The sequence below is a fragment of the Primulina tabacum genome, chromosome 2, assembly GCF_025594145.1.
Source record: "Primulina tabacum isolate GXHZ01 chromosome 2, ASM2559414v2, whole genome shotgun sequence".
Classification (NCBI taxonomy): domain Eukaryota; kingdom Viridiplantae; phylum Streptophyta; class Magnoliopsida; order Lamiales; family Gesneriaceae; genus Primulina; species Primulina tabacum.
In genome coordinates, this window is record NC_134551.1 from 46885209 (window position 1) to 46957297 (window position 72089).

Below are 72089 nucleotides of genomic sequence, written 5' to 3' on the forward strand. Positions count from 1 at the left end.
ATGGTGTTTAGGTCAAGAATGTGATATAAATAGAGAGGACCTTACAGTCGGTTAAGGGCTTTTCGGTGAACTGGAGTTTTTCTAAATATACACGAAGTCCAGGGTTGAAGAATTTGAGTGATTGATCCACTTTATGCCGTGTTGCTGATTGTTGTTGAAGACGCTTGAAAAATAATATTACTGACGCTGAGTGTTGATCGAAGAGTGTTCTTTTATTTGTTTTAAGCAAACTTCGATTTATGCATCTAGTTTTACTTTGGGATATTTCGATGCGTTTTAATTCCTCTGAGTATCAAGGAATTTGGTTTGGTTAATTTCACTAGTATTGTTTTGTGTAAACGATATACATATTTTCTAGTGAATTTTTGCCATGAGGCAATACTTGTACATAATTTAAACCTACCCTTTATTTATTAAAATTATATGAGTATGCTTATAATTAACTTACACTGTGTCACAGCACTAAAAATCTGATTACACACAATATATTTATTTCATGTACGCCTATGATCAACAACGCTCTTTTAAGATCATTAACTTTTAAAAACTGATATTAATTTGTCATTAACAACTTTAATATTTCAGTTTCTGCTTCCATGTGTTATACCAATGGGGACAAATTATTGCACTAAATAAATTTTATTTTTTGTTCCATGTTTGTTATGAAAGTTATCGTACGTAGTCATTTTTGTTTTTCGTAAAATGTTTGTAAACAAGACGACATTAATTGAGCACCCCAATTTGTCGAGTCATTTTCATGTCAAGTCGCTTCTTCCAGTCTTTTCCAAATAAGAACGAGATTAAGAAGAAATAAAAGAAGGGTCCAGAATTTCCTATCAAGACATGTTGTATTATATTGCTTTCGTTACCACAACCACAAATATTTCTATTTGACTTCTTTTGACATATATCTTCTTATAACGACAAGTATTTTAAGTTTTTCAATAATTAAAATTTAATTATAATGCTACTACAACCGTGCAATAAAAATTTTACTACTTTCTATGATATTTATGTACTACAAACAATGTTTAGTGTTCTTGAAATTTTAATTTTTAAGCCATTTTTCGGCTCGTGAGATGAGATGATGAATGATATATGATATAAGTATGATAAATCAATATATACGGATAACATTGTGATTTATATATAAATCTAATCATTTGTAGGAATTGAGTTCAACATTGGATGAAATAAAATTTTTTAATAAACTAATACAATGTTCTATAATTCGCACCTAATTGTACCTTAATATCTCATAACTTTGCTGATATTGTACTTTGAGTTTGGGACATGACATCGTGTACAACAATGGGAAAAAAAATCATTTCCAAACTTATAAATTGATCAATCTTGAACTTGAAAACCCTATGCCAATTTTGGGAGATAATAAGTTACTTGAAGAATAGGGTTTCGTTTGAATAAGTACTTATTAAATATTTTTATAAAGGTTCTTTTTTAAACAAATCATAAAAAAAATTTAAAAAGTTGTTTTAAGAATAAATATGGGTTTGAACATCTATCCGATAAAGACATTCTTACCGTTCAAAAGGTATTAAAAGTTCTAAAAACATAAAAAAAAAAAAACATCTGAAAAATCTTATCTAAATATATATATGTTTTTTCACTTATAAAAAACTGATTTTTTTTAAAAAAAAATTAGAAAAGCCTTGGTTGTTTAGAAAATTTTAAATTCCGATTTTGTTCACATTCAGACGCCTCCTGATTCAAATATAAAATTTTAAAGTTATAGAAAATAAATATTCTGACCAAGCTCGTTGTTTTGCAACATTTATTAATTTTAAAATTTGATCATGTAAAGTTACTGTGGAGATTTGAAGTTGAAATGATCAAACCCTGAGCTTTGTATTCATACAGGAAACTTTCTATGGCCTTAAGCACGTTCTCTTTTTTTTTTTTTAAAAAAATTACAACTTGCAATTAGTGACACCACATTTAACAATAGTCAAATATCCACCGGTGGCTCCATATTTCATATATGATGTATATATCCGATTCTCTAATTGGAATAATGAAACGATCATGGTCCATAGGTTGGTTCAACATGAGCTTCAACTAATATCCATGCATCACTATTGGTCATAGACAATATGTTGGTCCAGCATGAGTCATAGCTCATACATTGGGATAATGTAACGATCATGGGCCGCAGATTGGTCTAATATGAGCTTCAACTATTGGTCCAATACGATCTTCAACTCATACTCATGCATCACTATTGGTCATGGGTCGTAGGCTGGTCTAGCATGAGCCGTAGTCTATACCCATGCAACGTCACTCATAGAACATCTCACATTTGGAAGTGGTTTCTTTCGTCTCCCACAATGCTCGAAATCAAGACATCCAGATTTAAGTACTTATATTCTTCGAATGTTGTACCAATTTCATAATTTATGAGTATGAATTGAGGGTCACGTTGAACCAACCTACTACCCGTGAACGATACATGTAATATCCCGAATGATAATCTAAATGTTGTAAGGAGAGGCTACATGGTGTTTTTTTATATGAAAAAACGCATTACGCATTGTATCAAATAAAAAAAATAAATATGCTTACTAACTAACCACCTGTACCTAACACGAGAAAGTCTTAAGGGTTATATACATATATACCTATATATATATATATATATATATGTATATATGTATGTATGTATATATATATATGTATGTATGTATAATGAAAGACTTTCCCTGCAAGTATGTATTAATAAAATAAGAATGAACATTATTTAACTTCAATATTTATTGATGATCACCACACGCCAAATTTTTTATAATATTATCCAAATCCAAATATTTTAAAAGCATGGTACAATTTACTGAGTCCACATTTAAGTCTAGTCTTTACTCACTAGCCTTTTGAGATTATTTGTGAAACGTTGATGATGGAATAAATATATCTCTTCCGTTATTGGATTTGACTTCTTCTTTTTTTAAAATTTTTTTTTAAAGTTTTGATATTTTAAATTATTGTTCTACAATCTTCAAATAATTCTGAGCTTTTGGCGCCGGTTCTTTCTAACTGGAGTTCTGTTTTAGTATCTGGAAAAAGGCATAACAATTTCTCTAATTGGATTGCTCCAAGTATTTTATTTGGCTATGGTTAGAAATAATTCTGAAGACATAATAAGAGAGATAGATATATAGATGGTATTTAATAAAAGTTCAGTTGTATATTTACAAGTACATAAGCATATTTACAATTCTATTGCAAAAGCCAACATAACACTATCATTGGAAAAATGATTATAATTTTTAGTTTACTGACTTATCTAATTTTAGATTTTGAAATTTGATTTCGGTACGTTAACTTTTTAATTTTCGACTATTTTGATATAATCGATGACGTGATATTTGACAAGTCAATAATTTTTAATGTCACGTCAGTATTTTTGTCAGCAATTTGAACAAATAGCTGAAAAATAAAAATTAATATAAAAAACAAAATTTTCAAAACTTAACAAATTAAAGGAATAAATAGAAGGAAAAAAACTATTCAATCCGCAGTCATTTACCATATTTAAAATTTACTGAGTTTGGAGTGACTATAAGAAGCCAATTGTACAATTCTAAAGCCCACTTTCACATTTTTGGTTATAAAATATGGGTCTGTGTGTGATGACAGTAGCAGACGACCTAACCCCACCGACTTGGATTATTTTTAGGCGACTGTTTGAATGGATCTTAGCTAGGCCAATTTTCGGCACTATAAAACAAGACTCCCGCTGCAGTATAATTTCATCTGTACAGAAACCGAACTTGCATGGCTTCCTTAAATTTCTTCTTTAAGTTAGCCTTTTTAGGGTGTTTTATTTTCGGTGTTGCAAAGGGACAGGGATTGAAAGTAGGGTATTACAAGGAAAAATGCCCGAACCTTGAATATATTGTCAAAGGGATTATATCCCAAGTCATACGTAAAGATCCCACTCTCGCAGCTCCTTTGTTAAGAATGCAATTTCATGATTGTTTCGTCAGGGTAATATATCTATATATTTTTATAGTCAAACTGCATCTTAATCTTCATATATATAATCTTGGTTAACCCTTGGTTCGTTTCTGATTTCTTAATTTTATTTCGATATTGATAAGTTCTATCTCACTTTTAATTTGAATTTTTTAAAAATAAAGATGTGAAGTTCTCTAGTCTACACAAAACTTGTTTATATCAAGTGGCTCGTTTATAATTATGTTTAACAAAATAATTTTGATATCTTTTAGGCTTAATACTTGCATGCATGTTCATTATTTGTGCAATATAATTATGAGGATAGATTCATTTAATCTTTATTTTTTATTCCAAAGTTCATTTACCTCTAGGCTTATTTCCCTCAATCTCTCACCGCGATCTCATCCAAAAATCGAATACTAACATTTCTTTCCCTTAGAGGACGAAAAACCTTATTGATGTCCAGCTTATGCATTCTAGATAGTCTATATATCTTGGTTTTTCTACAATGTATAAAAAATTAACAATCCTTTTATCGTCGTATTATCGTACGTCTATCTAGGGTTGTGATGGTTCGGTGTTGTTGGAGTCTCGTAATAAACAATCTGAGAAGGACGCTTTCCCAAATCTTAGCCTGAGAGGATTTGAAGTAATAGATCAAGTGAAGGCTGCGGTGGAGAAAGTTTGTCCCAACGTGGTTTCATGTGCTGACATACTAACCATCGTAGCCAGGGATGTCACCTTTCAGGTTTTTATTTATAATAAATTCTGTAATTTATATATATTTCTCTGGAACATCAGCTAGCTTTTTCATGGGTTTGATCATATTCATGTACTAATTTGAATCTTGGTTGTTTTCTATGCATGTACATGATCAGATTATGGGGCCACACTGGGAAGTCGAATTGGGACGAAAAGATGGAAAGGTTTCGATCTTGAATGAAGCCTTGACTCAATTAATACCACCTTCTGCAAACATTAATGCCTTGATTCAAGGATTTAAAAATAGAGGCTTAAGCGTCAAGGATCTTGTTGTATTATCAGGTACGTACTTCATTGATCTTTCCAACTCTATCAAACGAAATTAGGGTCTATTCAAGAGATCATGAAGTCGTTTGTTAAATCAAATTTTTTTTCAATTTTCTATGCAGTTTCTTCGAAAACTGAAATTTCAAATAGTTTATCAACTGAAATTCGTCTTTCAAAATAAAGAAGTTTTTATAAGTTCAATAGTTTTGATGCATCAACTAACCAGGTAGTCACACAATTGGAATATCTCATTGTTCGTCATTCGGCAACCGTCTCTATAACTTCACTGGCAGGAACGACGCGGATCCCACATTGGATCCAAATTACGTCGTAGAACTGAAGAGGAAATGTCCCGCCTGGAGATCTAAACTCCATAGTAGAGATGGATCCAGGGAGTTCCTTGAAATTCGACGTTTCATATTACACATTAGTGTCAAAAAGACGAGGACTTTTCGAATCGGATGCAGCCCTTTTAAATAACAAGGAGACAAGAGACTATCTCACCTATCAGTCTATTAAATATGGGCCTACTTTCTTCAAGGATTTCGGTGATTCCATGGTGAAAATGGGAAGAATTGGTGTGGTCACTGGAAAATACGCAGGTGAAATCAGGAAAGTTTGCACAAGGGTTAACTAAGAATCTAATGCGAAAACCCTCATCAACACAATATTTCTTCAAAATTAATTTTTTGAACAAATTTCCCAAAAACATTTACTATTTCTTTTTTGGCAATTTCTGGACTTTGATGTTCTTCGGTTTCTGTAAGTTCGGAGGAAATAAAGTACCCTTGTGAAATTAAGTACCTAAGACTCGACCATGTATGAACCAGCTTAATGAATATTGGTGCGTGTTCGTCTCTAAAAGTCGACAAAATTATTATTGTATTTGTAATTTGTGTGCTTTCATGGTGACTGTGTGAAATACTTAAATTGAATATTTGTTTGTCAATGTTATTTTTGTATATTTTGTACAAGTAACTTTGATTTGTCCAATTAAAAAGGAGGTATCTTAGTTTGCATAATTTTGTAAATAAACTCCAAATGATATTTGTTTGTTTGTTTTTTTTTTAAATGAATGCCAAATGATATTTGTGAATGTACTTTCATACTATTAGAAAAACTTATTAAATTTACTAATGTATAAAATAACCAATGTTTCACTCCTGAATCGCAAGCATATAGTGCGAAAAAACGAAAAGTCCTCGGGTTATCCTGCGCACTTCCAGCTCCACCTACTAAGTTTTTGGCGCCCCCAGTCTCAACCTCATCATGCTCACCTGCATCAATCACACCTAGTGAGTCTAAAGACTCAACACACCAGAACCGTTATAACAAATTACATATACATAACATGCGGCAGTGAAAAGTACTGTAATTAAAATAAAGTGAACTTAAACATAACTTAACATGACAAAGCATAAACGTATCCATAACATATCTCATCATATCAATATATACGTGTTTATTTCTTTATTTGAATTCAGATCATTAGTTGTGACTTTCGTATCAGCTATAGTCGATTGATCCATCTATGTATAACCGCTGTACACGGCAGCAGGGACATCAGCGAAAATTTTACCCATCCACTGAGCCTTGGCCTTACACGTTTGTGTTTGTATTCATGTTCGTATTAGTCACAATCAACTCCCCTCCTTAAAAAACATGTCATCGTATTCATCATTTATAAAAATCATGCATATATGTACATATTCTTAAAACCAGGCATACAACGTATTTTACGTATTTTCATAAAAAAATTCATGTTCATAATAACATATACATTTTAAACATGAAATTTTGGTGATCAGGGCGCTGCAAGAACTGCTAACTCGACCCGCGTGCAAAATGATCATTTTGCCCGTAGAAACCCTAAATGACCATTTTACCCCTGGACCTCAAAATTTCGATCCGAAACCAACCAAATCTATTAAAACATCTCAAAACATATTTATAATCATTTCTCAGACGTAACCTCGAGCCCATTTCGTAACTTTTACGATTCGTTAAAACTTGGATCGGGGTCCTCGTTTTAACCCGAATCAACCAGAAACTTAACCAAATCTTCCCAAATTTAAACCATGACTTATTCATACCCTACCAGCCTTTAAAAAACCTAAATCAGACCAACTATGACCCTCGTAAGACACTGAAACTGTGAGAACCGAAATTTTTGAAAAATGTAATTAATAAGTTGTAAGAAAATTTTAGTATGAGATTTTTATTATTTATTAAAGGAGATATGCTTATGGGAAATAATTGTTGGGAATCTTTATGGCAAAGTCAACAATACCTACACTAAGGCATGTTAATTTCGAAAATTTGGGGAATAAGATTTACAAGGTTGGGATACCATACAAGTTGAGAGGAATTAAGACATAAGGAGTACAAGCAAATTTCGAAATTCCCCTAGATTTAATGCCTAATTATTATAATGGTTAGATACTTGGTTTGTTGGAAGTAAATCATCAAGTTTATGCACAAAATCCCTTAATCTAGTATCAAAATTTTCGAGCCAAGCAAGGTGGGAAGAATCAAGGATTAAATCTCACAACTTAGATAGCTCAATTTTCGAAATATGGCAAGGATATTGGAATCAAATATTGAGGGATTTGAAGCAAATTTGGGCATGATTGGACTACCATATTGAGCTCCATCCTTCTCCCCTATAAATACCACACCATACCTAGCCCTCCTCACACCTAAATCTCGAAATACTTGCTGCAAATTTTCGAGAATTTCAGCAACTCTCCCTAGCGAAACTCTTCCCAAATATCGACTCAAAATCATCCGAGAAATCGAACCGAAGCGCTGCCCGGACAAGGAGCGAGGAGCGATCTAAATTCCAAAGCCAAGCAGCCACGTTTCTTTAGCAATCAAATACTGTAAGTGGGCTTGTTTTTAAACTTTAAAATTTCGGATTTGGGTATGCATGTTTTCGATTTTTACAAGAAAAATAAATAGTCGAGTACAATCTTCTTTCTACTCTTTTCGTGTAATTGTCATACGATTTCAAAAGCACTGTGAGGAGTCGACTGTATACGGGAGGGAATCCCAACCATGACTTACCCTTACGCGGTGGGGGACATAACCGCTATACGGCCTCGCCCCCTTAGATGAGTAAAAATTAGGGACTGACGTCAGTAAACCGTAGAAAGTAGATGAGTCGCAGTGCTGGGTCAAAGTTTATGCATGTGTTATGAAGTACGTATGAACTCATGATTTATGATTCGAAATTTATGCATGTTGTTTTATTGTGCTCGATATTCCCCCATTTGCTGAGTATTCCCAAATACTCACCCCCTTACAACCCTCCCCAGATAAGCCCGAAGAACAGATTGAGGAGGAAGAATCCGAGCAGTTTTGGGGATGGTGAATGCTCAAGGAAATCGATTATCTTTACGTTATTATTAATTAGATTTACGTTTTCGCATTAAAACTCTGTCGTCTTATTATTTTGGTAATTGTAAAGACAATGGTTATTTAATTTGAGATTATGATATATAAACTGGTTCGATTTATACTGTGCTACAAGAGGCTTGTTGTTGCGATTGTGTGATTGTTAAACAACGGCGGTGTCATTCCCGAGTTTCGGGGCGTGACAGAAACCTTGCTAGAATTTTGTTGCACCTGTGACCCTAACCCTAGTCGCACCATTGAAGGAAATCTTCAACCCTACGCCAAACCAACTTAGACCAGCCTCGAACCAGCCCTTCCTGAGCCCACTTCTGGACCCTCCTGGACCGACCTAGCCCTGGCCATCATCCCCATGCACGCCACCGTGCGGAAATCGCACGAAGCAAGCCAAAACTAACCACCCGAGACCAGACGTGTACGAGCTACTCCAGGTCGTATCCCAGACCCACCAAGGTCTACTTCACGTCTCTGGAACGTCCCATGCACCGGCGCCCTTCTCTTTTTCCGATCTAGCCGATATGCACCCATACACTACAAGAAAAAAAATACCTAAAGACAACGGTGAAAAACCGTTGTCGTATGTCCTGAAAAACTGTTGTTAAAATCTATGTGGTTAAAGGATTCGCTCAAAGACAACGATTTTGCATCCTTGTTGTAGCTAAAATTTGCGACGGTTTTTGAAAAGTCGTCGCAAATAAAATTAGCGACAGATTTAGCATAATCCGTCGCTAAAAGTAGCGACAAACTTTATGCCATAAAGACCGTCGTTAATTTTAGCGACGGTTTTTTCATGATTTTCGTTGCTAATATTTTCAGTAAAATAAAAAAAATCACTTTTAATAATTTAACAAATCTAAAAAAACTTACAATTTGACTATGCTAACAATATTCATGAACTTAACTAACACTTAAAAATTTGAGCGAAAAATTTACCCTAAATCGAAACTAAAATCGTGTAAGAGAGAAAAATTTGAAGTGTTGTGCAGTGATAAAATTGTGTAAGAGAGAAAAATTTTAAGTGTTGTGAAGTGGTGTGGAGGAAAATGGACCGAAAGTACGGATATTTATAGACAAACCGTCGCGAATAGCGACGGTAACTGCACAACCGACGCACATTTTAAATTTGCGACGGTTTTGCTTTTAACCGTCGCTATATTAGCGACAGTTTTGCTAAACTCGTCACTAAAATTAGCAACGGTTTTAGAAAACCCGTCGCTAATTTAAAACATGCGACGATTTTACTTAAACAGTCGCTATATATAGCGACAGATTATATATCGTCGCTAAATTTAGAGACGGTTTTAAGCAAAATCGTCGTTATTTTTAAATTTGTGACGGGTTTGCTGTAACAGTCGCTAATTTTAGCGACGGTTTTAGCAAAACCGTCGCTAAATATGGCAACAGTTTTTCCAAACTGTTGTTATTTGTCCAAAAAACGCTAATCGACAATAGTTTTAGTAAAAACCGTTGTCGTATGTGTATTGTTGATTTGGTTTTTTCTTGTAGCGATACGAGCCAAACCGATCGGCCCCTTGTCTAGACATGATCCGATGTGCTCTCAACCTTAGGCACCTTAGATCTCAACTGTGTACAGCCCCTTGGAACCTAGATCTAGCATTCCCTTGCACACACAAGAGAAAACATGAACATCATGACCAAGAGCATGCAAATTTTCGTGCAAAAATAGTATAAAACCAACACAACATAATAGTTCTAAGGTTTCTCCTGCAAAAACATACAAATCAACATATATTGATATGAATGATGAGAAAAACGAGGTATAGGGCATGCATTTGCGTAATTACGCTACAAAACCTCGATATAATCGCGTAGAACGAACATTAGAGGGACGTGAATGAGTTATTTTGAAAAAGCTTAAGAGAAACCAAGAGGAAGCTGCTGAACTTTTCGAAATATTGCTGCTGGAGGTTATGAGAGGGGCGGCCGAATTGTTAGTGTGTATTTAGGGTTTTTGAGAGGGAGGTTAGATATAATATAATTAGTCTAATGGATCCTTAATTAAAAATAATGACATTAAGAAGGATTTTAGGCTTATTATGTATTAAAATAGTCATATTAATCCCAAAAAACACTTTCGTAAAATATTTCGTTTAGGTACATTTTTTGAAAATTTTGCTCGAATCCCTCGAAAAATCCCCCGACTTGTTAAAATTTACGTACTGGTTTAAAATATGACGCGATGAGTAAAAATACTCTACAAAAGCCCATTTTCGAAAATCTCATATATATACATCATATATTAAATAATTAAAAATAATTATTCAATAAAAATATTTTTCTTTAACTGTCCTACGTCTCCATTCCTCTTTCAATCATAAAATACTACTAAAAGTCCCTATAGCATGCCATCTTAATGAAACAAGAAATAAAACATATATTCAATTCATGATCATGCATTTAATGCATTAAAAATAATTAAACACATATTTTAACAAAATCCTAGATTGCATGCAGTCAAGTTACGTCGTTCTTATTTTCTAGACCTGACATATATATATATATATATATATATACACATTTAAAGATAAACACTATTGATAAATAAATTATATATAACGAACGGTATGTGTGTGTGCTAGCTTTACAATAGTTGTCTTATATGCAATATGCCGTGGGTGCATTTAAATATCAATTTTTTTTTTTTAAAAGATGGCATATGTAGTTTATAATCTACAATTTGGTCTTACCAAAGAGTATAGTTAATCAGCAAATTAAGAGTAGTCAAATTTATATATATTTTCAAAAAAATTTAAAATCTTCCTTAACATGTCCGACGTACCGTATTATATACTAATGTAGGATGATGATTAGAGGACTTGTTTAATAAAATCTGTCCGATTCTTTCGGTGGATAAATGAAATTTTGTCAGTCAATTATAAAACAATTGTTAATTAGGTTTGACCGAGTAAAAGTCTAGTACAAAAATTCTTGTGACGTGGTCTCACATGTCAATTTTGTGAGACGTGTATTTTATTTAGGTGACTCATAAAAAAAATATTACTTATTATTGTAAATATGATCAAGATGACTCGTCTTACGAATAAAGATCTGTTATACTATCTCAGAAGAGACCTACTCGTCTAGATATGTGGAAGCCATCGTCACGTACGTTAATATCTTTCTTAATAAACTTACATAATCTCTAAAATTAAATAAATAAACATGAAATTTCAGACTTTTTTTAATGAATTTGAACCGTTATATTAGCAGAATTATTAATGGGATTAGACGGAGTCTCAACCACCATGTCTTGTGACGTATCACATGTTGAATATGAGACATAATGATTTATAAATATAAACAGGGATAATGATCCGTTTAGAATTTTGGATTTTGGATGGCCTTCACAATCTCAGTAATTTACAACTCATCCATCATTTTAGTTAGGAAAAACTGCAATTTTCGTCATGTATGTTTACTTTTTTCGTAATTTTGATTATTTAGTTGTCTAAATTGTGTTTTATTAATGTATCTTTCAATTCTGGTAATTTTAATTTTTTTTAATCTGGAGTACTTATGTGGCATGATCGATTATTTCGGTTGGGAATTCTAGCAATTATAATAGGTCAAGTTAAATTAATCCGCGGTAGGATTATACTTTGTGAAAATTCAAATTTCAAACAAATGATTATGATATACAATGTTACCAAACTGAAATTTATTGAGACATATTAGATTAATCAAATAAGAATTATTCAAAGTCACGATGAAATTCCGTATCGTAATTATTAATTTATTTTTGGAATTAAAAATCATATTTTATTTAACAATCTAATTATTTCTAATTGAATTTAATTAAACAAAAACACATTCAAACACTATAGAATTCCAGCTTTCGCCTAAAATCACACACAGAAATCAAATAATATTTCTATTCGGTTAACCACTTGTTGATCGATATTTTTGAAGCTATCTTTAATATATTCTTTTTTGGTTCAAGATCAAACAACTCACATGCAAATGATTGACCAAATTAAATGTAAGAAACTTAACTAAAATCAATAGTTTGGTCCTATCGTACCCTAGTCAAAACAAGACTACTCCATAAAATCAAATCTAATATTTGAGTTCATAATAAAATAAATAAATAAGAAAAATATAAATCTCAGCGATTACTTGTTGATCTTGCTTCTCAAGTGCGTCTCTTTCTAGAAAGCTCCAAGCCTTAGCCGCCAAGAGCTGTGTTGCCAATAGTTGCAAAAGCCGCAAAAAGTCCTCTCATTAATTCCAAGATACGTATTTACTTTTTTCATACAAAAATTCCCTCAAAACAATTAATTTTCACCAAACATTAGTCTAAAAAACTGAACCTAACATGAATTTCCTTCCTTTCATATTTATTTCCTAATTTTAAATGCTTTTGCACTAACTCTAAAAAATCAAGTGAGAGTTAGTGCATGAGCTAAAATTTGGGTAGCTGTTGCGAGACTTTTAAAATAACACAAATGTGGGTTAATTGTCTGCCTTTGACACATCATTCTCTAAGCCTTTGACGCACAATGTGGGCTAATTGTTTTCCTGGGACGCTAGGAATAAGATTGATGTATTGAGTAGACTCGAAATGGTCAAACGATCCAAAAATCGCCTCATTCATGTCTAAGTCACTATCATCCATATTTTCGGTTAAGTTCCGAAATCACCTAATTACATAGACGGTGTCTCACAATTTGATGCAGAACTAGTTTATGTCTAAGTTCCTCGGTTACAACTACGGATCCTTTCACTCAAATGTAGGTGTAAAACAATCTCACGAGTGATTAAAATCTAACAAATGAATCGGTCAGATTGAATTAAAAGAAGTCAGATTTTATGCTGTAGGATTCTACATTAAAGTGCATGGTAAGTGATATGATATGAAACGAACAACCAACTCCTCACACTTACAAAATCGATGCTATCCTCAGTATCATGCTACGATGAAATAGAAACAAGAAACAAAAAACAACAGAAGTACTTCCGTGGTAGAATTATTCGTGAGGCTTTGAAAAATCATGGGAAGGAAGGAAAAAAATGGTCGCCTGCAAATAATAAACGTCACCACAAGACAAACGAACATGCGTAAAAGGAACATTGAGGCACCCAGGCAAGGACGGGGCCAATGGGGGGCCGGTGTGTGCGACCGCCCTCCTCAATTGTTTAATTTTTTATTGATTAGAGACCTAAAAATAATTTTTTTTCATTTTCCTCTCTTACTCTGCTCTGTCCCCACTAAATTTTCCTCACCCTCTATTTCCTTGCTCCGTCTCTACACACAGGACACTAAATAGAACTTAGAAGTTAGAACCATCAAATTGTTTACTGGATACATTAAATGCTGTATAACGTTAAACTCTTTCTGTCCGTTTTAATTTTTTTCAATATTAGATTATATGCAACACTTCGTTGTTTTCTACTGATTCTGCATAGGTTGTCCATTTATTCATGTGTTTGCATTGAACGATAAATAATAAATTGAGTAATTTAAGGTGTTGATAGATTTCTACCGACATTTGCATAATTTAACATATTTCTAAAGATTTTCACATAATCTTGTAGATTTATTTTGTATGACTTTTATTGACATTTGTAAATTTTTTCATAAAGTCCTGCCTATATATATATATATATATATATATATATATATATATATATTCAAGTTAATGAAAAAATATCATGCATGAATTTTGAATTATAATCAAAATCAACCCATAGATTAACTAAAATTACAGAAAATAATTAAACATCAAATTTTATATAATAATTAATAAAACAATAAATTTTACTAATTTAAAATATTTATTATTTTCAATTTATAGGTCAATAAAATATTTTTTTTGTTATGTAGTGTATTAATTTTTTAATAAATATAATTTTAAATTTTATGAGTTTTTGTGACTAGAACTCCAAAAATAAAATGTACGATGTTAATAATTTTGATTTAAAACTATTGTTAGCAATAAAAAAATATGTTTTTAAAAGCACAAATAAATGGAAAAGTATATGGATGAGAAAATAATTAAAATTTTAGTATTTGTATTGAGCATATGAGTTGGGGACATTTCCCAATTAAATGTGCATCAAAGTCTTTAGATTGAATCAAATACATTTTTTGACATTTTATTGTGGTACCTTAGGTTTTAATTCTTGTACTTAATAGAATTTTATTGACTCATTACTTATTACAAGTCTATTGACATTTTGAATACCTATAGACTTTTGTACAGTTATTAAAAGTCAAGTTTGAATACCACATGACTTTTTAAAATTTTACAAAAGTTTACATTGAATACCATTAAACTTTTATTGATTACATAAAAATCTAGATTGAATACCTCTAAATTTTTAAACTTCATAAAAGTTTAGAACCAATATACCCCCTTCAAGAAAAATAATTATATAATTTGCCAAATTAGACGGAACGAATAAATCTGTATATTTCTTATTTAGGACCGATACTCTCTTACATGACTTATATAGAAAGAATAAAACATATATTGTACACATTAAAAATTATCTAAACAAAGTAAAGGGAAACGACAATATTTTTTCTTCTCAGTTTAAAATATTGAGTGTCGTATCGCTTTATTTTTTCATTTATTTTGTTTAGATTTATTTTGATGTGTGAAATATGATTTTATTCTTACTAGATGAGATACGTAGAAGAGCATTGATGCCAAATAAATAATATGCGAATGAGTTAGCGGCTTTTGGCAAAAAAACAAGGACTAAAACAAAAAAAAATCCAAATTAGTGGATGAAAACGAAACACTGATAGGTTATATGACCAAAATCCAAAACAAACCCAGTTACAAAGACTAAAATAGCAGTTGTCCCATTGATTTAGTATAATAAGGGTCCGTTTGGTGTGTGTGATGGGATAACTAAATGATTAATAATTTGATTGATATGTAGTTGATAAGGAATGATGTGTAATATTGTTTGATTAATTATTTCATGTATGGTACACTTTTTGTTAGTTGGATAATATTTTGTTTGACTAACATGCCCTCTACTACCTTAATGTAATTCCAATATTACCCTTGAAAACACAAACCATATGCCACAATCGAAGTTGACAAAATTAAATACCCTACTTTGTGGACAGAAGGTAGAAAAGAATTTTTTTTCAACTCTCCCCTTGAAGATGTTGTGGACGGCGTTATTTCTTCTTCACCTGCAGTGCTTCTTAGGAAATGAATGGTGAAAGGACGAAGCACGATTCATCGATGACTTGCGATTCTGCTTGTTAAAAGTATTTTCATATCTGCAAATACTGGTAACTTATTTTTACCGTTTTACACAAACCACACAACTTATAGATCTGAAGATGGCAGGTTTCAATCTGTGGGAGATGGATGGTTGTTGTAAGTAATATCTTCGTTGCAAACTTCTGATTTAATATTTTTTTTTACGGAGACGAAATTATAAATCTGTTCGGAAGCTGTCGTGCAAAGCCCGGCGAAGGAAAAATTGGAAGTTAGGAATTCCTATTTCTGAGTAAGCTTTGATTTTCAGTAATTTTCGTATTTTTATTTGTTCTAACAATTTTTTTGTGTAAATTTTAATTTAGATTTTTTAGTGGTTGACTATGAACTCATTCCATGTTGATATAGTAGTTACATTTTGTTTGAGAAAAGTGGTAATCTTGACTTTTTTTAAACTGGAGAAAATTTTATTGAAGTAATAATATTAATTACTTTTGTATACAGAACAAGTGTTAGTTTCGTTTCGAACTTGTTGACTTGCCGTGAAAACCCATTTGAAGAACACATATGAACACATATGCTAGGTTGTTGATTGCAACAACAATCTTATCATCTCCTTCACTTATTTTTTTCCGTTTCTTGGACTTCACCTTGCTACCTACACTCGGGGTCGATGGTGATGTATGTTTTACGGACATTGATTCTCCATCTCCTTCCACGGGCCGATAAATATCTTCCATCTCCACTTCGACATCATTATGTACTTGTTCTGTCAAATTTAACACATCATGGACAGCAGCTACAAAACTCTCCGCTCGGCTACCCGTTGCCCTATCATTACCAAAAATTTCACACTAGTCTTCATAGTACGGCCACCGCTTGTATCGCATAACACGTACACTATTGTCCACCTACAAAATGTTTTGGCAAGGACATCACATAATGCTAACAAAAGCGAATGTAAACAGTTTCACGGAAACAAAGTACCTTCAATTGTGCTTCCCACGCCTCATTTGTAGCATCAAGCATGTTTTCCGTATGATTCCAACCAATTCCAATTTTCGCTAACATAGACGACAAAGAACGGTAGTTTTTCTTCCACACGTGGATTTTGGAAGTTATATGTGGATGGCCGCGTATATCAGTATCCGAAAACGCACTTTTCATGGCCGATTCCAATAAAGGTAAATAGCCGTTACGAAATCCATTTTCACTTTTATATCCTTTGCTTATTACATCTTTCAAAGCTACAATTAGCACATCTTCCTCAGGTGTTGTCCAACAATGACGCGACTTATCCGCCTTTTTACCTTGGCAATTAATGCTCTCGTTTGTTGCTAAGCTATCCATCGCTTCAGATATTCCTTTGATGTTTTCCTGGAAAAAAAAAAAGACCAGAGTTATATGAACAAAAATTGAGTTATAAAATGGTATACAGAAGAGCACATGTTAACAACAAATTATGTACGAAATGTTTTGGAATTTCATAACAAATACTTGATACACAACATTTATACATCCAGAGTTCCAAACATAAACAAACAACATCAGTATATTAATTGCAAAGGAAAGTAAGTTTACAAACACAATACAAAATCAGCCACAACTTTTTATTAGTTGTCGTGGTACATCGACATTGCAAAGTTATCTCTCCACGTATCCCACGCATTTGAGGAATTGAAATTGTCAACGAAATCATCATCTGTCTCGAAAGGTGGGTTGAGGGTGTCATCTTCCATGTCCTCGAGAAGATTGTCCGGCATCTGAGATCGAATGAAATTGTGTAGCAAAATGCAAGCCATAATGATTCGATTCTGAGTTTTCAGAGGGTAGAAACAAGGACTCCGCATGATAGCCCATCTTTTCTTAAGCAAACCAAAAGCTCTTTCTATTACGTTTCTCGCTTTGCTGTGTCTCCAATTGAAGAGCTCTTTAAAATTCTGTGGGTAACATGTGCGATTGCCCCAAGCATCCCTATGATATGGTACTCGTCTATATGGGGTCAAAAATCCATGTACGTTTGCGTATCCGTTGTTACACAAGTAATAACAACCTACAATTAAAGGCAAATATTCATTTCAATACGTAATGTTGATTTTAATTCATGATAACATGAATACTACATATTGAACTGATACCACAATTTAAAAAAATAATATTTTAACCTCTTTGAACTTTTAGTCCATCCTCCCAAGTTAATGCATCACGAAGAACTCTTGCATCTGCGGCCGATCCTTCCCATCCACATAGTGCGTAAATGAAGTTCATATCCCGGTTGCACACACCCAAGACATTAACGGCAATGGTTCCTTTTCTAGTTCTATACTTTCCCTTTTCAGAAATTGGTACATGACCGTTTACTTAGGTACCATCCAATGCACCAACACAGCCCTGCAAACAAAAAATGTGTTTTAAACAATTATGTGTCAATGTCGGTATTGCACATCATTATGCTTGACAATTAAGTATTACCTTGAACCACTTCCATGTCTCATCGGTGCAGGTATCATCGATTGCAGAAGGCCTCACAAGCAATATAGTATGTAACTTGAGGACCGAGCCTAGAACTTCATGGAAATGAGCGCTAATTGTTTGACCGCTTCGTACATAATCATGACCAATTATTCGATTCTTCTTATGATGTGCCAAAATAGACAAAAACATTGCCACTTTTTCTTCAATCCTAACATATCTAGAATCTCCCAGCCCCCCGACATGAGTTAGCAAGTAACATAAATGGGCAAATGCATTTCTTTTCATCCTCAAATTGACAACACATTGAACATCTCCAATTTCGATAATCCTATGCAAATGGTTTATTTGTGCAGTCAGTCGTTGTGTCATGGAGTAGTAAGATGATGTTCTACGTACTTGACTTCGTCTTCTTCCGAGTAATCTCGTACGATATCGTATTAACAGATATACCATAAAAAACGTACGAATCATCATGTGTTGCAGCAGCACAAACAATATAGCGTAACGACGTCTACTGTCCATTCCCAACGTTACTTCGAGAGAGAGAAAATCTTTTTAAAAAAATATCTTAAACTGCAGCAAAATTGGTTAATAAAAATTTGAAGTGTAGTACATCACTCTAATTTGCTTCATTACAACAACGAAATCATGTTACGTGAACAATATATCTGCGTCATTGGGATTTCATCACGAAAAGAGCCATGTCACATAAACAGAATATCAAAAAGTATGAGGGGACCAAAAATTCAACTCACAAATATGAGATATTTAAAGTTTCGTCACTAAAGCCGGAAAACAAAATATTACGTTCATACAAATTTAGAAAATTAATATATGCTACTGGAAATGTTGACCAAATAAAAACTGCTAATACCTTATTTACCGAGCTTTCCTGCACCGTCATGCTCTAACGAGATGCGTAATTCCAGCAAATGTTTATGACATATATATTATCGAATCTTATATATTATCGAATCTAAAACACTTTTCATAACAAATTCACAAAACTTTCGGAATCGATTTATTCGTGGTAAGCAAATAAAGAACGACAAGCTTCGAAATTTCACCTACGAAACAGGTGGATCTGTCTTCAGATCTGTTCTCCGATGTTGTTGGTTGTCTTCAATCCTTCCATTTGAAAGCTACTGTTTCAGAGGTGGGTTGGCTAAGAAAGATCCGCCGGCAATGAGATTGTGAGAGAAGATATGATTAAGAATTGTCAAATTTGGTTGATTTAATAATGCAGGGACAATTTCGTATTTTCCCAACAATTTGCTTTTGTACTTGAGAAGGATTGATGTAATACCTGGCAAATGGGTGGACCGATTTTCCCACACAAACAGTAAAGTAATATGTGATATTGACAGTCAATATATTTAAAATCGAGTCAAACATTGGATATAAAATCTATCAACATTTAGTCCAATCCTACCAAACGGGCCCTAAGATTATACAGAAACAAATTAATTCTCTCTTCCGGTTAATTTATTTAACTTCTAGAAGAAAAATAGAATTGATTAAACCATCACTTTTCACAAGTGAATCGATTTATATAAATCAATTATATTGAACTACAAACGCATAAATACCTGAAAAATCCAATCAAATCTCTAAGGGGAAAAGGAACCAATTATGCGAATCTACTAAAAACTCTAGCAATTTCAGTGGAAGTTGAATCAGGCTGCTTGCCCTGCTTGTTGATGTAGTTTTGTTTCTTCTTGTACCGTAGCGCGTGCATATACATAATATGCAACTGCGAAAAGTGCGTGTAGGAAGCACAAAACCCCTCCAATGGACAGCAGTCGATGATGGTCTATTCCGCAATCTTTTCTTGATTTTGAGTTGGCCAATGTTCCCGAGATTAGCAGCATAAGTGCAATGCCAAGTGTTATCCTGTTTCACACATATTACAGTCGGTCTCGTGCTTAATTATTTGTGGATAAAATAGAACAATTATTGAATTTTACGATGTAAAGCATAAGAAAACTAGCACACACATATATATATAACTGCTCGCAGAAGACGTGGTAATTATATCTACTCATGCATAAAATGTGTTTCCTAACTGGTGTAGGAGAAAAAATAAAGTAACATTAATGAAATTATGGACTGTACCCGGTTAGATAGGTATTCTACCAGGTATTGGAAAATTTATTCTCACATTTTATTCGAAGATTAAGTACCATGAGGAGATGTGAGAAGCAAAGGCTAGCTGCTTGTTAGGCGAGGCTCGATCCAGTTCCTCTTTGGACATAACGAGCACACAACCTACTAGTAAATTTGTTATAACGTGCGCGAAAAACAAGAGCCCAACTGCAGCTAATCCAAGATTGAAAGCCTGGTTGCTGGTGTCTCGGCATTCAACAATCCACACCCTCAGAGTTTTAACCTGTCCATCACAATTAAACTACTATTTATGTGGCAAGCAAACAGGTCAGGAATGGAAAATATATATGTGTCCAACTTTGACACAAACCTTGTTCTGAGCAATCTCGGCTTGGATACCGAGGACTCCTGCTACAATGTCCAAAATCATGATGAGAAGACAAACGAGGAAGCCAATGTTCTTTGCCATGATTTAATTTCTAGAGATGCAGAAGACCACTATTTAGTCTGATCAAGCCGGTGGAACATTTGTTCTTTGTCATAACCTGAAAATTCATGTGATTTTTCCTTCAGATATTCCTTCCTCCATGCATGGGAATCGGAATAAAGTGGATGAAGCCCTAATGGACAGCTTGACAAATGCCTCAGCTGACATGTGAAATATTAGCTGTCTTACCTCCGGGGAAAAGGTTTCTTTTGTCCTGGAATCGCTTTACATTGGTTTTATATATACACACATTATACATACTCACACATAGATATATATATACAACCGATGGATTCCTTTCTTTGGCCACTAGAAAAGTAGCTAGTGCATTAAGAAATTAAATGTTTTCGTTTTCGTTGTCTATGGATTCATTTTGGTGGAGCTAATATTTTTAGTATATAATTTGAAAGTATTTGTTTGATTAAATCAATAAAAAATCATTTATATTTTTATTCTATCGGACAAGTCTAGTACGTAGGCCCTTTCTCTTTGGAAAAATATATTATTTTTTATTATTCTTTTGCCTTAATTAGCTAAAATTTATCTCCTATATATCCCAACTTTTTCTTCCATGTAACTAATTTTAAGTTGGCATACTTAACATAAATCTTATACGTACATAGGTTCCATTCAAGTCCTATACCTATCGTACGCAAGTGAAACAAGTATCATATACCGTCGACACATACAACCCGACTGACATCAACAATCTTAAATTCCAAGCAATTGCACATGAAAAAAGATGAATCCAACAGCATAAAACTAAGCCAAAAGCTCGTTTATTCCTTTCTTTTCATTTCAAATTACTCAGAACAAGCATTCTCTAACATGCTCTTTTCATCCCATTAATGGAACAAATTTATAAACAACCCCTTCTGCATTTCACCACAGTAACCTCAACCCATTGTCATTTTCATATTCGGCCGGCAAAATGTGGACCGAGAACAGAATTCCGACCCAATCCACACCGGAAAACAGAACCATGCAACGGCACCACACCGCCCGATACTACGCCCACCGTGTGAAAGAAAGTCTCACCACTCGAGTTTCAAAACTTATCTGCACCATTTTTTTGACACTCCTCTTCCTTGTGGGCATCATTTCCTTCATCCTGTGGCTCAGTTTGCGCCCCCACCGCCCCAGATTCCACATCGAAGAATTCTCCATCCCCGCACTGGTCCAAGACAGCGGGTTCCAGAACGCGCAGATAATCTACAACGTCACGGCCCGGAATGCCAACCAGAATATTGGTATTTACTATGATTCAATGCAGGTTACAGTTTATTACCAAGATCAGAGCATAGGAAGTTCGCCGGTGTTGTCTTCATTTTATCAAAAGCCTAAAAATACCACCATTATCGCCGGAACACTAAGAGGCGCCTCCCTAACAGTGAATAGCGAGCGATGGGAGCAATTCATGGCGACCCGAGCTCAGGGCCAGGCGGTTTTCCGGCTCGATGTCGTGTCTGTTATACGGTTCAAGATATCGAGTTGGGATAGCAAGCACCATAAGATGCACGCGGATTGTCCGGTCGGGGTTGGACCGGATGGTTTGATATTGCCGATTTATAAGGATAAAAGGTGTTCGGTTTATTTCAGTTAATTTTAATTTCTGAATAACGCAGAAGTAATCCTCTTTTACGGTTTTAAATTTGTTTTGATGCGAACATTCTGATAACTATTTCTTCATTTTAATTTTTAATGACCTTCTATTTTTTTTTAGTTGTTGTATTTAAAGTTTTAAACATTATGTAAATTCAAATATCAATATTTTTGTTTGATAAAATCGAAAAGGGCACGGATTTTAAAGATTATGATAGGGACGAGAATAAAAAAATTGAATCTTGCCAAAAACTTGTGTGAGAAGATCTCACGGATCGTATTTTGTGAGACGAATATCTTATTTGGGTTATCTATGAAAAAATATTATTTTTTATACTAAGAGTATTACTTTTTATTGTGAATATCGGTAGGATTGACCCGTCTGACAAATAAAGATTCGTGAGACCGTCTCACCTACTCTTGAACCTTACCAAAAACAAAATGACTCACCATATTCCTCTCTTTTACGTGAAACTTAAGTTTTATTTAGTTTCTATTCGCACGGAAAATTACGTACACATGTAAGATATAAAATCATATCAAAGTTATGGATAATCTGAATTCTATGATAAATTGGCGTGGATTCCGATTCAATTTTTGGTTTTAAGTCTCTTGATAAACCACAAAACTAAAAATTTAAAAGACGAATTTGATTAAAATTGTAGAAGAAATTGACAAAAATAAACTAATTAGATTATGTCATAATGAATTTGAATAACATTTTTATAATTAAAAGCTGGAAAAATGGAAGAACTATGCTGAAACTAAAAATATTAAGTTAATGATTGAGCGAATTAAAACGAGCTAGAATTAATGAAGATTTGCAAAAGTTTTTTGCTGTAATTTTGAGTCGAATGTTGATGAAATCGTCGAGAGATTCCTCCGATCATTCTCTCTTTATGTTCATTCATCTAAATAGTTTAACCCAACTTTCACGATCATTTGTCGTGGATAGTAGATTAACGTCTTCTACTACACTAGCAATATTCTCGAACAACCCAAATACTTTTAACTCATTGGCCTTCGTTTTTCTGGGCATTTTGGACTTGGACCAAGTAGAATTCTCTTAGGCAATTGGCCAACATGTCATGTTGCCTATTTATATGCTCGTTCTCAGATTCAAAGCATGAGGTCCAAATTTAAATTTTTGGACCTTCGAATGAGGAAGTTAAAAAAAATAGCTAATCTTCTTCCTCTCAATCTGATATCCCGTGGGCCCTCTAGGCCCGAATTACATCTTGGGGGCCCGGATTACATCTTGGAGGCGAGGGCCCAAATGGAAGACAAGTCCATCAAGAGTCCAGGTATCTACCCTTGGCTCATCCATAGCACAAATGGAATACCAAGTTTGAGTGTTTAGTTCAAAAATTAAATATATTGTTTTCAGCAGCACATGCTCCCCCATATATCCTCAGTCACTGACTTGAGCGTCGGAGGAGCTACGCCAGGACACCCTCCTGACCCTCTAACGGTCTTCTTCTTGATTTCAGGCTCAGGGTAATCTTAAAACCCACGTCTGAACTAGTGACGCTCGTTGGGATTGGACCCTAAATTTCCCCTGAGTATCACAATCTATGATAAAATAAAATTCTAGAGACTCGCACTTTTCTTCAATCTCTTGTAAATATTGGTCTACATTCTACTTATTTGCTCTAAACTAATCACGACACTTGTAATTTCTCCTCCTGCTGTTCATGGCCCTTCACATCGTTGCCTTGTTTCCCACTGCGGAGTACATCACCTATGTGACATCATCCATGTTTTTGAAAGTTGCCACCCTCAACCTCCTTCACATCCAACGACACTATTTCAAGGATAAGGTAGATTTCAATATTTTTCACAATTCTTCATGACACAAATGTTTTTAAATTTCTCATGCTTTCATGCTCATAAACTCAAGGTGTTTAAGTTTTTGTGTGAATGAGACTTGTGTGTTTCACCTCAAAACTTTGTTGATTCATTAGCTTTGAAACTTAAATCTCAAGATCTTGAGTTCTTTTCATTTGTCTTTGACTTGAATCTCATTTGTAAATCTCTGATGTCATACGCTGCTATTTCATCACTATGCCCCGATAATGATGAATTTTATCCTCAATATCTTGGTGATCTTCCATCAGACTCGTGTCACTCCAAATTATCTAGACCTTGGCACTCGGGGAAAAAATATTAAAGAATGAATTTAAATGTCATTATTTGGCTTCTGGGACTTCAAACAAAAATAACTCTTGGTCGCTTTACATAATTATTGGTAGATGTTCTTCTTTTACTTTGTTACATTGTATTATTATTTGAGCATTCGTAGTTTTGTTGATCAACATTCCATTGATTTCTCGATTGTTCTCTGGTATGCTGTCGTTGAACAACCAAACTTAAATTCCTGGTCTTTGAGTAAAATGAGTGTAATGGTGAGTATGATCGAATTCACAAGAAACGAGATATTTATTTATTTTGAGAATAAAAACAAATAAAAGAGGGGATTTGTTTGATTATAAATAAATAAAATACTACAATTAATTTAACATGCAAGAAGAAATAACTAATAAAAAAGAATAACTAATGAAATGTAAAATTTAATATTACCAAGTTCTGATTTAACGGGGTTTCACTATTCAATTGTTTCACTGTTCATCGGCTAACATATTATTTATTCATGTAATTACATGTAATTAACCTTAGAATTATAAGGATAACCACTAAAATCCATGTGTTTTTCTAATTTAATTGACCAAACCAGCCTCCAGTCATAATTTATCAATAATAAACTGGGCACGACAACGTTTTATATTAATTAAAAATAGAATTTTCGTTTTGGTAAAAACAGTTAATCCTAAAATCCAACAACCGAAATAGCTGCAATCGACAGATCCATTTTCGTTGATTTATTTATATTAAATATGTCATGATAGCACAATACACCTAATCTAGTGTTACTCATGTTCCAATTGTTCATGACAATCACGGATCATTAAATTCATGGATAGCAGTAGAAATTTATATATTGAATTAAATTGTCAGATTAATCAACATACAACTTTCATATAAATAAATCATAAACCAACAAATACTTAAACAAATAAAAATATTAAATTGAAGTGCAAAAAATCTCACAGTGATAAGTTGAAATAGTAAAAATATCTTTTGAATCAGAAATTAAAACTTAGTCTAGAGTTGTAGAGAGAAGTTGATAAATTCTTACGTCTTCTTCTTGTTCTTCCTGTTGCAAATGTAGAGGAAGATGATAGAATTCCCCTTCTTGGTTGTGCCTCTTTCTCTTCTTCACATTTAGATGGTTAATTGGGCCAAAGAAAAAAGACCATTAACAAAAAAAAACATAATGTAGAAAATATCTTTAAAAAAAATATAGAGTTTTTATGGAATAAAACTATATCTAGCATTCTTTTTCTCAAAACAACTTATCTTTCCGATAATTATTTTTAAGTCAAATTCCATAATTAGGATTTTAATTTTTGGCATATTTTCACAAATTTCGAGATTCATTCATTGAAATTCAGTCACAGCCAGTTTTACATACATTAGAAGACACAAGATATAGTCACGCCTTGTTCCAAAATTTCTTCTGTTTTTTTGTCTTTTTTCACAGCTTTATCTTGACAACTTCAATTTGATAAACATAACCTTTTTAGGTCAACTTTGCTCCAAAACCATAAAAAAATTTCATACAACAAAATAACACAAAAGTGTCTCAATTAAGCATGTCAGAAGTGAAAATAACGAGAAATATGATAACACAAATATAAACTATTATGAGTCTATGATTTTCATATATTTTGTAGGAATAATATATTGAAAATAAACTATATAGTGTATAAATACGAGGAGTTGAGGACTTAAAAGGCCAATGCAAGTAGAAATAGCATAAAGGCTAATAAAAATTGAAAAAGGCCCCCACATTAGCAAGTCTAATTTTTTTTACCAAACTTGGATAAAAATGTTTGAAAGCAGACATGTGGAGAAGAATTAAACACATAGACCAGGGTAGTGATTGCACCATCATACAATCTTTTTCCCCCCTTATCTTGTGTTTTGATAATTTTTGGATTAAAAACGAGGCCTTTTGGCCAGCAAGCTAATTGGTTAGCCTGTAAACAACAATTTTGGTATTTACAAACACAATATGTGTTATCTTGTGGATGAATGAATGCGGCAATTAGGCCTGCATTATTACAAAATTCTCTCCGGATGTTAATGTACTTGTTGTAAATATCGTGTTTTATTCTTATAGATGATAGGAGAAATTCTATCGAAATTTCTCCTAAAAATGGACAAATGACCTGCTTATATAATATATCTCGCAAAAAATATATCAATCTGTTTTGTTAGAACATTGTAAGTTTTGATGATTTAACAAGCCTGCTAATCCAATAGATATTTACAGAACCACTGATCTCAATGTGATTTAGCTATGAAGATCGGAATTAGCAAGTGAAATATTGAGAGATAATACAAGTAGGACCGAACAAAACTTGGTTGGTCAATTTTGTAAACATGTTTTATTTATTAACAATATCATTTAATTCAATCTCATTAATTCAATTAATATTTTATAACCAAATATTGCTGTACAAAATCTACATTTTATATATAATTCAATTCAATCTATAATCAAACCGAACTATTGAAAGGCCTAGCCATTTAGGTGTGGACTGAAGGAAGGTAGCTTCGAAGCTATATCCCCACATGGTTTGGATGGACAAAATTCACACACATATGTGATTTTAAAAATATTAGTGGACCTCATATATATGTGGCTAAATTTGGGTCATTGATTCTATCATGATACATATAGGATAGAATCAACCCTTCATTGTGCAGCCTGACCAGTGGTGGATAGCTTCGATTAAATGCCTACAAAAATTAAATTAATACTTTCATGACACTGAATTATTAATTATATCTTTTATTCAGAGCAGGATTTCCCAAAAAACCAAAACAAGAAATAATAGTCGATGCTAGACAGAAATTCCCTCAGCGCATAATTTAATTTGCTTCAGTTGTACTTCTTATTTATTTGGTTTCTAAATTTTACAATTAGACATTATAAAAGGAACAATTAATTTAATTTTTTTTTTTTTAAATAAGGGTGGTAGAACTTAATGAATTAAATGATTATTTAATTTAATCGGGTGGATATTGGTATGTAAATATGAGTAATTAATTTAATCCTCTTCTCCTGTAAAAGAGAATTAACATGATCATAATTATACGAGGAATTTCTCACTGATCAGTGATCAATGAGGGGAATTGATTGATTTTGTGTATTGCATAATTTAAATTTACGACTTAGGAAATTGCCAAACTCCTAGATTAACTGCGTTTAAGGCAATGGCTGGTCCTAAAAAGGCAACAAGAGCAGGCCACATTCCAACGCAAGAAAACAGAAATATGGAGAAAGTTTCGATCTTGATAGTGTATTTTTCCATTCTTATGATCAAGATTTCACCATCTTCTATATATATCTGATAGAAGAAAAGGGTAAAATTAAATAGCGATGAAGATTAATCTTTTCGGCGTTTGAGAAAGCTAGAAGGGAGAGAAGGTGAGGAAGATGCCAGCGGTTTGGTTTGCGCTGAAAAGATCTCTCCAATGTAAATCAGAGCCAGGATCTGTTCATGATCGCAAAGGAGATGGAAATAAAACTCTGCCCAACATTTCAACGAAGAAAAAAGGAGGCGGGAGATCTGGTTGTTCTAAATCTATTGCCAATCTGAAAGATGTTGTGATTCACGCAAGCAAGAGGCACACGGAGAAGCCGCCGATTTGCAGTCCAAGATCCATCGGAAGCAGTGAACTCATGTATCCGATCACCCATCAGGTTATGCTTGATAATTCAACTTGTGAACTCAAGCTTAGAACTTTTCCAAACAGCGGTGGCCGCTGTGGTGGTGATGGCGATGTATCGGACTATGTGGACATGCTTAAGCCGGGGACTCCTGGTCCTGGACGGCTGCAAGTCGGGCGAGTGAAGAATTCAGGCATCTTGGGTAGTCCGATTAGAAGGACGGCAAGTAGCGTTTCATTGCGGAGCTCTGGATTCGGAGTAATACCGACAAGGCACAGGTCTTCTTTTGGAGCAGATTTTCATGGGGGTTTATTCTGCCATAAATGTGGAGAACAATTTGGGAAGTGGGAAGCAGTTGAAGAGCATCATCTCTCTGAACACGCTAGTAAAATACACCTTCCGGATCTCTTACATCCTTTAATCTTGCTCGATTTTCCCTTTTAAATTGTCATTTTACATGTTGCTTTGTTTCTGTTTAGTTACTGAGCTAATCGAAGGAGACTCCTCGAGAAGAATCGTTGAAATAATCTGCCGAGCAAGTTGCAGCAATACTGAATACAACAAGAACAATCGTGTTGCAATTGAGCGGATCCTGAAAGTCCACAACATGCAGAAGCTGGCACAATTCGAGGAATACCGGGAGTTAGTGATAATCAAAGCCAACAAGCTAGCGTAAAAAGCACCCCCGTTGCCTGGCAGATGGAAACGAGCTTCTCCGATTCCACGGCACCACTGTTGAGTGCTCTCTCGGCCTGAAAGGCTCCTCCAGCCTCTGCACATCGAATAACTGCCACGTTTGTTGGATTTTGAGAAACGGGTTTTCTACTAAGGAAGAGCTGAGCAATGGCATTGGAATTTTCACAGCTTCAACTAGCAGCAGGGCATTGGAATCGATTCAAGAATCCGATGAAAATGGATCGAGGAGAAAGGCCCTGGTTGTGTGCAGAGTTATAGCAGGCAGGGTGCACCGACCCCTGGAAAATTTCCAGGAATTAGTTGGTCAATCGGGATTCGATTCATTGGCGGGTAGAATCGGGCTCCATTCCAACATTGAAGAACTTTATTTGCTGAGCCCCAGGGCTCTTCTTCCCTGCTTTGTAGTTATTTACAAACCTTAGAAATTGAACAGTGGGATTCAAATTTAAGTTCATTTCTTTTGTCCAGTTTTCCATTTCGTGCCTGGAACTGGATTTCTTTTTTTCTTTCTTTTTTTGCGCCACTGAAAATTGATGTTCTTCTTACTGAAAATATTCTGCATCATTTGATTCAGCTGTTCGATTTTTTTTTGGGGAAAAAAAATAAAGAGTTAGTGAAAAATAATGGACGATTAGAGAGGGAGATGGGAACGTTGCTTTTTGCTTTGAAATTAATGACTCGACATAGACAAAAAGTTAATTCGATGGTGACACGCACAGCATTGGGTCCTCAGATTTTAACAAGCGCATGTAATAATTTATGGGGGAATTTCAGTATATTCTTCTTTTTTTTCTCTAAATTTGAACGCAAAAAAAATTAGACTTTATCGTCCATATTTGAACTTGAATATAGGATCAAATCGGATTGGCATTTTCAATTGATAAACAGTATACAAGTGTTATGTGTGTAATATAACAAACATGTTAATATTATGTATTGTTTATATATTCATTGTGTGTGTGTATGTGTTTCTTATAAATAATATACTTCTATTTATCAAATAATTAGTTTGATTATGATTTTTAATTTAATAATTATGGATATATATATTATTCTCCGGATAAATGGCGGGCCACTATGCTCGGGATAATGATAAGAGAAATCACCTAATTTCTCATGTCTGAATGTAAATATTTATCATATTTTTCGGCCAAATTTGACAAAACTATTGCCAACTCTTTTTGACTAAATGACATTCACTCACCATTTAATGCATTAATTTTGTCGACATTTTTTCAACTTAAAGATTTGATTGAGGATCAAATACATCTCAACACATATTTTCAATTTTTTCATTACCTACTGTTTATGTTTTTGTTAGGCCGCTTGAGTATCTACACCACTCAAACTTGTTAATGTTCACTGCTTGGTCAGAATATCAGTTATGTTATCTTTTGTATGGCACTTCCTTTCTCTACTACTTCTCGAACAAAGTGAAATTGGACTTCAATGTATTTGCTCCTGGAATGAAAGGTTGGATCCGTTGCGATGTGCAAGCACTTTCACTATCACAAAACAAATGAACATTCTCTTGTTTGTGCTCACTCCCATCCATAATTTTTTAATCCATATAGCCTCCTTACATGCTTGAGTACATGTCATATATTCTGCTTCCGTTGTTGATAACGCCACAACTGTTTGCAGTTTTGAAACACATCTTAATGTTCCCTCTAAAAGTGTAAATACATAACCAATATTAGATTTTCTCTTATCAGAATCAGCTGCATAATCTGAATCGATATAGCTCTTTAATGTAAAATTTGATCATCCATAACATATTGCAGCATTTGAGGTACCCTTAGTGTATCTAAGGATCCTCATAACAGTGCTTCAATGCTCTCCAATATTTGCTATATACCGACTAACTGCTCCCACTGTTTGAACATTGTTCGGTCTTGTACAGATCATGACGAACACCAAACTTCTCACTGCTGATGTATATGGTACTCGAGACATCTTCATCCTCTCTGCTTCACTGCTAGGACACATTTCGAAAGATAACTTGTAGTTAACAGGAAGAGGGGGCGAAATTAGCTTACTATCTTGTATGTAGAAGCGTTGCAAGAATTTCTTTAAATAAATTTTCTGGGAAAGCCAAAAATTTATGTTACTTCAGTCTCGATGAACTTGCATCCATATAGTCTTGTTTGTTGGTCCCAAGTCATTTATATCAAATTCTCTAGCCAACGGTGCCTTCAATCCTTGGACCTGATCTTTATTGGGATCTGCTACCAATATGTCGTCCACATACAATAACAAAATGATATAATAATTACCAGACCTCTTGAAATATGTACAAGGTTCTGAACTCAATCTGTTGTATTTAATATTCATGATATAGGAATCAAATCTCTTGTACCAATAACTCGGCACCTATTTGAGACTGTACAGAGATTTTTTTCAACTTGCAAACCAAGTTCTCTTTGTCTTTTTTCACAAAAATTTCTAGCTGAAGTATATAAATTTCTTCTTTAAGATCTCCATGAAGAAATGTAGTTTTTACATCTAGTTGTTCTAGATGTAGGTCAAACACCACACACAATGTCAACACTACTCTGACAGTTATAAGCTAAACCAAAGGAGAAAATATATCGTTGAAGTCAATGTATTCTTTCTGAGCATACTTTTTTACCACCAATCTAGCATGATACCGCTCCACGTGGTTATCACCATCACGCTTGATCTTATAAACCCATCTGTTACCAATGAATTTTCTCCCTCTTGGTAGTGTAACAAGATCACAAGTTTTATTCTTGTCTAATGCCTCCAATTCATCCTGCATTGATGTCACCCACATGGATACATCTGAGCTTTGAGTAGTCTCATGAAAACTTGATGACTCACCATCCTTTGTTAATAGACAACTTGCGATATTTCTTTCAGTGACATAGTCTGAAAGCCAACCCGGTGGTCTTCTGTCTCGAGTTGAATGCCTTATTGGAAACCTCAAATTCAACATGTTCTTCTTCCTCGTACTCTGGTACTGCTTCACAAGAAATTTGATTTTCGTCTATCTTATTTTCTACCTGAAATATGGTATTTTCTGAATTCAACGTGCCTTTGTCTCCCTTTACTTTATCTTCCTCAAAGATAACATTCTGCTAAAGACAAACTTGTGGATAGTAGGATCCCACAAGCGAAACCTCTTTACTCAATCAGTATAACACAAGAAGATACACTTTCTGGATTTCGAGTCCAATCTCGATCTTTCTTGATCATTGTACAGAACGTACACAAAACTTCCAAATGTATGCAAATGAGAATAATCAATCGTCTTCCAAATCCACATCTCCATCGAAGTCTTAATCGTCACCGAAGGAGAACGATTGATAATATAATAAGCGGTTTTAACTGATTCCGCCCAAAATGACTTTTCTAGACCCGAGGTCCTCAACATGGCTCTTGTTCTGTCCAACAAGGTCCCGTTTATCCGCTCAGTCACTCCATTTTGTTGAGCTGTATAAGCCATCGTAAACTGTCTTTTGATGCCCTCATGTTAACAAAATCCATCAAATTCGTCACTGGTATATTCTCCTCCATTTTCAGTCCTCAGACATTTAATTTTATTTTCAGAATCAAGTTCAACTCGCGCTTTGAAATCTCTAAAGATCTGGAAAACATCTTGTTTCTTCTTGATTGGATACACTCACCATCTCCTAGAGAAATCATCAATGAACTAGACAAAGTATCTTGCTCCTCCTAGGGATACAACTGGTGCTTGCCAAACAACCGAATGAATCAACTCCAATATGCATTTGATTTTGGCATTGGAAGTGTCAATCTTTAATCTGTGTTAATTAATGGTAACACAATGCTCACAAAAGGGTTGTGACACTTTTGTAAGTCCCTAAAACAGCTTCCGTTCTGAGAGAAATTTCAACCCTCGTTCTGACATATATCCGTGCTTTTTATGCCATAGACTATTAATTCTTCTCCTAAATCAATTGATGCAACACCTAGTTCCGTCTCTTTGTGTGTTTCTCCCAAAATTACATACAGATTTGCAGCAATTTTTTATGCCTTCATAACCACAAGCGCACCCTTTACAATTTTCATGATCCCGTTCTCGATACAAGTTTTGCACCCGATATCATCCAATTGTCCCAACGACAAAAGCTTTTTCGCTAGTCCATTCACATGTCGTGCCTCATGTATGGTGCGAACGGTGTCATCAAACGGTTTTATTTTGATAGTACCGACTCCAGTGATTTTCAATGCATGATCATTTTTATGAATACGGATCCTCCTGAGATTAGTTAATAATGATCAAACCATTCTCTCTGAGACGACATGTGCCATGTTGCTCCTGAATCCATAATCCACGCGTCACAAAATTTGTACCTGCCTTCTGCAATAGTTTCCGCTTCGCTGAATAATATTTCACCACCGTCTGAACTACTGGCCACATTTCCTTGATAAATTTTCTCGATACTCGTACACTCTTTCTTGAAATGTCATTTACCACCACTTTTAAAGCAATAAATATTTTTCTTCTTACTTCTCAACTTTGATCTACCTCGTCTTTGGCTCCAACTGGAGTCACGGTCCATAAATCTTCCTCTTATAATAAGTGAAGTCTAAGTCTGCTTCGAAGTTACCAACCTATCTTCCTTATTCTTGCGCAGACTTTCTTATCCGAGAACTGCAGTTATTGTTGGTTAAGTTAATGATAAGTTGATCATATGAATCTGGTAAACTTTGAAGTAGAAGCTATGCACGTTCATTTTCCTCAATTTTATGCCACATAGAAGTGAGTTGAGCAAATAAATTATTTAATGTATTGTTATGGTCGGTCATCGCTGAGGATTCCGTCATCCGAAGAGTATAAAGCCTTCTTTTTAGAAAAATCTTGTTATATAGTGACTTGACCTCGTACATTTTTGACAGAATATCCCATATAACTTTTGCTGTTTTTATCTTAGAGATACTTGACAATACTTCGTCTGCTATAGCCATGTGTAAATTGACAACAACATTATCATTCATCTTATTCCACTTTCTACCGTCCGTGATTTCCACTAGTCTATCTCCATTAGCCGCCAAGCAATTTTTATTTTTTCAAGAATGATTGTATCTTTATTTTTCACAGCATAAAATTACTTCAATTGAACTATGTTATCTCGTACATGCATGTCATTATGTCTACAACAATTTAGTAGACTGGACAAAATAATCCCGTTTTAATAAAAAAATCTTTTCTGATATGGAAGATCAGTCTAGGCTGCAACCACAGAGCATAATGAGAATTTTAAGAAACTTTAATCCAAGGCTCTGATACCACTTGTTGGTCTCACGTGTGGCAACTTGAGATAATAATATGAAAATAAAGTATAAAATTACACCGAGATTTACGTGAAAAACCCATAAAAATTATTGTGATAAAAACCTAGCAAGATGAAAAGAATTCCACTATAATATTTTATAGTGTACAATCACTCACTGTGTTTTCAAAGACAACACATTCTCTCAATACAGGAGAAAAAACGTCTCACAAATATTATAGAATTAAACACTCAAATACTATGAAATAGAGAGAAAGAGGATGCTTGGGACGCTTTTAACGATAAGAGAAATCATATGTGATTTCTCATATGTGAATGCTAATATTCCTCATATCCTTAGCCAAATTTGACAAAAATCTTGCCAATTCTTTTTGACTAAATGACATCCATTCATCATTCAATGCATTAATTTTGCCGATATTTATGAGTCACTATGAAGAATTATACTCAAAAAATAGTAACCAGGTACGAAGTGTCGGGCTCGTGGAGGTTGATGACGCATTTGGCTGTTACCAAGGTCCTCTAACAAATCAAAGTGGCAGTTGAAGAGGAGCTTGACCGAGCTAGTGAGAGCCGAGGTTGTTATCATTCGAGGTAATGGGAGACAGACTCAGAGACTCAAGACCCGAGTCCAAAGAAGCTATAATGATGATAGGCCTAGAATGGCGGAACTAGTCCTAGTAAGGATCCTTGTCTTGAGAATGAAGGCTTTACCTGGATATTAAGCAGAGGTGTGGGACGGAGAATATGCATCGACTTAGTTGGCAATCACGAGCATGTGAGGCGGCGAATAGATGGGCTAGACTCGACATAATGAAGCTAATGGTGGGACATGATCTCTTGGTCGTAGTACGAAACATAAACTTTAATGCAGTATTTAATACAATATATGATGAAAAATTTAATGGGGTAATTAATGAGGCATTTAACGTAAGCATGGTCGGACGTCGGACAGTACAAAGCATTCATGTTCTGATTGAGATCTTTATTATTTTTCTCCTATAAATATCCAAGTTAATGCATTCATTTGATTCATCCGGTTCGTATTGCATTCCTTGTGCTCTTATATATTGTTAATTTTTTTTCTCTTTTAATGAGCCCAAGCATATCATTCACGAATTTGTTGTTTGAGTGTGCGTAAAAGTCACGATCAGGATCTATTTCTGAGAGCTCATTCATTTCACTTCGGGCAACATCTGCTGAGAAACGAAGGATCCCGGATCAAGAATTCGACACCATCTCTACCAATTTTTTTCGAGCATCATCAATATAGTAAAATGTTATTTATCTTATTTGTTAGAGCTAGTTGAGAAAGACCTATAGGCAATTCCTGAGACATAGTGAAATTACTAATATATATTGGGACAAAATTGAAATAAAATATTGATATCACATGTCATATCTAGGAATGAGCGTTTATTTTCAGGGGTCGGATCGGGCCGATCCGACCCGATCGGGTCGGGTATTTTTTTTAAAAATGGGTTTTTCGAGTACCCGATATCGAAAATAATTTTCTGGTTCGGATTTGGGTTTTAAATAAATAGACGGATAGACCCATAATTTTTTTTAAATTTTCGAGTACCCGATACCCGATCCCGTCTATTTATTTAAAAAATACATGTATTTTTTGTGGCTAGTCAATAACCAGATATAATGATAAATGACTAATCATAAAATGATATAATGACATGATATTTTGTGAAATTGGAAAAATACATATGTTTTTTTAATTTACTAGTCATAATATGATATAATGACTAGCCATAACTCGATATAATGACGTAATTTTCTGTGAAATGTTAAAAATATATATTTTTTCAAAAAAAATTAAAAAAAATTTCTGAGTACCCGAAAATATCCGATCATTTCGAGTACCCGATAGCTGGACATTTCGAGTACCCGATAGCTGGATACCCGACATGATCGGGTAGTAAATTTTACTACCCTACTTTTCGGGTACCCGAAATTTCGGATACCCGAAAACCCGACTTGCGCCCACCCCTAGTCATATCTATAGAAGTTACTCTATAAATTATTAATCAATAACATGGTATTGATTGTTTATAAAATATTTATTGTTAAAATTTATCTTAGGGTGATTGGTTAGATGGAATTAATTGAATGTTGCAATTATTATTATTTTTCTCACATAAATTAAATTATTAAACAAAAAATTACAATATGTACCCTTCATATTTTTATTTATTTATTTATTTTTATTAATTATTTAAGAGTATGTTTTTTGTGAGATAATTTCACTGATGTATACCCATGAGACGTATCGACTCTATCCATATTTATAATGAAAATTAATATTTTTGTCATAAAAAATAATATATTTTTATTAGTTAGATCAGGTTGGAGATCCGTCTAAATTATATTTGAATATAATTTAAAATATATTATATTATGTTATATTATTATTTTATATGATATTATGTTACGTGAATAATCATCCTTATAAATTGTTATATCTGTAAATGATTATGATGATTGATATTTATGTAAATGACTTTATTAGTGTTATTTTCCCAGATACACATCACTCAGTTTTCACTCTTCTCCTCTCTTATATTTTCTATTAGATTTATAATACATTTTTTTTGTGAATCCTATTATTAGTATCATACTCATACTAACACATCAAACATCAGTAAGTTTAGATTAAATATATTTATGCCTATATGTTTTTGTGTGTGCGTGCGTGTGTGTTCGAGTAAGTTACAGACCAACCAATCTCCAACGCCAATTGATCCTGAGTTGAAAGTTTGGTGATGTGAATGTGTGATCACACCTAAAAATCCTCGATTTCACTTGGATATATAGCTATGCAATGCAATGCCTTCGAACAGGTAGAAAATATAATGGAATCTCGACCAAGAACTGCGTGTGTAATTGGTGGCACTGGTTTTGTGGCTTCTTCACTTGTCAAGTTATTGCTTCAGAAAGGCTATTCAGTTACTACTACGGTACGAGACAAAGGTTAGTCTCCCACTAAACTACTCGACTTCACTGATTCTATAATAAAGATATCAAAGTTACTTGTTTCTTCCCTGGGATATGATTTCTGCAGAAAACGGGGCGAAGATATCTCACCTGCTGGCATTGCAAAATCTCGGAAACCTGAAAATATTCCAGGCGGATTTAACAGATGAATCCAGTTTCGATGACCCTATAACTGGGAGTGACTTTGTGTTTCACGTTGCGACGCCTGTTAACTTTGCTTCTGAAGATCCTCAAGTAAAGGAATTAGTCAAAAAAACATGATCCATCTAATCTTAATTAAGTAGTTTATCATGATTCCAATTTTGCATGCAGAATGACATGATAAAACCAGCGATTGAAGGAGTGATTAATGTGATGAAAGCCTGTGCCAAAGCAGGAACCGTTGAGCGTGTGGTTTTTACATCATCTGCTGCTACAGTGAGTATAAATCAGTTAAACGAGACAGGATTGGTGATGGATGAAAATAACTGGACTGATGTTGAATTCCTCACCTCTGTCAAGCCCCCCACTTGGGTAAACAATTATTTTCCTGTTAGAATTTGCAATATTTCCATTAAGCATTTTTTCGGAGCATTATCTTCAACATATGGTTAAATATGAGTATGCATTTGAAACAACTTTTAAAATGATTTAAGATGGTGAATAAATATGTCGAATACGGCAGGCCATTTATTTGTTTATGCTGAAATACAACCATTACAACATTCATTCCAGGGGTATGCTGTCTCCAAAACACTGGCTGAAAAGGCTGCATGGAAATTTGCCAAGGAATATAACATCAACCTCATTACGATCATTGCTTCTCTAATGGCTGGTCCTTCACTTACTCCAGAAATTCCCAGCAGCGTCACTCTGGCAACCTCCTTAATAATAGGTATCTAAATATTTTATTAATCAAAGCATGTACCTCACAATATGGCATAATCAAGTAGAATGCTTATCTTAAAGTACACTGGAAAAAAAATTGCAGGAAATAAATTCCTTGTGAACGGTTTAAACGGGATGCAAAAGCTGTCGGGCTCAATCTCTTTGGCTCATGTGAAGGACGTCTGCCGTGCTCATATCTTTGTAGCCGAAAAGGATTCAGCTTATGGCCGATACATTTGCTGTGCCGTGAATACCAGTGTATGTGAGCTTGCAGATTTTCTGAGACAGAGATTCCCTATGTATAACATCCCAACAGAGTAAGCACTGTCTTCTTTCAGCGATCCCATATTTTCAGATAGACTGTATCAACTGTCGTATTTTTTATTACTTGCAGTTTAGGAGATGTCCGGTCAAAAGCCAAGTTGATAATCTCATCAGATAAACTGCTGAATGAGGGGTTCAAGTTTGAGTATGGAATTGAAGAAATATATGATCAATCTGTGGCCTACTTGAAGGATAAGGGGTTACTTTGCGATTGAAGATTAACCAGATTATGTATATCTATCCGACGTGTCAGATGCAACAATGAAAACTGATGCAAAATTCAACTAAACTTCAATCTGTATGAAAGATGCTGAGTCACAAATATAAATAAAGTCAAGAAGCCTTTATTTCAGTTCTGCTACAGTGGACAACTGAAACAATTATCAGAAACCAAAAAAAAGACCACAAAACTTGTTTCTTGAAATTCTTGAATGCAAAAGAGAACAAAGATACCAAATCATGCTAGTTTAAGTTTATAAAGACAATAATCATTTGTCTTCCCCATCTGAACAACCTTCTTAGCCTCTGTATCTCTAGAGACCTTCAACAAGTTGTCTACCACCTTTTGCAACACCCCTGAGTCAACAAGACACTTTCTCTCAAACAACTCATTGCAAAGCTCGAAACACCAATCATAATCTCCATGGTCGCAAGCAAATGAAAGAACTGCCCCAACCAATGCTCTATCTGGTACAAAATCACATCTCGCCATTTCCGAATACCAATTTTTCACCTCCTTCACGTTTCCCTCATTACAGTACCCTCTAATCAGAGCTGCATAGGTAAAAAAATCTGGTTTTATTCCATTTTGACCCATGTCAGTGATCAATTTGCCCGCTTCTTCAAACTTCTTCTCATTGACTAATCCAACAAGCCTTGCATTGTAACTTCTAACATTCGGAATTAAGTTACATTTAACCATTTGTTTCCACATATTTTCTCCATCGTCAAACCTTTTATCCTCGTACAGCCTATTAAGAAGAGTATTGAACGTTATCAAATCTGGGTTCGCTCCATTTTTTCTCACCATGTCATCAAAAAGAGCCAGCCCTCTATCCAGCTTCCCCATTTCACAAAACCCTTTAATCACAATGTTATATGAAACCACATCCGGCTTCACCTTCCACTTCATCTCCATTTGCTTAAAAATCCCCTCAATTTCATCATAATTTCCAGCACTAACGCATGCGGACAAAAGTGCATTCACGGACTTCACAGTTCTCTCACAATTCCTGTCCGGCATTTCATCGAACACTTTCTTGGAACAATCAAACATACCCGCTTGGCCATACAATTTGATGAGCCTGATGTTGAAGTTCTCTTTGGAGACGTCATACTTGAACTCGTTTTGGTGTTCAAGAATTTCTTGGATCCATCGGAAGCGTTTCGCAGAGGCTAGGCGGCGTACGGTTGTCTCATATATTCCTGCCTTGGTGCGGAAACGATCAGAAGAGGAGTAGCGTTTGAATTTTTGGACTAGTCTTTTGAGATCCCGTTCTTTGTAGAGGTCCTCGGAAAGAGATTTGATCGAGGGGGACTGGAATGAGGCTGTGGTGGAGAAACTACGGCGGAGCAGGGAAGAAAGGGAGGACATTTGGCTGCTCGAGGGTTCGACAAAGGAAGATGTATGATTTTGAGTTTTTTAAACAAGATCGTCTGGAAAATTTTTAGCCAAAAAATAAATTAAGATATGGAAATTTAAGGAGGTTGACTTTTTATTTCATAGTTCAAGCACTTTTTTTATGCTACTCAAATTTCGATGTGTAATAATATAAGTTACTATCGTATATTCAAGGTTTAACAAATTAGTTACGTTCGCAAGTTTACGAATCGAATATCTCTGTGCTCGATAAAATTGTCGAGCTCGAGATTATTCGTGTGTGCTCGAGCTCGACTTCGTAAGCTTAACGAACGAGTTTTTTATCGAGCGGAGCTCAGAGTATCTCACAACTAGCTTGGTTCGTTTACATCACTGACTATGAAATAATATTAAACACACAACATTATATATTTATTTTGAATTTTTAATATGTTATTAATTAATTATTATTTGAATTGATCTTAAGTAATTTCCCCTTTTTATTCAGATTTTAGATTTTTAAAATTTAATATAAAAAGTGAACTTTTTTTTAAAACAATCTAAATATGTTTATTTATATCTGATAATTTATACTATATATGACAGTATTATTTAATGTATTTCCTATGAAGATAAAGCTAACAAGTTCGAAATAGAAAACAAATTTTTCTTTAGTTAAATTGCCAAAAAAAAACATTTTTTTTAGGAAAAAAAAAAAGGCAAAAAAGCTCCTCCGCTATGGTATATTTGTTATTCATATAACATTTTTAAATGATTTAACTTTTTAAGTCACAGTCATGTGTTGGGAGTCTCGTTACTTCGATTGAGGTATGATGAAATAGGAATTTCAATTGAGACCATATTTTCTAGAATATATTGACCAGTTTTTTTTTAATCGTTTGGAAGACATAAAAGAAAAATCTTACTGTTTTTCAACAATTTTTTTCTAGTGGATCTCTCGGTAGAATTCTAACTCAGACGAACTTTTGACCATCTATCATATAAATAGATTGTGTAAACCGATGCTTTTATGTGTTGTGGAAGTCATTCATATGCTACTAGCAATGTTTGCAAAGAGGCCTTTTTTTCAGGCCTTGAACTCAAGAATCAAGATCTCTTTCAACTTTGGAAAGACACATACCACTAGGCTATAAAAGCCTGGCAGCAAAAAGGCCTTGATTGTTCGATAAATAGGAATGATTCTATACAAAATGATTGAATGATCGAACTATATAATTCTAATATTTTAAATTGTACAACAACTCAAACATCGTGTTTTGTTCTACTTAACAGGGTCAATTATTGCACTTCGACCATGATAGTCTAATGGCCCGATATTGTTTCCTGAAGGGTGGCCACAAGAAGGAGAAAGAACCGACAACCTTCTGATTGAGAGGCATCCGACTTTGACAAAGAATGGGCAGTACCGCTAGCAAGTTGAGGCTCAAATCCATGAACCGCACAACACTAACGAGGTACTCAACGAGCAGAATGCTGCTATGCAAGACCATATTGAGTACTTGCAAATTGTGATTGCTATCAATGGAGAAGAAGACCCTAAGGAAGAACCTGAAGTACAACCTATGGAAGACGAAGTAGTTGAAGATGGAGAAATTTTAGATGACAAGATATCTAGTATCGTAGTGTTACTAATAAAGTAACTATCCAATTGTTTTTATGTCGGTCGACAATTGATCATGCATTGGTCGATATATATTTTTTTCCTTCTTTGTTTTTTGTTAGTTTTTATAATCCCAAATATTAGTTAAATAATAAATATGTTTTAAAAATTGTTGTAATTAATTTAATTTTAATTATTTATATAAATTTATTATTTCAACAAAAACTTACAAATGAAAAATCGTTAGATATAAGAACATTACATGAGTTTTACATAAATACGATAATTATGTAAACTACAAATTTAAATGATAAAAAAAAAAAAAACTAAGACAAAAACATAAAATAAAATAATACATCGATTTTTTCACAAGAAGGAGAAAAACGTCTCTGTACGTACTAGATTAACTTGTTAGAAACAAAATAACAAGTTTTGTTAATATCAAAATCAATATTACGAACATAAAATGTTCAAACATGATTTTTTTTTTTTTAGTTTCTACCTTTATTTGTTAATGTAAATGTAGGTTTTGTTAAGTAATTGTTAATACAAGCTCTTTATTTTATTTTATTTTTTGAAAAAAATCTATATAATAATAATACTACTAACAATAATAATAATAATAATAATAATAATAAATAACAACAAAGAAGGAGAAAAACGTCTCTGTATGTACTTGCCAATTGCAACAGAAGTAACAAACCGAAGATTATAGTTAGAGTCATTGGTACAGCTGAGTTAAGCATAAGCTCGCAATTCACAATTGTGCATCACGCATTATTCTTGTTATTATTTTAGCATATTTATATTATCGGTAAAAGTTGAGGTTTTTAGTGGTCCGACTTTTTTTTACACAAATTAATTTTTACGAAAATACTATATTCATTTATATCTATACTATACATAAAGGTCGAGGCTCTTAGTGATCTGACTTTGTGATACGAATTAGTTTTTACGAAAATACCATATTCATTTAAATAATTAATGTTTTTCATATAATTTATTGATAATTACAGTTTCTAATCCACTTTAAAAATTTAAAAATTGACATATTATCTCTAAAATCATATATTTAATATAATTACATTATCATTATCCAAATAATAATTAAAAACTATAACAAAATTTTATGAATCAATTTGATCTATTCATAATCATTATTATTATTCATATGTATAATAGTCATTATTTACACACGTATCACATGTGAATAGTTGGTTATTTTACAATGAATAATTGAAAAACTAGTATTCTTTTTACGTGAGTTTTTATATAGCTAGTAAGTAGCATGAATTGATATATAAAAATAATGTTTATTAAGCTTTATAAATGTAAATTCTTTTAGCTATTCACATGTCCGATTGAAACTAAAAACTATGTCAAAAATCAAATTAAATCATTATTTCTTACAGCTAAAAAAAACTTCGGGGATGTGGCCTTTTTTCATTTTCCAGTTTTCCTTCCTCATTTCATCAATAATTCCCCATAAATACATTTTACCTTCTTTTATATTTCTCAACATAATTACAGCATTGGCTTAAACTTTTTTTTTTTTTTTTACAATTTTATTATAATATTTTGATAATAAAGCTGATTTTTTAATATAAAAATAATAATTTTATAGATGTTATTGACATAACATCTGAAATAAAAAATATCTTTTATAAAATTAAAACAGGCTTTTGTGTCTCTCATGCTAAAAGATGCCTCCCAACTCCCAAAGCTGCACTGATATGTTGACTGGATGCTTAACCAACTGCAACAAGAAGATTCCCACCTCTCTTCAAATCAAGGACCGTTAAAATCTTGTGAAAATTGCTTATATATAACAAATTAAGCCCTCCTCTCCCAATCCATTTCTTCATCTCCAATGGAACAAGCAAAGACATTGTTAAGAAATCCATCTAGTACTCATCAAGTAGATGACCGGAAATTCAAATCCAAGCACCTCGAAGCCGAGAGGCGGCGCCGTAAGAAACTCAGTGATCGTCAACTAGAGCTACGATCTTTAGTCCCCGTCATCACCAAGGCAAGATTTTCTATCAGGAAAATACATATTAATTATCAGTATATATACATGATTTACTGACTAAACTTTTTTCTGTTGATTTAGATGAATAAAGCAACCATAATCACTGATGCAATCGCTTACATTGAAGACTTGAAAAAATGTGTTGAAGATCTCAGCGACCAACTACTCCAAATGGACCGGGAAACTTGTGTACAAGGAGAGAACATGAAACATGGGGAGACTAGCAATACTGAAAGAGAGATGAAGAATTGGGGGATAACAGTATGACTCTGATCATTTCGGGTTAATTGTCGTAAATTTTTGAACTTTTTTACGACTCTTGATCATCAGATAATTTGAAAGTATTTTTTTAAATCATTGCAGCAACCTGAAGTTGAGGTGATCGACGTCGATGGAGGAAGGCTATGGATAAAGATGATTTTCGAGAAGAAGAAGAGAGGTGGCCGGCTTACTAAAGTGATCGAAGCCATGGCTATGCTCGGATTCGATCTTCTTGATACCAGCATTACCACATCCAAAGGAGCGGTTCTTGTTACTGCATTTCTGGAGGTACACGCTAGTCTGTCTAAGTACCGACAAATTGATCATATGCTTCAATATGTTATAAGTCGAAGTTTAATAATTTTCGCGGAAAATTATTTAGGTCATCCATGGTGGGACGTTCCAGAATGCTGCCCAGATCAAAGAGTTCTTGTTCAAGGTCGTCCGGAACGTCTAAACAAGACAATGCATGTAATCGCATCAATCGGTCGATTAACGATTATTGGAGACGGGTAGTTGATTTAATTTATAGGATTCGCAAATCAATTAACTAGTTGATTAATGGGATTATATTTTATTTACAAAAGCAACGTATATATTTTTCTGAAGTTTTTACTTGTTAAACAATTTGAAGAAACCCTCTATATATGTTGTCAGGAATTATTATGAACAAATATATCTGACACTGACGCTAAATCATATTGTACTGTTGAAAGTGATTTGATTTCATCTCTAACAGAAAGCACCGTGCAGGATCATATATATATATATATATATATCTATGGGGTTGAGTTAATCCCGAGTCTCAATTTTAATGTGGTATCAGACCTCAAGTTCCACTTTTATGTGTTAGACTGTCAATTTTTGGTTCACTCGTTCTGCTCATATTTGCGTCATTTGTAAACTTCACGCTCCAAATATTCATTCCTGAAAATGAGAGGGGTGTGTTAGTTGACCCACATCGGTTGGATAAAATTCCTGGGAGTTGCATATATGGGCTTGGACAATCATCTCCTTGAACTAGTTTATGGGGTTAAGCTAGTTTCAAGTCTCAATCTTAACATGATATTAGAGACATGTGGATGGTTAGGTTTGAGTTTTCATATTTTCCGTATCATCTTCATTTATTATATTCACCGTCATCTCTATCGGATAATTAATTTCATCCGCATCTTCAGTCCTCGTCTTCGTCCTCGTCCCCATCCTCATATCCATTGCAAGATTGAATATGCATACTCTACCAAAATATCATATTACGACATATAATATTTTCTCAAATTTAATTTATTTTGAGTAAGCTATGAATATTTACTAAATTGTTGAAAACAATAAGGAAAAAAATAAATATAAAAATTATCAAATTACACAAATAACAAAATATTTGAAACAATTTAACCTAAAATTATCATCCAACAAAAAAAAAACATCAACTATATACTAATAAATTTTTTTTCCCATCCAACTAATATCATTTAACAAAAGCATATTAATATTAACATCATAGCCGAAATATATATATATATTTAATCGAGTGTTCGGATCGGACATGAGTATGATTATATAAAAAATATCTTCATCCTCACACTTGAAATTCTCTACTACTCAATTATCCATTTATTTTACGTGCCCTCCTTCAGACCGGTCAGATGTCGAATTTTCCATCAGGTTGAGATAAAATTGTCATCCCTAATGAGACATGGGTTTTTTTAAAAATTAATTACCAAAACATGGATCTGGACCACTTCCGTTGGCAAATTTGTGAATTCCCATTGGATTAGAAACTGGGAGAATTCGTAATTTGGGTTATTTTGCTTGTTGGACCCAAATCAATAGTGTGTGCAAATTACATGGACCATTTGCTAAGTAGACAACCAAGAACCTTCGACAATTTATATGTGTGTGAGATTCTTCATAAACTATGAACGTAATCCATCAGAAAGATCCAAATTTACAACGAACTCTTGAGCCCGAGAGCCGTAGAAAATTCTTTCCCAACCCAAAAATATTTATAAATTGGATTTGAAATTTGTTTGTATATATATATATATATATATATATATAATTTTGATCAATCTTATTCATATTTGTGTTTACTGATCAAACAGCACACATCCTCGTAACGAACATCATATCAAAATTATATATATATATTCTTTCTCCAATATAATATAAAATTTTACCTGATTTAATAGCCGAGGATTAGATATATGAGCCAAAGCTTGTACCGCTAATTACGTCACATAAATTGACAAAGATTATTATTTAATTAAGATGGAGGCAGACTTGCAAGATTAGGTAAAAATTCACATACGAAGATCAAGAAAATACCTAAATTTGATACGTGATGATGTTTTGTCGAATCCCATAAATAATTTGACTTTTATAAAGCGTGTGAACTACTACTTTTTATAAATTTGAGAGACTACTTTCTTGATTTTAAAATACTTATTATTTGACCAAATCCCTAATATTTTATAAAGTCGTCCAAATCTTTATGCGCTAAAGGCTTAAATTAGTACGCCATAAAAAGAAGATTATTCAGAAAATTAGTGGGATTTTGATTGAGTTGTTCCGTTGTAAGTACCGGAAATCAAATCTTTTGTTGTATGTTTGTATATATAATTGTGAGGAATGTTTCTTATTTATATAGTGAGACAGTCTCACGAATCTTTATCTGTGAGACGGGTCAACCCTACCGATATTCATAATAAAAAGTATTAGTTTTAGCATAAAAAGTAATATTTTTTTATGGATGACCTAAATAAGAGATCTGTCTCACAAAATACGACTCGTGAAACCGTCTCACACAAGTTTTTGTCTATTGAAACATAGGACCCAGTTTGTATCAAGCGTAGGTATCTTATGAGACGATCTCATGAATATTTTTTATGAGACGAGTCAAACCTGCACGTATTTACAATAAAAATTAATATTTTTTTGCATAAAAAATAATAAAAAATTAACTCGTGAAATCGTATAACGTGAACATTTGTGTTGTACAGATATACCTCTCAAAAGTTGTGTTTCATAACATAATTGTAACGATGTATTCGATTTTCAAGTTATTATTTTTTTAAAAAAATAATATATATATATATATAATATATTCGAAAATATTAAATTGATTCATACATACACCTTTTAAACTAATTCTCATCAAGTCTAAATCCAAATTATTCTGTTCAATGTCGTATATTTGTCTGAAAAAAATTAAATATATTTGAAATAAAAAGACATACTATTGTTATAGCTAAATTAGTATGTCAAATTTGTATAAGAAAAAATAATCATCATCTAAAGCAAAAGATGTAGGGGAAACTTTGTGCAGATCTGCAAATCCCAGGCCTATGACTATTAGTTCATGATACCAAAGTCTCAAATTCGTGACGAGATCTCGTGCTTGAGACTCAATTATATATGTTTTGAGTTTTAGTTTTGTAACTTATCAATGTTAAATTTTAATCCATTAACTTGAATTTTTTTTTTTGTTTTAGGTCCTTTTCTCTATCCAAAAGCCACTGAGTACAACGAGAATTATTTATTTGATATTGATGCTCTCTTATGAAGCTCTTGTAACAGAATAAACATATATTACACACATCAAAATAAATATGAGCAAAAATAAATGGGAAAAATAAGTAAAACAATACTCAATATTTCAAAATGAGATGAAAGAAACTTGTCATTTCTCTTTATTTTTTCTTGCATAGATTTAAATATGTATAACATATGTTTTATTCTTGTTATATAAAACATTAGGGGATTATCTATTACAAATAGCAATAGTTGATATATTTAGTATTTTCGAACGAAAAAGCCTCAATATGTTGGCTCCTTTGAGGTATTAGAAAAGATTAGGGAACGAGCATATAGAATTGCATTGATGCCAAATCTATCAAGTGTCTACGATATATTTCCAAACAATTTTTCGAATACGTTTTTTAACGAGCATATAGAATTGCATTGCCGTCGAATCTCTCAAGTGTCTACAATATATTTCACATTTCAATGTTACGGAAGTATTTGGTCAATCCGCCACATGTTCTTCGTCATGAACCACTTGAGCTTGCATCGAATTTTTCTTATAAAGAATGATCGGTCCAAATAACCCAAACAAAAAAATGTGCAAGTTATTGGATGAAAATTAACATTGACTAATTGCATGACTAAAACTCAAAATCGACTAACTGACAGATTAAAATTATCATTTCTCAAAAAAAAAATATCGCACATCACTATGTGCACAAGTCCTATATACGCAAACCATGAATAATGCTAAAAAAAATGAGTATCTTTAGACATTGACCAAAAAAATGCTAAAAGAACATATAAAGCGGCCAAATATTAATTTACACTTGCATAGTTATGCTTAGTTTTCTTCATCATTGTTCGCATAGAGATAAGAATGAAGTGTAAATCAATTATATATATATAGTTTTGATATATTGTCTATCCATTATATTCATCAATGATGTGTCACTCATCTATTGAATACGATAAATCATATTCAACTTGTGCGTCCAATAGATGATTGAACCATCTCATTGTTGTACAACCATCGTGCACACTTATGTAAGCACCGATAAAGTGACACTCATCTATTGAATGTACAATTTTTTATATTTCATTACATCTAATAGGTGAGTGTACTTTCATCGATATATATATATATATATATATATATATATATATAGGTAAAGAAGAGCAGGTTTAACTCACCTCCCGACTCCATCATCTTTCTTAATCGGACCAAAAGAGGATTTGTTTTCGGGCCCAAGTCCCACGATCCATTACTTAAGGATTTGACCCATCTAACCGCTAACTTGCTCCATTTGTGATATAATGAATACGTTATGGTTTTCATAAATGGCCCCACACAACCTATCCACAAACAATTGAACTAAGAATATTTTGTAATATTAACACTATATTTTGTGTTAATATTATACAGTGTAAAAATATTATATACGAAGTATTATCAAAAGGTAAATAGAATTCTAGATGTCAACTTATTTTGGAGTACATGAGTCAAAAAGTCATACGTTAGTGATTTGTTTGTCTCGAATTAATTAGAATATGACTTTCTTTTCAGGTATACAAAATTTCAACGTACTAAAGTCAATTGTGGCCAATTGTCCGAATAAGGAACAGTGTATGTAATTTGGTACAAAATCATTACATCTGATTAATTAGAGTATGTCACATGTACAGTTACCTAAATCTATATTCGTGATATTTGTTGACTCGATCAGTATATAAACATAATAATTTTTTGATATAAAAAGTAATAACTTTTCATCGACTATGTCAGGATGAAGATTTGGGTCACAAATTGACATATGAAAAAGTCACATAAGAGGTTCTGTGAATTAATTATTAATTTCACAATTACCGAAATTAAACTGTTTGTTAACATATTTACAAAAAATCACCGAAAGTAGAAAAAAATAAATTTACTTAAATTAATTTGAGTAAGCCTCGAGATAGTCTCATAGGTCTATATTTATGAGACAAGTCAACTCGGTTTATATTTAGTGAAAAATAATAATTTTGACATAAAACAATAATTTACGTAATTCGAGTTTGGTAGAAGAAGATATATCTCAAAGATTGACTCATCAGACGGTCTCATAAGAGTTTTTATAAATTAGTTTTAATACTTTCTTATATTTAATAAAATAAAAATGTATAAAAGACATTGTATATTTATATCAATATTTTAAAAAATCATTTGAGAACATATTAGATATTTTAGAGTAAAAGAAAGAAATATAAAATGTATTTTAAAAGAAGTAGAGTGTTGTACGTCTTTATTTGAATATGATCTCAAATTATATAAAAAATATTATATTATAATTAAATATATTTATTATATTAATTATTTTAAGTAATTATATAAACGTTCATATTTTATAATTTTAATACTCTGTATATCACACGAGTGATATACTAGTGATATGCTAGTGTAATAGATAAGAACAAAGTTGGCCAAAAATTTTTAGTATGAATAATTAATTATAAAATGGCTCTTTTCCAGGTTTAAGAATTACAGCTATATATATCAGTGAATCTTGATTATCGACCTACCAACTAGTCTTTTATCCTTTTGTACCACTCGATTTTTGAAATATTTTTTTATAGATGATTTAAATCAAAGATATGTCTCACAAAATTGATTCGTGAGACCATCTTACAATTTTTTTTGCTTTTTTTTAATTGTTCTATGACCAATTCTCAAATTAAGTAATATCTCTCATTAATTTTCACAAATATAATAATACCATGATATATAATAAAAACCATACTAATTGTAAAAAATTGATTAAAATCCGAAAGAAAATTGTAAAAAATAAAAGATGATATGAACACGTAACGAGTGCCAATATTATTTTATCCACCCTGTAAAACAATACTATGTCGATATCTACATAATTAGTTCAACTTAAAAGACTAATAAAAATTAAAATAATGTCACTAACCCAATAAATTAATAGCAAATATCCCAGCTTGGGAGGCTACTTTAGAATAGGACGGTTGGCTTGTAAAAAGGTAACCTCATATTAAGGCTATATCCTTAAACGTGTCGTTTCCATATATGAAAGACAAACATTATTAATAAATATTGGAGAAATCGAAAGAGCCAACACTTGGTCCTCCGAGAATCAAGCAAGTGACTCATTTAAGCTAGTGCTCATCTACTATATCATACTACAATATTTATTGCAGAGTAGTCTTTTGTGAGACGGTCTCACGAATCTTTATATGTGAGACGAGTCAATCCCTATCGATATTCATAATAAAAAATAATACTCTTAGCACAAAAAGTAATATTTTTTCATGGATTATCCAAATAAAAAATATGTCTCATAAAATACGACCCGTGAGACCGTCTCACAAGTTTTTGCCTTTATTGTAATAGTCTTTTTTATATAGTTCATAATAGTTCCCTTGTCTCGTTTGCATTATAATTAAGACTTGAATATAACTCCACTCTAAAAAACTAGTGTAAAGAGTGAGATTGTCCAAATCGATAACACAACTTTCAAGAATTTAATCTAACCGATGTGATTGAAATGTGTATTTTACGAGACATTAGCGAGCGACATATACAATACATAACAATCCATAGCTCTGAGCTATGATATCATGTTAATATTAAAACTTGATCTTAACTCCACTCGAAAACTATGGGAAATGATTTTCTAAATACATACATCTACTGAAAATTTAATCCAATCGATATAATTCATCTATATTCATTTTTCTTCACTTTTCTAAATTTTGTTGAAAAGAAAGAGTTGATCACATAAATTAGTACAGTGTCGATTGTACAATGATTAAAAAACTGGTTGGTGGATGGTAGATTCCTGAAACACATGTCTGCTTGCGATGGGAACTTGGAATGAAAATCAATGGCCGCAAATTTCATGAGGTTGGACACCCACGTGACACAGCACTGGCTACATGTCGAGTGAAAATAATTTCCGGCCCATAGCAATCATTCCGTGGGCCCGGTTTTCGTTTCCCACCTGGCTGCCACGTGCCATGAATGAGTGTACAACTCCTTTTGTCTCATCCTCTTCACTAAATTATGTCGTCAAATTGACGTCATTTGGTCGTCCTATGTTTTCGACCTAATCGCGTTGGGAAACATATACTTTGCAATTGAAAATAATATAACATTAAATTATGAGACCGGCTTTCTAGCCTATTTTCCTCACCTTTCTACAAAATTTTAGAAGTTCGAGATCGATTTCGAGTTCGAATTTTTAAGTCTCTTTTTTTTGTTGATTAAATTTATATATAACATTAAATGATTTTGTATTTTATTTTTTTTATATCTGGTTTCAAGTTTTACAAATTATTAATGTAAGAGTCATGGAAAGTTTTTTTTATTCATATATCTTGATTTGTATTATCATTGTTCATCATTTTATCTCATCAAATAAACTTTATTCCAATCGCCAACTTTTAAAATATGTTATTTTCTTTTAAGAAAAAACAAAAATCCTGGCGGTCCAAATGCCTATTTTTGTCTTTTCACATTCCCTCATTTAGTAAGACCCGCTCGTGTAATAACCCTAAAACGTGTAGGTCATGTTGGTTATATTTATATCAAATAATTGTGTTCCAAAATCTATATATAGTTAATATTCTCAAAAAATAATAATAACATAGACGTAGTTAATATTCGTGAGACGAATTAACAAATAAAGTGGCTCATCTCCTAACTCGGAAAGCTATTATGTCATCTTCGAATGTAGAATGATCGATGGAGATATACTTTGTTGGTTTGGAAAAATTCTAATTATTTTTCTTATTTAAAAAAAAAATTTATTCGTGAACCGCCATTAGGTATTTTATATATAATTATTTTTCTTTATTAAAAAGTTATCCGACATTAGGGTTGAACCGCCATTAGGTTCAAATAAAAGGTCAATTAATTTTAATTTTTTTAATGATTTATATATAATTATAAATGCATTATTGACATTCCTTGCTAGAAAGCAATCATACAATCCGTTGAGTGGATGGCTGTGACCTAAAGCCCCTCTAAATTGACCACCTTTTATTAGGGGTAAATAAAAAATACTTTTCTTTTTATTATTATTTTATTTGAATTCTCGAAGGGTCAACTTGCCAATCTTAAAAGTTTTGTCTTACTAACTGAAATAAAAAATTGTTATTTCGTTTTTTATTTTTTAACCATATATTGTATTAGGTTACGGAAACAACAATATATTTATTTTGGTGATAATATAATTTGAATTTACAATTTTGGCGAAAGTTTGATCTAAGCATAAAAAATATGTTTACATAAATTTTATTTCAATATTTCCATTTAGATAATAATAATAATAATAAGGGTGAAAAAAATACAAATAAGTTTTATTTTGACATAAATTTCGACATATATAACCAACTAGGAAAATATTCTGAAAAAATTAAAAGCTCGCTTTTGGAAATCTTGAATAGACAAAAAATTGTGTAAGACGGTCTCACGGGTCGTATTTTGTGAGACATATATCTTATTTGAATCATCCATGAAAAAATATTACTTTTTATGTTAAGATTATTACTTTTTATTGTGACTATCGGTAGGTTTGACCCGTCTTACAGATAAAGATTGGTGATACCGTCTCTTAAGAGACTACTTACTCATTGTCGAAGGCATTGATATTAAAAGATCATTTAGTAATTTTATTTACTCAATTGGTTAGGATTTTTTAAATGTATTTGGTTGAGTATCAGGAAATTTAGGTGTATTTCAAATTTCGGGTGAAAATAATACAAATAAGTTTTATTTTGACATAAATTTCGACATATAACATTAATAAGCATAATCCAAAAGATTAACATGAAAAAAAAAAAGATAAATACAAAAATACAAGTCACAATCAGGGTTGACAGCTGGGACCCGTCGGAGGGCCCATTTATGCCGACTTTGGTCGCGCGTGCCCCGTGTGGGCCCCAATTTTGACCCGTTTAGAAACACACGGGTCTTGGTTAGGGATTCTCTTACTCATGATTTAACTTTGAATGCTCTACTTCTGACGTAATAAAAATTATTAATATAAATATATTTGGAAAAAAATCAAAATTTATGAATATGTAATTTCTGTCGAGTTCATTTTTATTATCATTGTCCAATATAAGTAATGATCTTACTCAGTAGTAATCGTTTTTCGGCTTTGAAAACTTACTGTTTGATTAATAGAACGAGACGATAAAAATGTCGAATAAATGAATGATAAAGTTTTAGTTATAAAAAACATACCAAAAGGCAAGGCATGTAACATATATAACACACAGTACACATTATTATAGAAAGGTTATATTTTTGTTGTCAAAAAAAAAAGAAAGGTTATATTTCTAAAATACTTTAAATTATTAAATGTTTTTTTTAAGGAATTTTTTTTAAAATGAAAATATATGATAATATTCTTTGGAGATTACCCACCACACACAACCCAACAACCCACTGACCAATCACTCGCAATTTAAAACTTAGCCGTCAAATGTCAACTAAAACACTGCGTTGAATTTTGAATCCTTAGTTTAACAAAAAAAATTATTTATTTTTGTATAATCAAAATTTTATGCGAGTTTTGATAAACGTTTAGTGAAAGACTGAGGTAGCATTAACGTGGACAACGACTGAAATGACGTCTTGTATATCCAATAAATAAATTTTATCTCAAACGATCTTCACATAGATGTTAATAATGGGTGTTGATCATATCAAAATTCTATGTATAAGTAATTACAAGACCAAATAAGGTTGTAAAATCGACGGAGACCAACACTGTCCTCATTTTTCGTGGAAAAATAGGTAATTCATGGAACTGACCTAACAAGCCTTGGAATTATTTTACGCGTACAAGTCCACCCAAATATATATATAATATTCAATTCATAATTAAAATTTTATTTCCAAGTCAAATGAGCGATGGGCATCACTCGTTTGAGGAATGCTTTGGATTAAAATTTTCTTTCTAAGTCAAATGGGCGATGGGCATCACTCGATTTTAGGATGTTTAGTACCAGAAAACGTGTAACTTTTTATTTATTTTTTTTTATGTGGCGGTAATATTTTGGTTCACTTTTAATCTAGTTTCTATTTTACCAAAAGTTGAAGGTCCACACACTTGAGGCCGTAAAAATAGAAATTTTAATGTATCTCGTGAACATTGGTTTTCTCTTATATAAATACAAATATATTTATAAATAAATAATTTGAGCTTTACTTTTGTGACATTTAAATCGAAATTATTCTTACAAACAACAAGAGGTATGAATTGACAATGATATCAAATCTCTGGAAATCATAAAAAAAAAAAAATTCATTAAATTTCTCATGTTCTTTGTGTTGTAAATTAAATATAAAGATAGATAAAGAGAAGACATGGTATATAATATAAATGAGATAGTTGAATTGTTCTTATTATTTTAACTAAACATCTCTACTTATATTGTATAAAGATTGGTACGTAAAAAAAATATTACAATCAAATAAATCATTTAAATATCATATATATATATATATATTTATATGACATGGTATATAATATAAATGAGATAATTGAATTGTTCTTATTATTTTAACTAAACATCTCTATTTATATTATAGAAACATTGGTACGTAAAAAAATATTACAATCAATTAAATCATTTAAATATCATATATATATATATATACATATATACATACATATATATATATAACACTCTCCCTTAGATAATTTATGGAGAATCCAGTATTGCTTCGTTAACACCTTGTCAGTAAAATTCAATGAGAAACACTTGAACGAAGGAAAAGAGTACGACAATAAACACTCATCCTGACTTGAGTCAATGAAAATCCCTTAATTGATACATACTTATCTTATGCATCGATTTCTTGAATGTCAATGTTCGGAACGCTATTGTAAATAAATCACCACATTGTCGCTAGAATGAATTTATTGGACAAAATATCACTTTTCTCTTGGAATTCATGTGTGTAAAAAAGCTATGACGAAATATATTTCGTTATATATAATATATCCTCCTTTCAGTTGTGCAATACAAACAACATTATCTTATCATATAATCATCGGACTATCTTTCTACACGATTCTTGAGTATGTTGCGTTGTGGAACTCAACCACATACATTCTCGAATTGCTTCATGGATTGCAATTATTTCATAATGGTTTGACGATCTCGCTGTTAAACTTGTTTAATTGATTTCCATGATATAATAGTGCCTCTTCGTGTAAACACATAATATGATTTGACTTTATATGTATATGAAAGATAGTATGCATATCATACTAAAGATGAATTTGATTTTGACGAATAAAACAATCACATGTCTCTCGTACCACGAAGGCATTTATATATATGCTTTACATTTTCCAATATCTTCGGGTTGGAAACATGGCATTATTTCTCTTACCGGCCGGATGGATGATTTACTTTCTCGAATTAAGGCCAGTGATGCCAAAAAAGGGGAAGCAGTAGCCAGGACTGAGGAAGGCAGAACTGGGGGACATCATGCAGAATCTTCCTTCAGAAATCAAGATCCTCAGGATGAGGAAACAATGTTCAGAGACATCGGTACTGATGATTAAACACTTTTGAACTCTGTTTTACTGCTTATTTACTTATCAATTATTTTGCTATTAATTGCTATATGCTTATTGTTATAGTTGTTGTTCTTCTTATTTACTAACATCTAGGTTTTGACATCACCACAAATTGTTAGACTTAATTTTATTGTGGTGATAAGAGTCAAAACCAGTAGGCCGTTATAGCTAATCAGAAGTCAAGTATAAAATCAGAAGCTCTCGTATCGCATTAACAAAAGCAGAACTCGACTTAGAAAACCAGAAGCAGAACATAGCTTTAAAAGCAGAACTTAGCTTAAGTAGAAGTAACTTATTGTCTTTTATTTGATCGTTACAGTCTTAAATGTTACCGTTACTTACCTAGTACTAACATTAATTGCACAATTAATGCTGTACAAAGACATTTAACGCTCCTTACTAGTTTTGGTATGAAACAAGACTGATTACTCTGAAGCTTTCTGCAGGACCTTTTTAGGTATTAAAGCTGATTTTACTCAGGAGCCTCAGAAGCTGTTTTTGATTATAGACGTTGGACTCAAGTTTTCTATATATATAGAGGTCAATCCTTTATAAAATAATGTTATCATCATTATCAACGCAACGATTATTCCAACGTGAGTTTGAGCCATCATCAACTACTACTTATCTTCAAGCTCAACATACAGAAAAGCAGCACACGCTGATCATATTGTGTTGCTACTGTTTCATAATATCTTCAAGCTAAACACTTTACTATATATTATTTAGAAGAGTTTGTAATATGGAAAAGAGTCTTTTCCAGAACTTTGTCGTAATCTTTTACATCGTGTTGAGAAACTAAGAGTTTCAGTAGGCGAAGGATAAGCCATACTGAAGTGGGTGTGTACAAGTGTTGTACTGTAAAAACCAAAGTCTTTTAGTGATACCTTCTGGAAACAGAAGAAGGGGAGACGTAGAAGATTTTATCTTCGAACTTCTAGAAATAACACTGTTCTATTGCCTACTGTTTTATTGTTTTCACCCCATACCATCAGATCGTTTCTGCACTTATTATTGTGATCCGCTGGTTATACATTCGAACAAGATAAGCTATAATCTCTAACATGATTCTAGCACCCTTTGCAAAATCGTACAACAAAGGAACGAGTTTATTCACCTCCCTCTAAACTCCATATCGATACCCAACAAATCTCTTTGTATATTTATTAATCCAAGTACTTCTTGTTTCTTGGATAATAATATCATTGTTAAGTATCAATATATTATTAATGTACTATTGGGATGACAAAACCAATCATATATATCTAATTATAAAAGTAGTCTGCAATACCAAAAACTTGATTTTATATTATCAACAAATTTTTTATATATATCATTAAGCTTTAAGTTTATAATATGAGTAAACTTCAATAACAATAAATTCTTGTTTATTGTCAAATTTATTTGGTTATATTAACATTTATACAATATTATTTTTTTGTGAACGACAATGTTGAACTATAACTCATGTTTACTTAATTTAGAAATAATCTCAAAATATAGCAAGTGATCGCTTAATAATCGAGGACACATACCATCATTTAATATCAATCTTTCTGAAACGATGGTTCGATAGAATATCCCATCATTTAATAACCTATAATGTCTATTTATTTATAATTTAAACACATTTAACTCTTAAATTGAAAATTTCATAAGAAATATAAGATTCACACAATACTTACATTCGATAATATCAATCAAAAGAATGGAGAGTAACAAGCTAAAACATTATTTCCAATATTATAATATATTTGTCATACTCGTAATTATGGTAGGTAGCACAAAGGTGACAAAAAATTTATGCAACATTGAATCTTTATCAAGTAAAATAGAGCAGATTATGTTTATAAAACAGATATCACAATCTATAATTAATAAACAAGTATATGATTTTATTTGGATAAAATCAATATGTTCAGAAATATTTTTTAGAAATATTGATTTATATTTGATCAATATTTTTCATTAATATTGATAGATATCATATAAATGATTTTCTGAGATATTAAGAGATCTCATGTGAGAACCTGAAATTCCAGCAGTAGCAGCAGCTAGCAAATTTCAGCAAAAGCTAACAATTTCAGCAGCAACTTAGATTTCAGAAGATGGTATTTTTCCAGTAGACAAAATCCAGCAGACAGAATCCAGCAGCAGAAGAGTTCAGTAGCGAGATTCTAGCAGATCGCTACTGGTTCTGCTCAGGACTTGTAACTGAAGCATTTAACATGAAATAAAGGCTGTTAATGGCAGATTATGGTCATTAATTGGAAGGCTTAACAGTCAGATTTTAGCCTATAAATAGCACCCTCAATCTCTGAATTGATGTTACCAAAATCTTGAGTTATCACTTGAAATTAGAGCTAAGAGAGTGCATTTTTCGAAGTTGTAAAATCCAGTAGCGAGGCAAGCAGATATCCAGACTTCAACCGAAAAACTCTAGCAAATTACTGTAAGTGAGCTTATATATAAATATCTTGAAATCCGTTTGATAATTCTGTTTTAAAGTTCAGTTTCTGTATGTTTGATTTCTGATATATGATTGGAAGCATTGAAACTCCCTAGTGAACTAATGGTAGGAATATATATTCTGAACATTTCTGAATTCTGATTCTGATTCTGGCCTCACCCCTTAGAGGAGAGAACATATAGGGGACTGATATCAGTTTAGCCATGAAATTCACTAACGTGCTTATTAATTCTGATTTCTGTTCTGAAACCTGTAAATTCTGAATTCTGATTTCTGTTATGAAAATACGAGTCTTCTGTATATTATTGTATTACTGTTTCTGTTGAAAACGATTTCGAAAACTGGGAGTTATTCCCGCCCCTGCTTACTGAGTGACAATCATATCACTCACCCACCAAACATATCTCAGATAAGAACGAGGAAGAAATATTAGAAGAAAAAGAGCAGATCCAATTCTGGGGCTGGTGAAGAAGATTATTATTCTCAGTTTATGTTATGTTAATTCCGCTGCATCTGTTAAGACAATGTTATGTCTGGTTTTACATTTTCGCTGTAAAACATCAGTATTCGAGTTGTAACAGACAATTGATTTATTTCGTATTATGAATAAAAGACTGGTTTCTGAATTCTGTACTCTGAGGCTTATTGTTTTCGAATGTAAATTTGAGAGCAACCGGTGTCAACCAACCCCCGTCTCGGGGCGTGACATTGAAGTGGTATCAGAGCAAACCAGGTTTCATAATCTAGGGAGGAGGAACTAGAAATAATAAGTTCTGATAGACTACTGAAAATAAGCTACTGTAATAGACTTCTAAAAATTAACTACTGTAATAGACTACTGAAAATATAGACTAACTACGTGCAGTTGGGAAAAATCAGTAAGGAAAACCAGTAGATCGAAAAACAGTAGTATCAGACCAGTATTCTGAAACCAGAACCAGTAGATGAAGACCAGTAGATCTGAATGTAGAAGACTGGGTCAGTAGACTCGGAATGCAGCAGACTGGTTCTAACAGTACTGGAAAGCAACAGACAATGCTGGAAAAGCAGCAGAATGATTGCAGAAGCATCAGAATTGCAGTTGATAGTGTATTCCAGCAAGCGCGTGCAGTAGACCTTGCAAAATGGCATGGAAGTTGAGGTGTTTTTCGCGCAAACTTCAAACGGCCATAACTTTTGATCCAGGAGGAATTTTTTCTATTAAAAGTATGCGTTGGAAAGCTCTCGATGAGAAAAACCTAACCTAGAACCATTCAGTCTTTCTAGCACCGCCGACGAACCCCAAAATCCTTCGTTTAGATAGGGATATCATCATTTCCGTAAAATTTTCCAACTTTTCGAAACTTTGAGGAATTTTCATTTCCAAATGGCTTAGCATTTTTACACCAAACTTGGTACCATTCATGTTCTTGATGTGAAGGATTTTTAGTAAAATTTTCATGCCATTCTGAGACCAAAAATTTTTTGAGCCATTTTCTTCTACTAAATGTTATAGGCATACTGATTCTGTTCATTCCAGTAATTTTCTATAGTTCGACTTGTATTCTTGATATCGTTTCTGAACCTTCACTCTCATGTTTTGGATGTAGGATATGGCTGACCAGAGTAGCTACATTAAGAGCTTAGAGAGGAAGCTAGAGAAACTAAAAGAACATAACTACTGCCTAGAGCTGGACAAAGATGAATTAGAGCGTCGAGCAGAACACTTGAGAGGTGATGTTCAACGTTATGCTCATTATTTGCATGAGGCAGAAGAGAAGAATAGGAGAACTCAAGAAGAATTCGAAACCTCCCAAAAGACTGTGGCAGAATTCATCGAGTTACGTGATACACTAGTTGAGAAGATCCAAATACTCAAGGATCAAAATCACCAACTCGTGCACCAGCATAATCAGTATAGTGAATAGACTGATGCACAGATTCATGAGTTGCAGAGTACTGTTGAAGTTCTTAGTGACCAGAATGCAGTTCTGCATGGTCATATTGAACATCTACAAGCAATAATAGCCAACCAAGACGAACCTGAGGAGGATCCCGAAGAAGAAGAAGAAATCGAAGAGGATCCTATGGATTTGGGATTAGGAGAAGTGATATATTAGAACATCAGTAGTAGTTTTCTTGTAATAACACTTGTTCCATTTGCATTTTGTTTTTCATTTTCGAAGTTCAGTTGTAATTGCTCTTTTGTGGAAATCAATAAAATTTATTTATATCCATTGGTTTCATATTTAAATTTTGAGCAATTACTCTATCATCGTGCTTCTTTTGTGTAGTCCTTATTCTGCCAACAACCATAGAGCTTTCATATTTGTAGGAAATGGACGGAAGACCAGTGAGAAACAACCGCAATCCTAGATATGGAAACCGCAACAATAACCGCAACGATGAGAATGCACAACAGCAACAACCACCACAACCACCACCAGTAGTTGGCCTCAGTCAGGTAGACTTTATGGCTATAGCCACAATCGTGGCAACAACGCTACAAGGGTTAGTGAACCCTAATGCTAATCAACCACCACCACCTCCTGTTCAGAATGGGACTAAGCAGCACTATGAGGCTCTCCGAAGAGCAAGAGTCCCAAACTTTGATGGGAGTTCCGATCCCGAGATCGGACAGAATTGGATGAAGGAGGTGGAGAACCATCTTCGATTACTTGAGGTTCCACAAGGGGTCAAGGTAGATGTGATAACAAATTTTCTTGTGGATAAAGCAGCCAAATGGTGGGAAGGAGTATCACCAGCTATGTTAGAGGCGGGACCTATCACCTAGCAAAGATTCCGAGAGGCATTCCTGAGGCAGTACTTTTCGACAGCAAATCGAGTGCAGAAACTGTCAGAATTTGAAAGCTTGGTTCAGGAGCCAAATATGACAGTGGTGGAGTATTCATCCAAGTTCCACTCATTGGGAACTTACTCCCCAACCATCATGGGAGACGAAGCCTTGAAGATGCATCGCTTCAAGAAGGGATTGAACAGCCGTATTCAATCTGCTCTTGCCGTTATCGAGCCCAATAATTTTGATGAATTGATGGGAGCCGCCATCAGAGCTGAGAATGACATCAAGAGGCGTGAAGGCGAGAACAAACTCAAACGTCCTCAGTCAAGCCAGTACCAATCGGGCCAGCAATTCAAGATGCCTAAGTTTTCAAGCAATCAATTCACCAGTGCTCCAACTAAAGGAACCACTTCTTCTCAATCAAGCAAAGAAGGAGTCAAGTGCCAAACTTGCGGATTCACACACACTGGTGAATGTCGTAGGAATTCTGGAGCTTGTTTCCGTTGTGGAAAGATGGACCATCGCATTGCTCAATGTCCTCTTCCAGATCCAAGGAATGGACCAGCAGGAGGAACAACTCCAAACAAGCCTAAGGAGAACAAGCCAAATGCTCGAGTTTATGCTATCACTCAAGAAGAGGCCGACAACTCAAATGATGTCGTAGCTGGTACCATTCTAATCAATAATATATCTGCTTATGTGTTATTTGATTGTGGTGCTACGCATTCATTCATGTCTAAGAGATTTGCCAAGAAGTTAGGAGCTAAGCCTGATAACTTAGAAGAACCACTTAGAGTAGCAACTCCTGCAAATCGAATTTTAGAAACTCGCACTCTATATCGGGATATTAGTGTTCTCATAGAAGATCAGAACTTCAAGGCAAACCTGATTCAACTAAACATGGTGGAATTCGATATAATTCTTGGAATGGATTGGTTAGCCAAGAATCATACTTTAGTAGACTGTCATAGAAAGACGGTAACCATCCAAACTCCGCGCCAAGAGAAACTTCTATTTCATGGTAAGACAAAAGAACGAAAGACCCTTCTTTCTACTTCTCAAACTTGGAAAGCCATAAAAAGTGGAGAAGAAGTTTACCTAGCTATGTTAAGCGAGGTAAAGAAAGAAACCACACTTACGCTAGAAGAGATTCCGGTAGTACAAAAAATCCCGGATGTCTTTCCTGAAGAACTCGCTGGCGAACTTCCCGACCGCGAGGTGGAATTTGAGATTAATTTAGTGCCCAATGCTGCACCAATCTCAAAAGCACCATACCGAATGGCTCCGGCAAAGTTGAAAGAACTCAAAAAGCAACTTCAAGAATTGTTGGATAAGAAGCAAATCCGACCAAGCGCATCTCCGTGGGGAGCTCTTGTCCTATTTGTAAAGAAGAAGGACGGAAGCATGAGAATGTGTATTGATTACAGAGAACTGAATAAGATCACAATCAAAAACAAGTATCCGCTTCCAAGAATAGATGACTTGTTTGACCAACTCAAGGGAGCTACGGTCTTTTCCAAGCTCGACTTAAGGTCAGGCTACCACCAACTCAAGGTCAAGACGGACGATATTCCGAAGACAGCCTTCCGAACAAGATACGGACATTATGAGTTCATGGTGATGCCGTTCGGATTAACAAATGCTCTGGCAGTATTCATGGATCTCATGAACAGAGTGTTTAAACCATTTCTTGACAAGTTTGTTGTGGTATTCATCGACGACATTCTAGTATATTCGTCAAGTGAAGAAGACCACAAGGAACATCTTTGTCTCACCCTCCAGACACTGAGAGAAAAGAAACTGTACGCCAAGTTCAAGAAATGTGAATTTTGGCTAGAGAGCGTCACATTTTTTGGACACATAATATCAGCAGCAGGAGTATCTGTGGACCCTAAGAAAGTAGAGGCAATCTCAGATTGGCCTAGACCAAAGAATGTGACAGAAATTCGAAGCTTCTTGGGACTAGCAGGCTATTATCGAAAATTTGTTGAAGGATTCTCTTCAATAGCCATACCCCTCACCAAGCTCACACAGAAAAACTCTAAGTTTCAATGGAGTGAAGAATGTGAGCAAAGCTTCGAGACTTTGAAGAAGAAGCTTACATCCACGCCAGTGTTGGTATTGCCAACTGAAGGCAAAGACTTCACCATCTACAGTGATGCATCTAAAGAATGTTTAAGATGTGTACTCATGCAAGAGGGAAGGGTGATTGCATATGCATCAAGGCAGTTGAAGCCGTATGAACAAAATTACCCAACGCATGACCTCGAACTAGCTGCAGTGGTATTTCCACTAAAGATTTGGAGACATTATCTTTATGGAGCCAAGTGTGAGATTTTCACCGATCACCAAAGTCTCAAATATTTGTTCACACAAAAGGAACTAAATATGAGACAAAGACGATGGATCGAACTCATGAAAGATTACGACTTGACAATAAGCTACCATCCAGGCAAAGCCAACAAGGTAGCAGATGCTTTAAGTCGAAAGAATATTAGTAAGGTGATCCTGACATCACTTTCAGCACAACCATGTCTTCGAGAGACAATCAAGATAAGTCAGGATAGAGATTCTATTTTGGTGAAACTAAAAGAGCAAGTTAAAAAAGGGAAATCACCAGATTTCGAGACAGATAACAAAGGAATCTTGTGGATGAAAGGACGATTGTGCGTACCAGACATCGATAACCTTCGACAAGAAATAATGTCTGAGGCACATAAGTCGAAGTTTTCAGTCCATCCTGGCAGTACCAAGATGTACAGAGATTTGAAGAAAAATTTTTGGTGGAGTGGAATGAAGAAAGACGTGGCAATATTTGTTTCCAAGTGTCACGTGTGCCAGCAAGTCAAGGCAGAGCACCAAAGACCTGGAGGACTTCTGCAACCTCTAGAAATTCCGCAATGGAAATGGGAGCATATTTCTATGGATTTCGTATTGGGTTTACCAAAGACGAGACAAGCTCATGACGGAATATGGGTAATCGTAGATAAACTCACAAAATCTGCGCATTTCTTATCTGTCCGCATAAATTATAATTTGGACAAGCTAGCCACCTTGTACATGAAAGAGATCGTGCGATTACATGATCAGACAGAGACCCTAGGTTTACATCTCGATTTTGGAAGAGCTTTCAACAAGCTATGGGGACAAAAGTTACTCTTAGTACGACGTACCACCCTCAAACTGATGGCCAAACTGAGAGGACAATTCAAACTTTAGAAGATATGCTGAGAGCATGTGCTCTAGACTTCAGTGGTAATTGGAGCGAATATCTGCCCTTAATCGAGTTCGCGTACAATAATAGTTACCACAGCAGCATTGGAATGGCACCATACGAAGCTCTGTATGGACGAAAGTGTCGATCACCACTGTATTGGAATGAGGTAGGGGAAAAAGCAATTGTTGGACCCGAAATGATCCAAGAAACCGTGGATAAAGTCGTTTTGATCAAGAAGAGATTAAAAGCTGCACAAGATCGACAGAAAAGCTGGGCTGATCAGAAAAGACGACACGTGGAATTTGAAGTTGGAGAAAATGCATATGTGAAAGTGTCACCCATGATGGGTGTAATCCGATTCAATAAGGTTGGGAAACTGAATCCCAAATACGTCGGACCATTTGAAATTCTTGAGAAAGTGAGAACACTTACTTATAGATTAGCAATTCCACCCGACATGTCAAAAATTCACAATGTATTCCACGTTTCGCAGCTGAGGAGATATATTTCCGATCCTAGTCATATTCTTGAAACTGGACCACTGTTGGTTGAGGGAAATTTAAATGAAGGACTGAAATATGAAGAGATTCCAATCCGAATTGTGGATAACAAAGACCAAGTACTGAGGCGACGAACTATTCCATATGTCAAAGTACAATGGTCCAACCATACCGAAAGAGAAGCTACTTGGGAGTTGGAAGAAAAGATGCGAGCACAATACCCTTATCTCTTTGAAGATCATGCATAGCCAAGTTTCGAGGACGAAACTTCTCATAAGGAGGGAGGGACGTGAGAACCTGAAATTTCCAGTAATAGCAGCAGCTAGCAAATTTCAGCAGAAGCTAACAATTCAAGCAGCAACTTAGATTTCAGAAGATGGTATTTTTCCAGCAGACAAAATCCAGCAGCAGAAGAGTTCAGTAGCGAGATTCTAGCATATAGCTACTGGTTCTGCTCAGGACTTGTAACTGAAGCATTTAACATGGAATAAAGGCTGTTAATGGCAGATTATGGTCATTAATTGGAAGGCTAACAGTCAGATTTTGGCCTATAAATAGCACCCTCAATATCTGAATTGATGTTACCAATATCTTGAGTTATCACTTGAAATTAGAGCTAAGAGAGTGCATTTTTCGAAGTTGTAAAATCCAGTAGCGAGGCAAGCAGATTTCCAGACTTCAACCGAAAAAACTCTAGCAAATTACTGTAAGTGAGCTTATATATAAATATCTTGAAATCCGTTTGATAGTTCTGTTTTAAAGTTCAGTTTCTGTATGTTTGATTTCTGATATATGATTTGAAGCACTGAAACTCCCAAGTGAACTAATGGTAGGAATATATATTCTGAACATTTCTGAATTCTGATTCTGATTCTGGCCTCACCCCTTAGAGGAGAGAACATATAGGGGACTGATATCAGTTTAGCCATGAAATTCACTAACGTGCTCAGTGCTTATTAATTCTGATTTCTGTTCTGAAACCTGTAAATTCTGATTTCTGATTTCTGTTATGAAAATACGAGTCTTCTGTATATTATTGTATTACTGTTTCTGTTGAAAACGATTTCGAAAACTGGGAGTTATTCCCGCCCCTGCATACTGAGTGACTATCATATCACTCACCCACCAAACATATCTCAGATAAGAACGAGGAAGAAATATTAGAAGAAAAAGAGCAGATCCAATTCTGGGCTGGTGAAGAAGATTATTATTCTCAGTTTATGTTATGTTAATTCCGCTGCATCTGTTAAGACAATGTTATGTCTGTTTTTACATTTTCGCTTTAAAACATCAGTATTCGAGTTGTAACAGACAATTGATTTATTTCGTATTATGAGTAAAAGACTGATTTCTGAATTCTGTACTCTGAGGCTTGTTGTTTTCGAATGTAAATTTTAGAGCAACGCCGGTGTCAACCAACCTCCGTCTCGGGGCGTGACATCTCATGTCTCAAGAACAATATTATTCGATTTTATATTGATATTCTTCAAGAATATATAAATTTTTTAGATCGTGGGTCAATTGTTCATCAGGAATATTGAAAGCTTTTAAATCGTAAATCATGTTCCTAATATTCTTCTGGAACATAGACATATTTTTAGCTCTTAAATCATGGATTTGGCTAGAATATCAAAATGAAATGGGGTTGTGCTAGTTCAAGAGTATTAATATAAAATAAAAAGTTATGTTACTTCATGCGCATCAATATAAAACTAAAATTTGTGCTATTGAAAGCATCAATATTATATTAAAAATAAATATTGTGCTACTTCAAATGTATATAAATAAAGATTAAGAATTATAACTATTAAAAATTTATACCTCAAAGAGCACTCGTGCTGATAACGTCTTATAAATGTAATATAAAACTAGATAAAGAAAAGAGCGAATATAGAATATAAACGAGCAAAAACTTGTGTGAGACGGTCTGACGAGTCGTATTTTGTGAGAAGAATATTTATTTGGGTTATTCATCAAAAAATATTATTTTTATGCTAAGAGTATTACTTTTTATTATGAATATTGGTAGGGTTGACCAGTCTCACAGATAAAGATTTTGAGACCGTCTCACGAGAGACCAACTCATATAAATGAGAGAATTGAATTGTTTCTTATTTTAACTAAACACCTCTATTTATAATGTAGAGAGACTGTTACATAAAAGGAAGATTATAATTAAATCAACTATCTAAATATCATCTATATATAAGGGCAAAAAAAATTGTTTTAGGTCTCGGAATTTTCTAAATTTCAATTTAGTATTTTATAATTTTTATATTTATATTACAATCTATTCCCAATCATCAATTTTTTTGGGTCCAAGAGCTTACAAGAGAAGTCAAAATGTGTTAGGTTTGTCTGTCTAACTCGTTCCGCCACATAAAATATGTGGGTTGACAATTGCTCTACCCGTTAAAATGGCGAGACAGGTTGGCGGCTCGCACAATGGTAAGTTGAGGTGGGTTGAGGGCTCGTCCGTTAGGCCAATCACCTAAAATAAATGAATTGGATTGAGTTGAAAATTTTTCAACTTACCAAAACAACGGGTCGAAATACCCTACTAGCTCGTTTTGACATTTTAACTTGCCACAATATTGATGCGTAATTGCCTTTCCAACACAAATTACGTCTGATAAATTGACAACGGCTGACTTATTTGCATTTTCGTGATCAAAGTTTCTCACTTAGTCGTTTTCGTCTCATATGGTCAAATAAATGATTGAAGTTGAATTATGCAAATTTCATAAACGGAAAAAATTAGTATTTTTAGCTAGACAAAATATTCAAGTAATCTGTGCTTGACTTTTATGGGAGTTCATATTTAGGTAAAAATATTATTGCATTACTTGCTTTATTTTGAGGAATTTTTTTGTTAAAGATCTCAAGAAATGGTAGGCAAAAAATGTTTTTTGATTTCTGATTAACAATATACTGAACCTATAAAATTTTCTGTGATTTTATTTCACAATTATTATTAAATTATGATATTTGAATTGATATTCGTGTAGATAATGATTAGAAGTGGGATATTTTATCATAAAAATATAAGTATATTTAATTAAAAAATATAGTACAGCGAAATAGTATTTTTGGAAATTCCAAAAAAAATAGATTAAACAGAATGATTGTGTTAATACTTAATATGCAAAAAATGACAAAAAATATTCCTCTGAAAATAATGAAAATGATGTAATACTATTTTTGTCTTCGTTATTTAGAATAACCAATAGATTTGGGAAATATCGTATAACCAAAAAAATGTATTTCTTTTTTACTTGGATATACTGAATTTGATAAATTTAAGTTTTGAAATCAAAGAGTGCAAGAAAATATGTCCTAAATAAAGTAGAGACGAGTTTTATAGTTAAAAAATAAATATTGTAAAATCAAACTGACAAAAGTCTAAATTTTATATAAAATTTTAAAATATCTTATTTGATATAATATCATTTATATATGAGTATGTCTCTTGTGAGACAGGTCAACCCTACCGTTATTCATAATAAAAAATAATACTCTTAACATAAAAAATAATACTTTTTAATGGATGACCCAAATAAGAGATCCGTCTCATAAAATAAGATTCGTGAGATCGTATCACACAAGTTTTTGTCTTTATTATATTTTATGCTGCTTAAAATTTGGCAATAATATATACAACAGCTTCGCTAAATAAAACAAGAAATAGCAGGTGTAAAGTAACGACATTCGTGCCGTGTTTCCTTACAAGGATAGGTAGTTGGCAATTGGCATGCAAAAATAATATCTGAAATAAATTGGTTTTTAATATTTATAATACATAATAAAAGCTGAAAAATTCGATATGTGCAAGATAAAATTTAATGAATCCAGTTAACATAAATATTTCGAGATACAACACTGATTAAATATCTCGATTCAAATATATATATATATATATATATGCAACATAAATATTTTTATTACTCACACACAACTTCAAATTAAAATACATTTTAAAATATAATATTCACAAAACAATCATCCAAAACCCACACTGAAATTTTAAATATATCAAGTCAATATTGATTAAAGGCTTCAATTTTAATCATATTATATATATGAGATAGATACCGCGTATCGCATGAGTAAAATACTAGTTATATATAATTATCTTCAATCCTGGTCAATCCAACGGTTCTTAGGTCCAGGTTCCCCTCTATAACAAATCTCAGCCGCCGAATTCCTCATGCAATAAAAAATCCTTATGACTTAGCTTATAGATTTTTAAATAAATTTTTTAACGAACTTTAAACAAAAAAGGAACCTTTTTTGTAATATATCGCAAACAGTACTAGCAAGTTGAAATTGTTTATTCTTGTGAAAGGACAAAACTAATGCCTTCATGAAATTTTAATAAAGGTAAAAACTTATGTGAGACGATCTCAAGAGTTGTATTTTGTGAGACGGATATCTTATTTGGGTCATCCATGAAAAAATATTATTTTTTATGCTAAGAGTATTACTTTTTATTGTGAATATCGATAGTGTTGATCTGTCTCAAAGATAAAGATTCATAAGATCGTCTCACAAAAGACCTAATCTTTTATAAAATAATCACAAAATGACTACATCATCTCAAACTTTTTTTTTAAAAAAAAAATTCAAACTTTTTTTTTTAAAAAAAACCTACAAAACACCATAAAATTTAAAAATGACATGAAATAATATATTTTATATTAAATATAATCATAAGTTATTTCTAACAACAAAATGTTTGCATAAAAAATAATTTATTAGCATATTACTGGTAATAATAAAGAGGAGTGAATGATTTAAAAATTTGAATATTAAAAACATAATAATCTAAATATTTTTTGAAAAGCAAGAGCATATTACCATGGCATATTTCGTAAAGTTGCCATTCAAAATGAAAAATCACAACTAATTTTTTTTTTATGCATACAAATTCATATTTATAATATATCAAATCTATTACATCAATAAAATGCAGAATAAAAACTAACATTTGCACATGAAAAAAAGATAGTATTCCAAGTAAAATTCTTTTTTCCTCTAATTCCGATATAATAAAATTCCACAAACTAATTTCATTTGTCTAATCAAAACTCAAATGTCAACCAAATTCCAGTAGTTTAATTCACTGTCTGCTCCACCAACTGTTCATGTGTACATATATCCATGTCTATATATATACATCGGTCTGGATTGAATTTACTTTCATACAAAACCCATTTCGCAAAATCCAAGAATTCCCGTTTATATATACATATATATTCATCTGGCTTGAGAAAGAACAAGCAATTCACAAGAAATAAATAGAGCTAGGGCAAATTCTCGAGACACTTGCATGATTACACAGGTGGATATGGCAGAAGAATTTCAAGTTTGCAGCGCGAACTGGTGGAATTCGCCGAGAAATCTGTTCGGTTCCTCGCCATGTTCATGGGCAGTCAACGACTTCGGAAACTTGGGGTGGCCGAGTAATTGTGATGAACCGGTGATGGACGTGAATAAAACGGTGATATCAAGCGATGACTCCGCCGGTTCAGCTTCCGATGGTAGCTGCACTACTTTTCCAGATGCTCCAAAAACTCAGCCGAGAATTTCAAATGGAAGCTTGTCAATTGATTGCTGGAATCAGGATTTTCTGTAAGTTTTTGCTTTGATTTTTTAGTGACCAACTTCTTGCCCTGCTACTGGAAATTCAGTAGAACTCTTGAAAAAAGTTGGGATTTTTTGATTTGTTTTGTTTGTAATCATCTGCAGAAGACAGTCAGTTGTCCAAGTTTTTCATTTGTTTTCTTCTTGTCATCTTGCAGGCATGAAAGTGGGAGATCAGAGAAAAATTATTCTCAAATAATGAATTATCGGCAAGAAAACTGGATCAATCCCAAGAATTTCTGTGAAGATTTGTCCGGCAACCCATTCAAACAAGTGAATCAGGATTTTTCTATACATCATCAGCCATTAAATTCCACCGCTAATTCCATCGAATCATGTGCTGCAACTTGCGAAGAAATACCTGTCAACTTTCCCCTAAATCCATCTTCATATAGCTACACTTCATCCTTGATGCAGAATTTGTTGGGCCAAGATAATCCTCAGCCTCACGTATTATCTTTCTTAGATGACCAGGAGATGAATTATTTGTCGGAAGCAAACTATGGAATGAATCAGAACGAACTATTACTGTCCAGTTTGCCTAAATCTTCTTCCATGGTGATCCAGCCATCAAGGCAACAGCCTGCTAATCATTTGCCGTTCAGTAACACCACCACACGCTTCTGGAACGCCACTCCACCTTTCCGCAATGATTCGTCCAACTTTATCCCTTCCACAAACTCCCCAATCCTTCCATCAATTCACAACAGCATAAAAAATAACATCCCAATTAATATTAGTGCTGCAAACAATCACGAAGGAGCCCGAGACGTAGCCTCGATGGCAAAGAAACAAAACAGCAGCGAACGGGCCATAAAGCGTCCCCGGATCGAGACTCCATCACCATTGCCAACCTTTAAGGTACAGTAAATAGACTCGATCATACTCAAATTTTGAAAAAAATTTAATGACATCTTTAGTCTTCTTCTTCTTCTTCTTTTTTTTAACCACTGTTTCTTGCAAGAAAACGGATGTTAACTTCCAACTTTTTCGACAGGTCCGAAAAGAGAAACTGGGGGATCGAGTAACCGCCCTCCAGCAGTTGGTTTCACCTTTCGGGAAGGTAAATTATTCCATCTTTTTTCCACATTTCAACAGCTTTAATTAATATTTTATATGTCCTTTTTAGATTAACTGAAGGTTTATTATCCTTTCAGACTGATACAGCATCAGTTCTGCATGAAGCAATTGAATATATCAAGTTTCTCCATGATCAAGTCAAGGTATGATAGACCCTTACAATAACTTACTCAAAATGCTTCATTATTGCTCTTTAATTACACTCTAACTCAGATTTTTATACATACTTTTGTACGCACTCACTTACAGGTATTAAGTACTCCATATTTGAAAAATGGAGCTCCTCCAGTACTGCAACATCAACAGGTAAATCTAGGAATAAGATGACTTAAGTCCAATTATTTATTTTTCCACTCAATTTGCTTTAAGGCCATATATATGAAAATGCACGAAACCGATGATCTTTAACAATAATATTATATAATTAAAATTTTTAAATTTAAGCCGTTCGTGGTTATAGCTTCAGCATACATATTTCATGCAGGCCGCGGGTTATAAACCTAAGGATCGA

General features: G+C 33.4%; 7 protein-coding genes and 2 pseudogenes across 11 annotated transcripts in view; 6 read left to right on the forward strand and 3 right to left on the reverse strand.

The window, feature by feature from the left end:
- The first annotated feature begins 3748 nt into the window (after nucleotides 1-3748).
- Nucleotides 3749-5955, forward strand: LOC142537962 (peroxidase 27-like; annotated as a pseudogene).
- A 10250-nt stretch (nucleotides 5956-16205) lies between these two features.
- LOC142533044 (protein DESIGUAL 2-like) lies at nucleotides 16206-20919 on the reverse strand. 4 transcript variants are annotated; one of them, XR_012816668.1, is made up of 6 exons: nucleotides 20878-20919; nucleotides 20572-20746; nucleotides 20279-20484; nucleotides 19163-19988; nucleotides 16608-16997; nucleotides 16206-16531 (listed from the first exon to the last, which is right to left on the reverse strand). XR_012816668.1 is itself a non-coding variant. In XM_075639644.1 (3 exons), the coding sequence occupies exons 1-3, from the start codon at nucleotides 20668-20670 to the stop codon at nucleotides 19772-19774; spliced, it is 522 nt and encodes a 173-aa protein (XP_075495759.1). In that variant the 5' UTR covers nucleotides 20671-20907; the 3' UTR covers nucleotides 18430-19771. The 4 variants fall into 4 exon arrangements, 1 of the variants encoding a protein (XP_075495759.1); XR_012816666.1 differs by having other exon boundaries at nucleotides 20572-20907; XR_012816670.1 differs by lacking the exons at nucleotides 16206-16531; nucleotides 16608-16997 and adding an exon at nucleotides 18430-18668 and having other exon boundaries at nucleotides 20572-20907.
- Nucleotides 16475-18464, reverse strand: LOC142537781 (uncharacterized). The gene is made up of 6 exons (XM_075643276.1): nucleotides 18093-18464; nucleotides 17990-18011; nucleotides 17786-17854; nucleotides 17312-17673; nucleotides 16608-16997; nucleotides 16475-16531 (listed from the first exon to the last, which is right to left on the reverse strand). Exons 1-6 carry the CDS (start codon nucleotides 18462-18464, stop codon nucleotides 16475-16477), a joined length of 1272 nt encoding a protein of 423 aa, XP_075499391.1.
- A 482-nt stretch (nucleotides 20920-21401) lies between the features above and the next one.
- On the forward strand, nucleotides 21402-22389 carry LOC142537963 (NDR1/HIN1-like protein 3). Its single transcript, XM_075643414.1, has one exon. The coding sequence runs from the start codon at nucleotides 21620-21622 to the stop codon at nucleotides 22289-22291; it is 672 nt and encodes a 223-aa protein (XP_075499529.1). The 5' UTR covers nucleotides 21402-21619; the 3' UTR covers nucleotides 22292-22389.
- A 1488-nt stretch (nucleotides 22390-23877) lies between these two features.
- On the forward strand, nucleotides 23878-29373 carry LOC142533057 (uncharacterized; annotated as a pseudogene).
- A 7521-nt stretch (nucleotides 29374-36894) lies between these two features.
- LOC142533067 (anthocyanidin reductase ((2S)-flavan-3-ol-forming)) lies at nucleotides 36895-38534 on the forward strand. Its single transcript, XM_075639685.1, has 6 exons — nucleotides 36895-37050; nucleotides 37142-37308; nucleotides 37387-37587; nucleotides 37789-37948; nucleotides 38045-38258; nucleotides 38336-38534. Exons 1-6 carry the CDS (start codon nucleotides 36897-36899, stop codon nucleotides 38478-38480), a joined length of 1041 nt encoding a protein of 346 aa, XP_075495800.1. The 5' UTR covers nucleotides 36895-36896; the 3' UTR covers nucleotides 38481-38534.
- Nucleotides 38535-38593: 59 nt separating this feature from the next.
- Nucleotides 38594-39926, reverse strand: LOC142533064 (uncharacterized). The gene has a single exon (XM_075639670.1). It carries the CDS (start codon nucleotides 39857-39859, stop codon nucleotides 38723-38725), a length of 1137 nt encoding a protein of 378 aa, XP_075495785.1. The 5' UTR covers nucleotides 39860-39926; the 3' UTR covers nucleotides 38594-38722.
- Nucleotides 39927-43395: 3469 nt separating this feature from the next.
- Nucleotides 43396-44215, forward strand: LOC142537965 (transcription factor DYT1). The gene is made up of 4 exons (XM_075643415.1): nucleotides 43396-43494; nucleotides 43579-43758; nucleotides 43861-44046; nucleotides 44141-44215. Exons 2-4 carry the CDS (start codon nucleotides 43579-43581, stop codon nucleotides 44213-44215), a joined length of 441 nt encoding a protein of 146 aa, XP_075499530.1. The 5' UTR covers nucleotides 43396-43494.
- Nucleotides 44216-69965: 25750 nt separating this feature from the next.
- The window catches only part of LOC142533079 (transcription factor bHLH112-like), a 2719-nt gene continuing 595 nt past the window's right edge, over nucleotides 69966-72089 (forward strand). Inside the window, exons 1-6 of one of the 2 annotated variants that reach the window (XM_075639703.1) lie at nucleotides 69966-70486; nucleotides 70666-71359; nucleotides 71496-71561; nucleotides 71656-71721; nucleotides 71828-71884; nucleotides 72063-72089. The exon at nucleotides 72063-72089 is cut by the window's right edge and continues 595 nt beyond it. In XM_075639703.1, coding sequence (XP_075495818.1) covers nucleotides 70185-70486; nucleotides 70666-71359; nucleotides 71496-71561; nucleotides 71656-71721; nucleotides 71828-71884; nucleotides 72063-72089 — 1212 coding nt within the window. In that variant the 5' untranslated portion in view covers nucleotides 69966-70184. Of the gene's footprint in view, nucleotides 70487-70656; nucleotides 71360-71495; nucleotides 71562-71655; nucleotides 71722-71827; nucleotides 71885-72062 lie in introns of both variants that reach the window. The other variant, XM_075639695.1, reaches the window with a different exon arrangement.

What these genes read in the sequence shown, in the direction of transcription:
- LOC142533044 (XM_075639644.1), bottom strand. Translation starts at nt 20,670, where the DNA reads ATGGCAAAGAACATTGGCTTCCTCGTTTGTCTTCTCATCATGATTTTG. An exon ending in CCGAGATTGCTCAGAACAAG is followed by an intron (nt 20,485 to 20,571) that starts GTTTGTGTCAAA and finishes TGTGATGGACAG; the next exon opens with GTTAAAACTCTGAGGGTGTG. An exon ending in GCTTCTCACATCTCCTCATG is followed by an intron (nt 19,989 to 20,278) that starts GTACTTAATCTT and finishes TGTGTGAAACAG; the next exon opens with GATAACACTTGGCATTGCAC.
- LOC142533064 (XM_075639670.1), bottom strand. Translation starts at nt 39,859, where the DNA reads ATGTCCTCCCTTTCTTCCCTGCTCCGCCGTAGTTTCTCCACCACAGCC.
- LOC142537963 (XM_075643414.1), top strand. Translation starts at nt 21,620, where the DNA reads ATGTGGACCGAGAACAGAATTCCGACCCAATCCACACCGGAAAACAGA.
- LOC142537965 (XM_075643415.1), top strand. Translation starts at nt 43,579, where the DNA reads ATGAATAAAGCAACCATAATCACTGATGCAATCGCTTACATTGAAGAC. An exon ending in TGAAGAATTGGGGGATAACA is followed by an intron (nt 43,759 to 43,860) that starts GTATGACTCTGA and finishes AAATCATTGCAG; the next exon opens with CAACCTGAAGTTGAGGTGAT. An exon ending in TTGTTACTGCATTTCTGGAG is followed by an intron (nt 44,047 to 44,140) that starts GTACACGCTAGT and finishes AAAATTATTTAG; the next exon opens with GTCATCCATGGTGGGACGTT.
- LOC142537781 (XM_075643276.1), bottom strand. Translation starts at nt 18,464, where the DNA reads ATGACACAACGACTGACTGCACAAATAAACCATTTGCATAGGATTATC. An exon ending in CTGTGTTGGTGCATTGGATG is followed by an intron (nt 17,855 to 17,989) that starts GTACCTAAGTAA and finishes GTGGATGGGAAG; the next exon opens with GATCGGCCGCAGATGCAAGA. An exon ending in TGGACTAAAAGTTCAAAGAG is followed by an intron (nt 17,674 to 17,785) that starts GTTAAAATATTA and finishes CTTTAATTGTAG; the next exon opens with GTTGTTATTACTTGTGTAAC.
- LOC142533067 (XM_075639685.1), top strand. Translation starts at nt 36,897, where the DNA reads ATGCAATGCAATGCCTTCGAACAGGTAGAAAATATAATGGAATCTCGA. An exon ending in TTGCTTCTGAAGATCCTCAA is followed by an intron (nt 37,309 to 37,386) that starts GTAAAGGAATTA and finishes TTTTGCATGCAG; the next exon opens with AATGACATGATAAAACCAGC. An exon ending in ATGTATAACATCCCAACAGA is followed by an intron (nt 38,259 to 38,335) that starts GTAAGCACTGTC and finishes TATTACTTGCAG; the next exon opens with TTTAGGAGATGTCCGGTCAA.